The 72,089-nt window shown below is 33.6% G+C and overlaps 5 protein-coding genes across 5 annotated transcripts in view; 2 read left to right on the plus strand and 3 right to left on the minus strand.

Annotated features, from left to right (window-relative positions):
• Window positions 1-14,530: 14,530 nt before the first annotated feature.
• LOC148620780 (uncharacterized) lies at window positions 14,531-22,445 on the minus strand. The gene is made up of 3 exons (XM_088574579.1): window positions 19,735-22,445; window positions 15,401-15,593; window positions 14,531-14,956 (listed from the first exon to the last, which is right to left on the minus strand). Exon 1 carries the CDS (start codon window positions 21,924-21,926, stop codon window positions 21,285-21,287), a length of 642 nt encoding a protein of 213 aa, XP_088430705.1. The 5' UTR covers window positions 21,927-22,445; the 3' UTR covers window positions 14,531-14,956; window positions 15,401-15,593; window positions 19,735-21,284.
• Window positions 22,446-36,996: 14,551 nt separating this feature from the next.
• On the minus strand, window positions 36,997-42,532 carry LOC148620781 (uncharacterized). Its single transcript, XM_088574580.1, has 4 exons — window positions 42,502-42,532; window positions 40,698-40,828; window positions 39,023-39,097; window positions 36,997-38,609 (listed from the first exon to the last, which is right to left on the minus strand). The coding sequence occupies exons 1-4, from the start codon at window positions 42,506-42,508 to the stop codon at window positions 37,992-37,994; spliced, it is 831 nt and encodes a 276-aa protein (XP_088430706.1). The 5' UTR covers window positions 42,509-42,532; the 3' UTR covers window positions 36,997-37,991.
• A 17,873-nt stretch (window positions 42,533-60,405) lies between these two features.
• On the plus strand, window positions 60,406-61,488 carry LOC148620782 (5-hydroxytryptamine receptor 4-like). Its single transcript, XM_088573871.1, has one exon. The coding sequence runs from the start codon at window positions 60,406-60,408 to the stop codon at window positions 61,408-61,410; it is 1,005 nt and encodes a 334-aa protein (XP_088429997.1). The 3' UTR covers window positions 61,411-61,488.
• A 2,779-nt stretch (window positions 61,489-64,267) lies between these two features.
• On the minus strand, window positions 64,268-65,350 carry LOC148620783 (5-hydroxytryptamine receptor 4-like). The gene has a single exon (XM_088573872.1). It carries the CDS (start codon window positions 65,348-65,350, stop codon window positions 64,346-64,348), a length of 1,005 nt encoding a protein of 334 aa, XP_088429998.1. The 3' UTR covers window positions 64,268-64,345.
• Window positions 65,351-71,424: 6,074 nt separating this feature from the next.
• LOC148620784 (mytilin-3-like) overlaps window positions 71,425-72,089 on the plus strand; it is a 1,208-nt gene continuing 543 nt past the window's right edge. The window contains exons 1-2 of the mRNA XM_088574581.1: window positions 71,425-71,706; window positions 72,072-72,089. The exon at window positions 72,072-72,089 is cut by the window's right edge and continues 543 nt beyond it. Of these exons, the coding sequence (XP_088430707.1) occupies window positions 71,477-71,706; window positions 72,072-72,089 (248 nt within the window). The 5' untranslated portion in view covers window positions 71,425-71,476. The remainder of the gene's footprint in view (window positions 71,707-72,071) is intronic.

Here is a 72,089-nt window from a genome sequence, read left to right on the forward strand (position 1 = left end):
GATTGGCTGATCTTTATATAAATATTCCCTGTGTTCTCAATTTTTTTTCCATTTTTTGACTCATAAAGTATGAATTCACGGGGGGGGGGGGGTATTAAGGTAGGTACACATGTGAGGCCCTACAAATTTATGCCAGTGGTGCACTTTTGTGGTAACTTGGTGAACATGCTCAATATACACTTCCGCGAGGTAGGGCTTGGATAGAACAAAAGAATTTTCCTCGCGGAAGTGTATATTGAGCATGCTCTATGCATGCTCATCGACTACAGTTGCGATCACTTCTAACCTCTCTTCGATCCTGTCAGGATTCGCTGTCATAGATCAGTTTTAAACTGTCAGAAACTGTTCTGACCCGCGACACACCCTGTCAGGGTCTGTCAGGACCCTGGACAAGCTCTGTCATAATCTGTCATGGGTCCTGACACCCTCATGTCAGGAACTGTTCTAGGTAGAACAGATATGTGGATTAGAAGAGTTCCTGACAGATTCTGACAGTCATTAGCTCGAGAATACTTCTCTGACTGAATTACATACAGTACATGTACGTGATTCCGAAAAAGGCGTAACACCCGAATCCCGATTCGTACGACGGGAAAGAAGCCGTGCTATGTTTAAACTTGATTTTTCAATTTTGTTCCCTCGACTTTTATGTATGGCATGCAGTCCTAACACAAATTATTGCTTGCCGTACACGCTACGCCCTGACTTTAAAGATATTGGACTGAATTCTTTTGGTTGCAGATCTAGACACCGGTATGATACAGAGTACTTACACAAATTTAAACAGTTTAAACAGAAATTTTAGGCCTTTATGGAACTTTCCAGTGTTCACAATCATACACTTTGAAAGAATATTATATTTTTGAAGAATTTTGACCCAAATTAATATGTCGCAGCCACTATATGATAGTTATATTGAAAAGTTTAGCATTTCAGTCATTAATTTTAGACTCTTTTCGAAATTGAAAGTGCTCGCACTCATACATTTTGCAAGAATATGACATTCATAAAGAATTTTGCCTCAAATTAATGCGTCACTGCTCCTATATAATAGTTATATTGAAAAAAATAGCATTTTAGTCATTAATTTTAGACTCTCTTGGAAATTAAAAGTGCTCGCACTCATACACTTTGAAAGAATATGACATTTTTGAAGAATTCTGACTGAAATATATAAGTCGCAATCATCCACATGGTAGTTATATTATAAAAAACAGCATTTTAGTAAATAATTTTATACCTTCATGGAAATTAAAACTGCTCGCACTCATACATTTTGCAAGAATATGACATTTTTGAAGAATTTTGACTTAAATTAATATGTCACAGCCACTATATGATAGTTATGTAAGCCACCCGCCAGTATCCTGTCCGTAATACCTGCCGGCGGTTACCGTAATATACATGTAGAACATGTAGCGCCATTTTCATATAACTGTTCGATTTTAATGGTTGTATTTGTAGTTTCCATTTTTATGGGTTTACTTTTTATAGGTTTTACTTTTGTGTAGATATATATGCATAGGGTTTTCTGGTATTAGTCTTTGTCCCGTGAGATCGGATCTGGTATGCGTTCCTTTGTTTTATTGTGACCATGGATTCCCAATGTTTCTGGTAATCCAGATACTGCTCATAAGATAGGGTCTTTGTTGTTAACTTCAAAACGTTTATTATTATAATAATAATGTTTATATATAACAACTATATCAACTGTGCGAGTGGTGTCCGACGTGGTGGGAGATAGCACTGTGCTTTCATGAAAGCGGTTTTATTATTCCGTTAAACTTCCCGCATAAATAGAGAGTAATATTAGCGGCGGACACACGAAATTATTGTCTTCCTTAAGTTGAGTAAAATCCATATTTGGTATAATTTCCTCACCTAAAGTCTGGAAAGATTTCTGACAAAAATTCTGGATTTGTAAATTGCCGCCGACGATCCTTTCAGCTATCTGCCATGTTGAAATATTTTCGCGTTTATATATGTTGGGAATATATACCAGGTGACCTAAAGCGACCAATGACAGATTGACCTTTTTATAAGGGGCGGGGTGTATAGACAATGGGAAATGATTAAAACAGCAAAAATTAGTTATGTCAACTTGTCCTTTTACTGTCCTTACTAAAATATTAATAAAACAATCGGAGTGAAAGTAAGGAATGGACAAGTTGTCATAAGATCGGACACCACTTTAATAAATGCGCATCAATATTGCAGACGAAACAACAATGCGTAAGTTTCCTTTGACAAAATAGTACCCTCTACTATTCTTTATAACAAAAAGCATGTTCAAGTCTGGCAAGGTGCACCTTCCATAAAAATAAAAACTGGGACCTTTACAATGAACCTAATGTGATAAAATTATTTTACATGATGAAAGAAAAGAGATTCTTTGACGTTTCACTCCTATCCCCGAAATGGCGACTTGTTGACGCTGAACAAAACAAAGTACAAAAATGTTGAATAATAGCCGGGAATCATAACAATAAGTGATATAACATGAATGGCTACTCCAAAAATCTTGTGCAGCTGCAAGTTATTCCTCATAAATCAATGTAAGTGTATAAGTGCAACCTTGCCATAGTGAATACTTGTTTGACAAACAAACAAAAATTGAAATCACTATGAAATAACATATGTAGTGATATGTCAAATCAAATACTGCTTGCCTTGTGCCACAAGGATATCAAATATAATAAATTCTTACCCCATCCCTCCATTGAATAACTATCCTGAAAAGATTAATTTCTCAAGAATAAAGTTTCCTACTGTTTCTTACACTTATTTTGAAAAAAAAATAGCATTTTAGTCATTAATTTTAGACCTTCATGGAAATAAAAAGTGCTCACACTCACACATTTTGCAAGAATATGACTTTTATAAAGAACTTTGACTCAAATAATATGTCACAACCACTCTGTGATAGTTATATTGAAAAAAATAGCATTTCAGTCATTAATATTAGACCCTCATGGAAATTAAAAGTGCTCGCAAGAATATGACATTTATAAGAATTTTGACTCAAACTAATGTGTCGCAGCCACCACTTGATAATTATATTGCAAAATTTAGCATTATAGTCATTAATTTTAGACCATCATAGAAATAAAAAGTGTAGGCACTCATACATATGCTGGAATATGACATTTTTGAAGAATTTTGTCAGAAATATATGTGTCACAGACACCCACATGATAGTTATATTGAAAAAAATATTTTAGTCAATAGTTTTAGACAATTACGAAAATTAAAACTTCTCGTACTCATACATTTTGCAGAATTTTTTGAATTTTTACTTAAATAGAGGTGTCACAGTCACAAATATGAAACTAAGATAATATTTTCTACATTTTTCACATTTAAAACCATGTAGGTAAATTGGAAGTGTTCACACTCCTATTCATTGCTAAAAGTGGCATTTTGGAGAATTTTGACAGAAATATTTAGGTATCATTCACCCATTTAGTGCTAAAGTTGTCAATTTTAACATTTTTAGAATGATTTGTGACCCTTTTTTCGTTAAAAGTAGCTTTCGCTCAAAAACTACTCTGTCAATTTTGAACTTCTTGAGAATTACCAAACATCTTAAAGTTATCGGTTACCACTTTTACACTTAAAACATTCATTCATTCATTCATTTCTTTATTTCCTCTTATAAGAGATTAATACAATATAAAATAGTGTCAGTATGGACAATATTTCGAGATGACGGCAAGAAAATGCATAATTAAATGAGAAGGTGTTGTATTAAAAAAGGTTGGGGGTCGGTGACAAAATAAATAAATAAAATGAGAATGAATAAGTAGAGTTTGTCAAAGAAGACGACAACGCATGCGATTGTATTCAGCGGCGGATTGGGTTAAGTGCGTGTAACATAGTCCTTGTAATTTATCAAGGTCCTCTGCGTCTAGCAAACACGATACTGGTTTCCCTAGGAAAAAGTTATATAGACTGTCCGTATCATATTCACTAATTTCTACATATACTTCCAGATTAAAGTTTTCAATGACCAGATCCATAAATATTTCACGCAGGTAGTTGGTTTCCATGCAGTCACATGAGGCGTGTGCAATAATGTCTGTAAATGTTTTATTACAAATAATACTTGTGTGTTCATCAGAGCTGGGAACTGTGCTAATCAATTTGGCTATAAAAAATGTAGTTTTGAGTTCACGTGAAGATGATGGGTACTTCCAGATGTTAGAGCAGATAGAGTGTTGTTGAAGTAGTCTGAATCGAGAGAAATCACTATCTGTATTCACACGCATTGTCCAAAGTTCATCCTGTAGCGAGTTCAAAGAATTGCATACTATTTTTTTCCATTCTAATTTTGATGGAAAATGTCCGTTTGTTAAGAAATCGGTCAGAAAGTTCATAATATTATATTTTTCCAATATTTTGATAATGTCTGGGATGAAGCCAAAGCGATTCAAAACATTTTCTGTGCAGGCGAAAAGACGACAAAGAAAGATTTTTTTCGGTAAAGTTTCTATATCCATATTACACAATTTTCCAAGGAACAACAGCTTTCTTTTTTCAATCTCGCATTCGATTGGACGGAGGCCTACCATGGTTTCACACATATCAGATCTTGTCATTTTTGGAAGTTTCTGTGCATGTTTTACGATAAGGTGTTGAAAACAGTTCAAAGTATTTATGTCCTGCTTTTTTAAATTCCACCACATTTTGCTACCATATAAACACGACGGTAGCACCACTGATCTGTATAACCTTATTATAGATAAAGGATTAATGTCACCATTATGAATGTTTGAAAGAGAAAAAATAATCTTGTCTCCCTTTTTTGCACGCATTCTTGCTTCTTGGCAGTGATTTTAAGTCACTTGAAATTTCTATTCCGAGATGTTTATAAGTGTTCATAATAGGAATGTCTTGACCGGATATCGTCCATGTGTTATTCGTATTCAATGTCTTCTTCGAAAAGCACATAATACAAGATTTAGATGCATTAAATTGAAAACGCCATCGTTTTGCATAATTAGAACATATATCTAACATATCTTGTAATTTGGTAAGCGAAAGAGCGGTGCATGCGATGTCATCAGCTAGACATGGGGCACAACAAGTTAAGTAGTCTACACCTAGTTTTTTATTGCATTTTGCTAGTTCAAGTAAAAACTCATCAATAAATACAAGATACAGAAAACCAGAGAGAACGCCACCTTGTCTGACCCCATCATATACATGGAAAGAATTTGATTTACATTGGTTAATTACAACCGAGCTTTCTGTATTAGTATATAAATCATCTATTATACTCCATATTTCACCCTTTACATTGAGTTTATGTAATTTACACAAAAGAGCCTTTCGCCAGACTGTGTCGAAGGCTTTACGACTATCAAGGAAGGACACATATACATTACTATTCAGTTCAATGTTATGATATATAGTTTCATTTAATATAAAAGATGCAGTTATACAGCCGAGACCACTCTGAAAACCTTGTTGGAGAGGGCTGGGAAAAATTTAAGGGGAAAGTATATGACTCTGGAGACTTTTCAGGACGATTTTTTCGAATACTTTCAGTATGCATGGAAGAAGACAAACCGGCCTGTAACTATTTGGTGATGTTTTGATCTTGTCACCTCCTTTGTAAATAGGCACAATAAGTCCTTTTCTCCACTGATTTGGTATTTGACCTTTATCTACAATTCGGTTTAAGAGTGCGGTGAGAGCTTGTGTAGCAGCAATACCGCCATGGATTAAATGTTCATTTTGCAGTTTGTCATGTCCACATGCTTTTCTACGTTTGAGTTCTTTAATGACGTTAGAAACTTCACATTGTGTTATAGAACCTCCAGGAAGAGTGCCAGTAGATTGATTATTGTTAAGTGTTTGTAGATCGCCATACTGTTTGCACGTTTCGTTGAAGGTTTTTTCGTCAAAGTTCGGGTTATCGACATGATCATATAATTGTTCAAAATACTGCTTAAAACCATTTGCCACTGTCTCAGGAGTACAAAACTTTGAGTTGTTAATTATAATTTCCGGAATAATTTTTGATTGTTGTGGTTTTTGTCTCTTAATCATTTTCCAAAATAATCTTAAATCGCACTCTGCTGCATTGTTTATGTCTTCGTAAGTTTGTTCAATATATTTGTCATGGGCTGCGCTTTGAATGTTTCTAAATTCTCTTTTAGCACTTTTGTAATTTACGTAAGATTGGTGATGCATACCCCGGGGACGTCCTTCAGATACCCATAACATTCTCATCTCACGCTCTTTCTTGTGAGCTACTTTTATGTCAACAGTCCAGTAAGGTTTTGTATGACAGTTATATTTCGACACTGGAATGCATTTATTAGCTGCGCCGAGAAAGAAGGATACAAGTTGATCACATAAGGAGTCTGTATCGTACAGGTTATTTTCACAATCACTTGTAAAATTAGACACCAAGTCACATAGAGTATTTTGATATTTTGTTAATGAATCTTGATCCATTTTGTGCCACGCCGGAAGAGTCATATACAAGTCTAAATTTGCATAAGTATATTCTGGTAAAGATACCTTACAGAAAATGGGGAGATGGTCTGAAGTGGAACTAAATACCCCTTCATCAAGGATTTCATAGTGGTTAATCTGATTATGACATTCATTCTGGAACAGTGTATAATCAATCATTGTCTGTTTTTAGATAAAATTGTACCTTGGGCCTTTTAATGGCAACTCTTTTTCATCATAGTTACAAAACAAAAAGTGATTGCTCATAAAACTTTTAAGTTCGGTCGACTTAGATCTATTAGTGTGATTAAGATCTGAATCTCTACATGATGCATTAAGATCCCCAGCTACCATAATGTTACCATATACACTATTATAATTACATAAAACATCAAGTGATGCAAGAACTTCTCTATAATTCTCCGATGGCATGTATACACCAAATAAAAATAATGGTTTAGAATTTTTAAACTTAATCTTAATACCAACAATTCTCTCTGAATCAATTTCATTTAAGACATCTATAGTAAACTGTAATGATTTCTTATACATAATGGCTATGCCACCCTTACCATGATAACAATCATAGTTCTCTTGCAGTGAGTCTGTCTGCTTTTGCTATAGAAGTATATCTACAATCTATACTATTCAAAAATGATACTGACTGGGGTTTCAATTTATGTTCACTTATAACAGCAATATCACAGTCAAGCGATTTAAAAAGTTCGCTTAAACAAAGGGTAGATGACATTATTCCCCTTACATTCCAACATAAAATACTAATGTTCATTGACATAGAAAGAAATGACAATAACAATATAGCAAACAATAATAGAAGTTTATTACTCTTGATACCCATAATTAGTGTTAGGATGGTTCTCAGCTTCGTCATCATTGTTGCATCGGTTAAACCATTCGCGTTGACTATACCACCGTCTACATTTAACACCTTTCGGCCAGAAGTTTTTATTTACAACAAATTCTGCATCACTACTCTTGACATTAATTTTCGCCGTTATGAACTGAGTGTTCCCTTTACTTTTGAAAATTTGTAAGTAGGTAACCGTTACACCTTTGGTTTCAAGAAAATGTAATATACCGGACCTAGTTGATCTATAGTCTATTCCGGAGAGATAATATCGTGCGGTTCTATTTCTCGTTACACCAATAAACGTGTTTTCATATGGTGTATCTAATGTTTCAGTTACTCCGTGAATCCGTCTTGGGATATTACGTTCCGTAGGTTGAAGGTCATTTTCCCGTTCGCTGTTTACGGTATTCGAACTGTGTTTACTGTGTATTGGCTCTGTTAACTCGCCTTGTCTATTGTCATTACAGTTAGTCGTGTGTTCATTGATCTGAGACTGGGTATTTGTTTGGGTATTATCACGTGTTAAGTTCTCAGTTAAATGTTGATGTTTACTTTTTTCAGGGGTTCCTTTGGGGTCCGTAACATTCGCATATGACGGTTTAACTGCTAATTTAAGTTCATTTAATGATTTCATTGCATTGGTTTGTACTTTATTCATACGTTCGACCTCGCAAGCGACTTTGTGGATATTTTCATGAAAGTTATTAAGGTCATAATCATCTAGTTGCTTTACATGTTGTTTAAGTAAGCGTATGCTGGAGTCAGTTTGGATGGACTTTCTTGTAACATCACTGGAAAGATGTTCATGATTAGTAGTAAGTTGAATAATCTTGTCGTTAAGTTCATTGTTTGTGTCTTGCAGGGATTTTATCTGTTTTACATGGTTTTCTAGTGAGTTTTCGAGTTTCGTAACCCTTTCTAGTAGAGACTGGATAAGGACTTTTTGTTCAATGTTTATGTCGTCTTTGGAATGATTTGAAGAACACGTTGGCTTTTGGGGCAGTTTATCGCGACGTATAACTTCTTCGATCTGTGAATCATCACATAGGATAAACATTTGGATACTATAACAATCCTTTGCGTATTTTGCTTCAGCTGTACTTTCACTTGTGGATTTTCTATTCATAATTTTCCCTGTGGGACACCCCGCGATTCCCTTCGCTCTACTCATCAAAATAGTACGATACCATGTTATGCTACTTTTAGGGTTACTTTTAAATTTAACAATCGGGAAATGTATACATCTCTGGGTAAATCTAATAGTTCTCGGTCTAGTAACGAAATAAACTCTTGTTGTGGGATATAATCCCGGTCCAGACTACACTGTGACAACGAAATATCAAGGTCTAAATGGCGACCGCCATTGTTTACAAAAGTTTGTGTTGGATTCGGGGTTTCGGTCAGTATTCTTACAAAATCCGTGTTTTTTGGAGAATATTCATGCCGCCGTGGACTTGATACACTTACTGTGCCACATATATCGTCTTTATTGGAATTTGACTTCTCAATGTTCATAAAATCACAAATTTATCCTCCTGCGAAACAACATGACCACTACTGTGTTCCGCCATTTCTTTTTTTTTTTTTTTTTTTTTTTTTTTTGTAAATACATTATACATGTAAACAATGGTGATTTTTGAACGATGAGTGACTGGACCGTGATCGACGAAAATTTGAACATGAACGTACAACGATCGAGTGATAGTGGGATGATGATCATGACGAGCTCTATGTATGTAATTGGAAATTCAATTTAAATTTTGAAATCAAGATATTTTTCCTAATCGGATTAGGTTATTTACATTAGCCACACAGTTTCAGTTATTAATCGCGGACTTCCTGTTCTAAATCACGTCAATTTAACATGTGGTATTTAATACATTTTTTTTTATACTTGATATTCATCAGCGAAGGAAATTTATCTTTTACTTTTAAATACTGTTTTACTATTTGAAATACATTTGCTACTAAGTTTGACTGGTACATACATTTTTTTACATCTTCATTTCATTTAAATGTATAAATTTACTGTATTTGGGGGTGTTTAATACACATTTGTGTATTATACATTTTTGCAGAATATTTTTAAGACAAAATATGAGTTGTTTTTTCACTTAATTGCTCCAATAATTAATCTTGATAGATTACATGGATTTCCTACAAGTTAAATGAAATATATTCTATTTTTTTAATATAATAAAACTAAATTGACACATACCTTTTTTACATATATATTTTAATCTGGCACTCTTCTGTCATCATTTCTGTTTACTTTTTATATAGTGTTTTTTATGAAGTGAATGCAGAAAGTATGGAAAAATAATTGCTTAATGTATGTATTGGTTTATAACACACAATGATAATAACAATAAAATCATGACTTTTTATGTAAATAATTATTTAATATTTTATAAATTTGGAAATAGTGCATGATCAGTTAAAAGCTTTATAAAAGAATGCTGAAAAAAGACTGTCACTGTTAATACAGTGTGCTTTGAAAACTGTTGTGACTGCTAATGCAATGCCCTTCTAAACAATAGTTGTGACTCCTAATGCAGAACACTTCTAAAAATAGTTGTGACTGCTAATGCAATGCACTTCAAAAAATAGTTGTGACTTCTAATGCAGTGCACATCAAAAATGGTTGTGAGTGCTAAAACAATAAATACAAATTTACAAATATTTATAAATGAATGAAATAATAAGTGATTAATCAAATGAGATTTTGATAAATAAATTAATGAGATAATAAATATTTATATATGAATTATATGTATAGATAAAAATTTCATGGAAATTTGCTTTGATGAACAAAATAAATGGGTGGCAAATGGAATTTAAACAAATAGATGATTTACTAATGGTTGTGACTGCTAATGCAGTGCACTTCTAAAAGAGGTTGTGACTACTAATGCAGTACACTTTAAAACAAGTTGTGACTGTTGATTCAGTGCACTTATACAGTGGTTGTGACTGCTAATGCAGTGCACTTCTAAGAATGGTTGTGAAAGCTAATGCAATGCACTTCTTAAAATGGTTGTGATTGCTAATGGAGTGCACTTCTGAAAACGGTTGTGGTGACTGCTAATGCAATGCACTTAAAATGGTTGGATTGCTATAACATTAAATAAAAAATACAAATATATATATTAATGAAGAAAATAATGCTTGATCAAATAAAAATTTTGATAAATAAATTAATGAGATAATAATTATTTATATATGAATTATAAGAATAGATGAAACGTTCAAAGAAATTTGCTTTGATGAACAAAATAAATAAGTGACAAATGGAATTTTAATAAATAGATAATTTACTAACGGTTGTGACTGCTAATGCAGTGCACATCAAAAATGGTTGTGACTGCTAAAACAATAAATAAAAATTTACAAGTATATATTAATGAATGAATTAAAAAATGATTGATTAAATGAGATTTTGATAAATAAATTAATGAAATAATAAATAGTTATATATGAATTATATGTATAGATGAAAATTTCAAGGAAATTTGCTTTGAAGAACAAAATAAGAAGGTGACAGAGGGAATTTTAATAAATAGATGATGTACTTATGGTTGTGACTGCTAATGCAGTGCACATCAAAAATGGTTTTGACTGCTAAAATAATAAATAAAAATTTACAAATATATATTAATGAATGAATTGAAAAATGATTGATCAAATGAGATTTTGATAAATAAATTAATGAAACAATAGTTATATATGAATTATATGTATAGATGAACATTTCATGGAAATTTGCTTTAATGAACAAAACAAATCGGTGACAAATGGAATTTGAATAAATAGATGATGTACCAATGGTTATGACTGCTTATGGAATGCACATCAAAAATGGTTGTGACTGCTAGTACAGTGCACTTCAAAAATGCAGTACTGTGTGTGCAAAATTATACTACTATTAAAATTAACTGCTAATGCAGTACAAAGTATAAAATATTACTTCCAAAGAAATTTCATCATTTGATTGAATAAATCTTAGTGATTAGTAATGAAATCTTTAAAATTGACTTACATGTTACCTCGAACGCATTACAATTTAAAAAATTCATGGTGACTGCTAATGCCGTTCAGTTTTAAGGGAAAGTATAATTTGTATGAAGATTTTACAGCGAATGCAGTACAAATTAGTGGACAAATTACACGACTATTTTTACGTTTTACAAGAAAAAATAGCATTCAATCCAACAAAAATGTATCTGTAACATTAAATGAATAAATTGTAATACTGTCATATAAAGATGTTTGATAAAAATTTTATGTACAAAAACTATAAAAAATATTCGCAAATATATATATTAATGAATGAAATAATTGATCAAATGAAATTTTAATAAACAAAGTTAATGAGATAATAAATAGTGATATATGAATTGTATGTATAGATGAAAAATACACAGAAATGCGCATTGATGAAAAATAATAAATAAGTGACAAATAGAAAGTTTTATAAATAAATGATTAAAAATTTAAATGTATTTGAACAAAAAACTGAAGCATATATTAAATAAATACTGCAATAAAAATTATACAGAAATGTCAAAATGTATTAGAAGTACGTTGGGTATTCCCAGTACCTCTATTGTTGATGGTGACCTTAATGCCACCTTCACCGTCATTGATTACCCTGGAATACCTACGTCTAGCAAGGTGAGGATTAAAAATAGTCCCGTAATTATGGTCAATGGCAGAGTTAATTTTCATCGACCATTTCTCCGCTAATGAAGGGCGGGGTTGAATTCCATCACTTAGTCTGTTGAAGAAATTGTTAACTCTACCATTTGACCTCACACTAATTGTTTGGTGTAGGTGTGGAGTATACATGTTATTATTTGTATTCCACTGAATTATCTCCCTATTTAGTGCCCATAACGTCGTATTTAGACTTTCCTGCATGTACGCATAGGAATCATCATACCTTAAATACAGGGTTTTCCTCTGTTTCAACCTTTTACAATTCCAGATAGTTAAACTCATTGCTGGAATTGTGCAAACGATAACCCCCTACAATCAATTTTATACAACACAGATTTGGCATGCTCCATGAGTTGTATATAACTTAAAATCTCCTGTGGTTTATTCATATAAATAACTTCATCATAGTGTTGTTTGTGATATTTAGTAGTTATATCACACAGACCACCCACAACATATAGACATTTAGGGCCAGGCACAGCAGATAATTCCTCTTTGGCCATACCTACCAGGGTTTCTATTTTAGCTCCTGGTGTATATTTTACTGGATATTTCAGGTTTTGGCGAAATTGCCTGGCCCTCCTGCTACCATATACATACACAGCCATATTGATCTACAATATATTTACAGATTTATAACTATGCAATGTAAAATTATTATTTTCTTTTAACCCCATCTATTATTTCATTTAAACTTGATTGGCCATAATTAGTTCTCTTTATTTCAGATTTGGTCCTTTTCAGAGATAATAATTTAGTATTGTATGAATATTGCATTACTGTTGGCGCTCGATTGTCTCCACAACTCCATCTTTGTTGAGAAAACCAACATTCAACTATATCCTGATTGAAACGTTTAGGAATTATGTAGGGTTTAGTTGGATATTTTTTCTCAAAATGGTGGAAAACAAATGTACTTAACTAAATCTACAAACGAAGATACTGTTAAATGAACATCTTGAATTGTTTGCCATGAAATATCGTGTTTTTGAATTTTACTTGGCATAATGAACTGATGTTCTAAATATGTTTCCCATTGGAAAAAAAACATTGATTTATTGTGCTCAGTTCAATAATTCTAGGGTCATTTTCTTCTTTGATTGGTTCCTCACTATTCAAGATATTGACGATTTTGGAACATATCTTTATATATTTTTGTGTAGTAGCCTCATTTTCATTTTCAGCCATTTCTTTGGCTGCATTGTCATGTAATGTAATTACAGCCAAGTTAACTCTCATCTTAGAGAAATTGTTAAGATAAATTGCATCAGCATTTTATTTTGTCATAGGCAAAACTCTTCTGTTTTCCCTTTTAGATGAAGAAACAAAATACTCCCATATAATTTCTTTGCCTTCCAAATGTACTACTCTTTTAACATCCTCACGACCACTGGACAATATATTATTTCTAAGTTTTTTATGAGATGTGGAAGGTCAGATAAAAAGAAAAGAAGTCCACCACTCACAGGATTAATACATACATGCTGTGTAATTGAAAAACCAGGAAATGTATGTGTACATGATTTTATGACATTTCTGTTTTCAGATGCACCATCACATATTTAAAGCAGTACATTGAAGCCGTAACGATGCAATAAGTACACACCTTCCCAAAAGGCATCTTGGACTTGTGCCCCAATCAAAATTTTTCACAGCTAGGTAAGCGCAAGTGTGTAAAAACTCTGAAAACACACTTTTAACGAAAAACTGGATTATATTAGAGGCAATGTTTTCATCATCAGTAGTTACTATATCAGTAAAGCCAATGAGTTTGTTACTTTCAGCTGACCAAACAAGGCCTTCTTTGATTTTCATTTCATCAAAAATAAGCATACCAATTCTATTTTCTAACGGCAATTTACACTCTTCAAAATTAGCAGCCATCTTTTATATTCTCAAATGCCCAAACAGAAGTTTGCATGTCAAATCGAGACAATTTTCCCACCTACATTGATACTGTTTTTGACAAGGTGGCAATGAACTTTGATCCTGTTGTGAAACATGGCATTCATTAACATGACTAATTAATTCTATTAAACTATCTAAAGACCAAACTTCACATGATTCTCAAAAGCAGAAAGGATTGTTAACTTTTTTTCATTTATGGTGTTAATGCCACTTTTTAGGTTCACAAACATTTCTGATAGTTCTTTAACATCTTCACATATCAACTCTTGTGCTTCAGTATAATCTTTTTTAATGTGTCAAATTTTTTGTGAAGATATCAATATTTTTTCGTTCAGTGCTGTCAAAAAAACTCCTTTTTAGATTTTAATTGATGAGGTGTTTTTCTGGATGCTGAATGCATTTGTTTTTTTTCTGTATCTTTGTTGGTAAAAATAATTTGTTAATTTATAACAATAAAAGCAAATGTTCATACCAACTTCAGGTACAAGGGCTACTTGTTAATACACCTATATTGGATTTGCCAATAACCTCAGAATTTACCATAAGATATCCATGTTTTATCCCGTCTTCTATGCAATCATTGAATGATTCAATGAGTATATCTTTACAAAATTGCATATTTTGGTATTTCTTTATAACATTGACTACCGAAGCCAAGTTACTTAGTTTTTTGGCAATTCTGCCCATTCTAAATCAACTATATTGTCACTGTAAAATGCTACACAACTAAGGTTGCCTTTAATTTTAATTTTCTTTGTACTTCAGTTGGGTCATTTGTATTTACTTCCCATAAAAAAGCTAAATCTGTGGAAACAACTTTTAATTTCCGTTCTGCACAAACATCACTTAAAAAATACCATGTATATATAAGTGAAATGAGTGGATTTTCACCCATCACGTGAAAATTGTCTAAACTAGTATCACACTTTAAATCATTACACATGATCAATGCTTCATTGAAGAATTCAATATTAAATGTTTCTCCACTCAGTGCTGCAATGAGATCAATGTTATTTAAATAACAGTATGAATTAGTAATCAAACTATATTTATTCATTCTATGGAAAATTGTATCTATGTTTTCTGTCATAAATATGTTAACATCAAAATTATTTGATAACGAACATGAATCATGGTATTCATTTATGAGAGTTTGTAGTTTTAGTATGTGATGTGCATCAGCTTCACTTACAGGTACATGCAAACCTATAATTTTGATGAGTGAATATAAAATAAGTTCTTCTGCCACCATTGGTGAATTTTTATTTATTGATAATGAAGGGGCATTGTGGTTTGTGACTGCTGTTTCTTGTAGTTGTTGAACATATCTTATTATGTTTTATTCGTTGCGACCAGGTTGTGTAAAGAAATTTCTGAGGCATCTTACAGTAACATTTTAATTTTTACCGTAATCTGGTAAATGTTTTAAGAACTCACGTTTTGTCCATCCAGCTACTGATTTATATTCTGAGCCAGTTGATGATTTAAGGCTTCCCTGAGTTGTCAATCTGAATGAAACACTTATATAATGATATGATGGTAATGTGCAGAAGTATGTGGTATTAGCCATTACTGGAAACTTTTTAAGACTTTTCTTCAGGAAATTGCTCTTCATTGTTTTCTTTTAAGACTGAAATTTTTAAATAAACAAATAGATTTATTTGGTACTAAATGAAATAAAGGTATGAATAATATGTTACTGGTGTAATTGTATTTTATAATACTTTAGCCTGTCGGTTACAATATCTCATATATTTCCTACACATTTAATTAAACCCATGGTAATAAAAAATAATGTAATTTCATAATATTTATTTTAGAAATTTATTCAAAAGGAGGTAATTTTTGGGGTAAAGAGAATGAACATTACAATTTGAAATACTTGCAAAGGGAGATATTAAAGTTAATGATTTAAGATTAAATTGATTTTTTAATGATAGTATATGTTTTATACCTAAGCAAAGAAAGGGGGTGTTATAGCTTATATGAATCACCCTATATGTCTTTTTGTCCTCATTTCTTGTATTAGCAACTCCACCAAAACCATTATGTTGATTTTGATGAACCTGTATGGGAAGGTTCAACATTATATGTAGATGAGCATGAAGGAATATAGTTCCTGTTGGAAGACTTTAAAAAGGATAAAATGAACCCGGGGGGAAGGGTCATACATATAACTGCTTTTGAAGCAAATGAGTCTTGCAAATGTACCCTTTGTCACCAAATTTGCATGGTTCAAGAAAATAGGTACTGTTTGTTGGGTGCTTCTTTTTGTTGCAGCTACCTTTCAATGTGTGTATAGCTTAGATAATGTCATAAAGTGGTTGAAGAAAATAGTATTGTTTGGTATTTTATAAATTTTATTTTTATATTTTATTAGAATAGTAATTTTAGCACAGCATGGATGCATTAGTATGTAATTTGAAGATCTCCTGACTTAAAATCTGGTATTAGTTGATAATAATTAAATTTCGTTTTTGTTTCTGTAATACATTACATCATAACATGTTTCATTAAGTCTTTCATCATTATCTGAATCATCTGGTAGTACATTTGATTTTGTAATAGCTAGTAATTCACCATTGTAGTGTATGATATTTTTCCTTTCCCATTTTTGTTTTATTTTTGCACCTACTGGAAGTTATGGATTCTGTTTAATGTCTTCCACTGTAGGTGCAGATTTTGCCTTTAGGCAGTCTATTTAAGTACTTTTAATACCTTTGGCTTCTCATTGTCATTAATGTTTCTTTTCTTCAACTTAGTTTTTTTTGTATTTTGTGAACTTTCTCCATTTATTGATGGAGTATTGATATTATTGTCAACATTCTTTTTTCTGTTTGAAGCATTTAACTTTGATTTGTCCTCTAGTTGTTGTGCTCATTTTCTAGGTTGGAAATTGTATCTTTTAATTTCAGTTTTTTTTGTCTAGATTTCATGTATTTGTTCATGATTATTTCCAATTTTTCATCATTTGTTAAATTTGTTGAATTTTTTTGAATTTTTGAATGCTTGTGTTATTGTTTTTTGCTACCTTTCAATTTGTTTATAACATTGATAACAGTTTCTTGTTTGTAAGTTGACATGTGCTGCTTATCTAAAAGTCTAACAGATTAGGTATCTAAACAATGAAAGAAATGTAGAGTGTTTTCATTTATTTTTACATTTGACATGTTAGTTCCAGCATGTGTTGATCCACTTACTACATCAGATCCCATTTCATTAACAATTTTCAACATTTTGGATTTTTTCAATTCATTTTTATCTGTCATGTGAAGTAATGTGCATCGAGTTGATTTTAGAACCCATCCATAAAAGTATTGACATTTTTATTTCTCACTTTCAGAAAAATGTTCTGTTGAATCAACATCATCATTTTTTTTCTTTTGTAGGCCAATGAATTGAGCTCCAGAAATGAAGACACATAGAAATGATAACAGTCAAAATCAGATATTGGCAGGTCATTGTAGTTCACAATTGGGCATTGTACTGATTGATGGAAGTAAAGGAAGGTTAACAGTTAGATTGACTGTTCCTTGCAATGTAAGAATGTTCATTTTCCTGTAATTCAATCTCTATTTCTGATTGGTTTGTATTTCATGTATTACTTGTGGACACTGAGGTGTAAGAATGATCATGTGATGTTTGTATGGATTGATTTACATATTTGCTTGAGAGTGGTCTTATTGATTGTACATTTTTTGTGAATGCCTGCATTGGTTTGAAGTTTGAAGAATTCTTTTTGTAAAAATGTTTCTGTTTTTCTTGTTTTATTTTTCTTTTGAAACACTTTACCTTTTTCTAAGATTAGCAATTATTCATACTTCAGAAATGTCTAATATTCTTGTATATTTGATTTAAGAGGTTCTTTGTCAACATTTTTATTGATTGAGTTCATTCCAGGGACGTTGCTTTTTTTCATGTGAATGAAATAGATAAAGTTCTCTAAGGTTATGTGATCAAAAGACCCGTCACATAGAGTACATGTTTTATTCTTTTTTTCTGTTTTTTTTTTCATGTGTAATTGATAGTTTTTCATTCTTTCCCAGTATGATTTCAGCAAGTTCATAATGTTGCACACTGTGTCATCCTGAAAATGCTTTATAATAAAAAGTATATTTATATAATATTATATTTTATTCATTTGGGAATGAAATGAAGATAATAAAAACTTATCCTCATTACTTTAAATCCCAACTCTTATTTTTATTTATTTTTTTTTTTTGTTAAATTAAGGTTATGTAAAATTATGTATTGAATTTGGAATGTGTTGCCAACACAGTGTTGGTACATTTTAGCAATTAAATCTGATCCTATTATTATATCTTTTAGTATTCATTGCTAAGAAAATTTTAGTAATTTCATGTAGGCACTTTGCATTGTGTAATATCTGTTTTTCCTCTTTCAAATCACTATGACAAGGGGAGATAACTCATGTAGAATCAATATTTTATTTTAAATATTTTTCAACAATTTTTTCCTACTGTAACTCAAGAAAATTAAATCTGCTTAACACAATGCAGCAAAAAGGAACCAAAAAAAATAACAAATGTACAAGTGCAAAAAGGAAACAAAATAATAACAAATGAACAAGTGTAAAAAGGAAACAAAATAATAACAAATGTACAAGTGTAAAAAGGAAACAAAATAATAACAAATGAACAAGTGCAAAAAGGAACCAAAAAAAAAAAAAAACAAATGAACAAGTGCAAAAACGAACCAAAAAAAAATAACAAATGAACAAGTGCAACAAAGAACAAAAAAAAACAACAAAAAACAAATGAACAAGTGCAAAAAGGAACACAAAAATAATAACAAATGTACAAGTGCAAAAAGGAAACAAAATAATAACAAATGAACAAGTGTAAAAAGGAACCAAAAAAATAACAAATGTACAAGTGCAAAAAGGAAACAAAATAATAACAAATGAACAAGTGCAAAAAGGAACCAAAAAAAAAAAAAATAACAAATGAACAAGTGCAAAAACGAACCAAAAAAAATAACAAATGAACAAGTGCAAAAAGGAACCAAAAAAAAAAAAAATAACAAATGAACAAGTGCAAAAACGAACCAAAAAAAATAACAAATGAACAAGTGCAACAAGGAACCAAACAAAAAACAAAAAACAAATGAACAAGTGCAAAAAGGAACACAAAAAGAATAACAAATGTACAAGTGCAAAAAAGGAACAAAAAAAACCAAATGAACAAGTGCAAAAAGGGACCAAAAAATAACAAATGTACAAGTGCAAAAAGGAACCAAAAAAATAACAAATGAACAAGTGCAAAAAGGAACCCAAAAAATAATAAATGAACAAGTGCAAAAAGAAACCAAAAAATAACAAATGAACAAGTGCAAAAAGGAACAAATAAGTATATTTACAAATAATAAATTGCTATAACACAGTTGGATATCAAATTGAAATTTACCACAGAAAAGAAGTCTGAGATAAATCAGTTCAACACAAAAAAAACACAAAATTTATCACAAAATATGATAGGAAATAATACTCCAAAAAACTGGTGTATTATCCTAAAAATATAGAACAAAAACAATTAAAGAACAAGTAATCGAAAAGAAAGTCAAAGAATTGTACGGATACTGTCCCGACATGTGGTAAAAGGTGATTGAGGTCGAGGTTTAACACGTGGACGTTTATATACTACATGTACAGTCCTGTGCCATAATTTACCGGCAAAATCCAAGATGGTGTCGGTGAAGCGTGAAAATTTTGCATAAATAAAACATCAATAAATCTGTTTAAATGTACTTACTTTTATTCAATACTTTGTCATTTCGCCCTTCACTTTCAACACTTTCCGTAAACGATTTGGAATGATACTGTCCCTGAATATAGTCCTCACTGAGATTTTCCCAGATGTCACGGATCGCGGCCGACAGTTCGGCGGCAGTGTTAAAAACTTCAACTCTCTGCTGCAACTGAATTTTCAATTCCAGCCATACATTTTTTATGACATTTAGGTCTGGTGATTGTGCAGGGCATTCCATTGAATTTATATTGTTCTCCTGTATCTAGTTTTTGACATCCTGGGCCCGATGTATGGAGGCATTGTCGTCTTGAAACGGTTTATTCCTCGAATGCCAACATCCTTTGATCTACCAACAATTTACGAGTAAAATTTTGTTGGCGTTCAAGGAATAGGTGTCAGTGGTTATAACAACAAAGGTGCATGCTTATCAAAACATTCATACTAATTAACAGATAGGTTAAATTACAGGTGACTTATATCAGTTCATATTTCAGATAGTTATTCCAGTTGTTAAAATCTTTTAATTTTTTTTACTTTATCTGCTTAATTATTTCTTCACAAAATCATACATGTACATGTATAGCACAATAGACTTTTGAATTATTTTCGTAGTCCAATAACTTGAAGATATTTCAATCTATCATTCTACTTTATGTAGAAATACTATTACTAGAATTGTTACTAAGTATGGGGTTTTTGTTCAGTTTAATAATTTGTAATTGCTACACAATGTAGGAGATCCGTTTTTGCAGTAAGTGGTTTAAGGACTATACTCTTAATACCATAATTTTATATCACATGAGGCTTAAAAAGTAGAAAATAAATATATTCATATTAATTAGTTAAAACACTAGAATGATAAAGAATGAAATAAATCATTAATATAAAGTTCAGAGTTTGAAAGAGTAATCAAGTGAACCAAGGTTATAGTGGTAAACAAAAGAATGTAATCCAGGGACAAAAACCAGACATGGAAAACATACATATACAACACAGAACATAAAGTAACTAAAATCATACATACAAAGTAACAAAAGCAAATGATTAACTCGGACTCCACTAAAAACTGGGAGCATGGACCAGGTGCAGCGTTAGGGTAATGTTTATTGATGTTAAATTTCTGAGTTTCATTAATTTTTTTGTAATATAATTTATACATTTCTTAAAATAAAAAGTAAAACAAATGTGAAAATTTTATTATATTTTTATAAATTTTTAATAATTCGAGTTTATTATATTCTTACATATTTTTTAAAATCTGCTGTTTTCCATATAAAAAAAGGTATAAAATGTTCCATTTATCAACTTCACTAATTAATCTCAACAGTTAAATAAAACATTTTAATAGTTATAAAAACACCTACTGTTATAATATAAACATCTATTGAAGTATTTTTGTTGGCATTCAAGGAATAGGTAACATATAAAATGTTGGCATTAGAGGAAGACACCCTTGAAACACACAATCCTGCTCCTGGAAATGCCGATCAATCACTGGCCATAAGTTGTCCTCGAATATCTCGATGTATTTATGTCTATTTATAGTACCTATGTTATGTTGTAACAGTTCCAACACTATGGTAAGTTATGCAGTCCCGGATCATGACAGAAAGTTTCCTCTGGGCCGTTGGACATACACAATCTTTGGATTCTGCCTCATCCTTTCTCCGCCAAATATAAATACGGTTATTAGTGCCAACCACCCCCTGACTTTCGTCCAAAAATATAACTTTGTCCCACTGACCACGCACACGCCAATGAAGCTTTTCTCTGGCAAATTTCACGTGTTTTTTTTCTGTTCCCCTCTCGTATCCGGACTTTCTTCTTAACAACTCTCCGATGATATCCTTCTTGGTACAAAGCACGCTGAACTGTCCTTTTAGATACTTGAACACTTCTATATCATTGAATTTTAGGGTAGCATCCTTTAATGTGGTCTTACGATCACTCCAAACTTGCCGAACGAGCACCCCTTTGTCCTTTGCATCTAGCAGATTACGGCGACCTGTTTGTGGTTTGTTTTCTGTTGACCTCCTGCGCCGAAAACGAGCAATAACATCTGAGGCAGTTCCCCTGGGAATACTTAAAGTGTCAGCAATCTGTTGCAGTTTGCTTCCACTATTACGCATCTCTACAATCACTTTTTTAATGTCATCTGACAACTGTTTACGTTTTCCAGCCATTTTTGGAAACATCAACTGTTGCACTGACGTAGCAGACAAAACACTAATTTCCGGTTTAATTTATAAAAATAGAAGTAATTATACACATTGTCAGAAAATTTATTGTTGATCACGTTACGCTTGACCGGCACCATATTTGTTTTTGCCGGTAAATTATAGTACAGCACTGTACCATACAAGTAACGCCCCTTCCCATGTGTAGAACGTGTGTGTTTTTTAATAACAAAAGAATGAACTTTCACTTCAATATTTATTAATAATAGGCAAAGTTTCTGTTATGATACAATGCAAATTAGCTGACTGACACTGCTCCAATCGTAATACCGGAACTGTTCTAATATTTTTTTCTTCTAAATAGTTAGATAAAATTAGGTATGTTCCGAAGGTAGCCGCCATATTTCACTTAGATCCGAGCCGACTTCGGTTTCCCTATTTATGAACTCCCCTGGTTGTTGGTTCTGATACGGGAAATGATCGAATATGAACGACATTCACGTGTTGATAACATGTGACATGTAAAACAGTGCTTTTTACATGTATGGTGAATAGGAAACAGCTAGTGTGGATCGTGCCGTTTGCTTGACATGTTTGTAAAACGAGGATTTCTTGGGATGGATAACTTCTGAAAAATTCGTAATCTGGTGGTAACCTGTGAAGCACTGATGATATTTCTTGGTTTAAAATTGGATCATGCACATTAATTTTATTGTTAAGGTTTCTAGTTTCCTAAAAAATAAAAATTATTTTCCTCCGATGTGGCATATAGAAGTAGTCCATTTAAACATACAATTTTACTTGGAGACACAGCACACGTACATTATTCAGTATACATGTGAATGTAAACAACAAAACGTCAAAGGTGGTGAGGTAGAACGTACATGTACTGCCGTATAGCTTCATTCTTAATTTCAATCGTCGCACAGCAACCGTGTATTAAAATTAGTGTAGGATATAATAATAACTAATGAAGGGTTCTCATGAGATGACAAGTTACGAATTTGGGAAAGGTTCTTTGCATATTTTATGCCAAGACGCTATATGTTGTATCGTGAGCATATGACGCCCAAAAAGCAAGTTTTTATTTTGAACTTGCATTTTTTTCTTTAAATGTCTACAATGTTATTTTACAGGGAAAGTACAGATAAGTCTGATTAAATAGCGCGTGTGGATTGGATCAACATGTGTTATACCAAGTCAAACAGCATATAAGGAAGAAGTCAACAACTGTATAAAACGAAAATGAAATAAATTCAATATTATCATGCTGTTACTGCAATGATTTCCGCTATGATCCTGGTTAAGTTACCACCAACAAAATGAAAAAATTAGAGTACAGTTGTATCAAGTTTGAATGCTGTGTTTATACTTGCCCGAATTCATACGGTCGCATCAAAACTGCAACCTGGAAAGCCTTACACTCGTTGTTGAATTTGAATTGGTTACTATTAGGTTGCATTATACTTGCAGACCCGATAGATGTGATTTGCAGGGGTAAAAATTACAAGTTACAAATTAAAAAAAAAGTACAAGCTGGTAACCAAGGCCATATTTTTTGTTTTATACTTTCTGTATGTTAGCTAAATTTTATTCAAAATTTAGTAGCCATGGGCAACTGGGCGACTGTTAATTTTTATCCATGATTTTTGTTAGACAGAGTTGACCCGGCTTTATTTAGCAAACTTCAGCAAAAAGGATAAAACCTAATGGAATTTCGATTGTGGTTATTATAGTATTTATACATGTACATTGATAGATTCAATACTTTTTGTGATAAAGAGGTGTGAGATACATGCTGTCACTATACGGAAAGATCCAGGACTACACGAGATTGGGGCGACCTTGATAAAATTTTACAATAGCTAGGGTCAAAGAAGGTTTGTATTGGAGGTTTTTGAGGAATGTGGTGTAGCCTCTGATCAACCAAAGTTGTGTCGGCATCGGGATGTTTTCTCGGTGCTGCATCGTATACACTGTGTGCACGTGTGTATGGTTTGCCTTTCTTTTCTATTGAAAAAAAACGGCATAGTTTTAATATTCATACACCATAGAATTGGAGAAAGTGTGATTGTAACACAAACGGGACTAAAATGGTGACAAAGAAATCAAGAAAAAAAAAACGTAATATTGAAATCAAAAGACAAAACGCATGGAATAACTAAAACCAAAAAATAAACGACGTAAATATAAAACCTAATCCTGGACTCACAGACTAAGTGTTGTTTAAAGAAATTCAACAGGTTTGAAAGAATCATGATAAAACAGATTTTTTACATAATTTGCAAATTTTGACGGATCGAGAAAAAAATCTGGGAACGGAGACGATTCAAATAAAAGCCATGTTCAAACCTACCACGGACACCTCAAAAACAAGAATTAATAAAATTTGAAAATAATATATATTACTCTAATAATATTGATAAAATATCGCTAACAGATGTACATTTGTAGTAATTTTGATAAAGCACTTTCGGTCTATAATCACTTTGTTGATATAAAAGTACATATAACCTTGAACTTAATTGTTGACAAGCCTATTGACATGATTATACAGGTAAACTTAGGTAAATGTATGTCACTTGTACAGGTTACAGACCACCAATTCAACCAATGAGCATTTGGAACGTACTCAAAAATAGTCCTACGCAGAAATTACCCCTGTTCCTCATAGTGCTGTGAAAAAAGTTCTCATCTTATTTAAAAAATTTAAACATTTCCTGAAAGGAAAACATTTCTGTACATTTTATAGGTGCATTTTGCTTCTTGTGATGTGAAGCCTAATCTCCATAATGATTTCTAAATATACCCCTATCCTGTGAAAACACTGGGATTTCCCATGCTATTTATAGACACTTCACTTCCGGTGACCAGTACTGCACTGCAAGTCTGCTAACTCCACATGCCATTCTGAGGATTGTGAGCTGACATATGTAGAATCATGCTGATATATAGTCCTCTGCATGTTAAAGTTAAGGTAAAGTCCAGAGAAGCCATTGAATATTGTGAAATTTGCATACAAGCCTATGGGAAGTGGAATTAGTGGTTTCTAGCCTACATCGGCAAGTATTCGAGGTCTCAACTCACTTAATTTTTTTTCTATTTTTATTACAGCTTGAAAAAATTTTTTAAAAATTGGCATGCTAGTAGATACACCTTTGACGGACTTGTATATTTTTTCCTGATTTTTTTTGTGACCATACACTAGGCATGGTCCATTTTTCATTAAATGTACCCCCACTCAAAATCACTTTAATTGAAGGTCGTGGCCTTGTCTTACTATTATTTGATACATTTTTGTAGATAATTTAATGTTTAATAATAATATTCCTAATCTAAATTGAAAATAATAAAATTGTTGTCTTCATATAACTTTTAAAGTCATTAGCAACGGCTATAAAAAACGATTAAATTTTCCGCCTCAACTAAACGAGAGCGCGATTTCTATTGTTCTCGTAGCGGTAGGTTTCTGTCTGAAATGATAACCTGATTGTATTATGAAGAAAATAAATGTGTATTGATTAAAAATAAAAACGATATTCGAATATAGATTGGAACATACCAATTTTCATTAATTAAACTTAATTTTGAAATCTTTGTTGATATTGAAAATGGCGGCCGATGTTGACGGTATGTGCGACAGCTTCCAGATAATTCCAAATTTTGGAGATTCACACGCCTCGATAGCTACGGACACAGATTCGAATGGAAATATATGTGATCACTACGAAAAGGAGACATCCTTCAGGGAGTATTCCCCTCAGAATAGTGAATTTCTTCATGTGTTGACCAACTCACAAGCCTCGATTCGTGTTCACGAAAATGTAAACAATGAGATATGTACCGATAATACATTGACTGATTTAAATGACTTACCAGTGTCTCAAGAGTTCGTCCCAGATCAAAACTTTATTGCTAATTTAGACAATGAACTGTTAAACCTCCCAAACGACAGGTACATTTTTAAACTTATAGAACTGACATATGAATGTGAAAACACAATTACGTGGTATCGCACAATACTGGCCAATCGTGTAAAGTCATTTAATGGGTGTTCTGAAGGGCCCCTTTTAACTAGAAAAAGTACAACAAAAAGCACGTCTACACAAAAGTACGCACGGGATCGTTTCCTTCTGTACATGTTTCTAAATGGCGACAAAAGTAACATTTATGAAGTTTTTCGCAAAGACGAACACAAACGGGCAAATGAGACCCCTCGTCCCAATTGCAACTGTTTTGTCTGATGTTGAAACTAGAGTTAATCTACAAACAGTACTACAGAGACATAGTGATTTGGAAAAATCAGATAAAGACAATAAGAAAACAATAGACATCCTATAGAAAGAGAACAATAAACTAAAGGTAGAACTTAGTGAGTTAATCGGAAAGGTCGAAAACATCTTGAACCAGCAGTCAAAATCCGTTGGAGAATTCAGTTATCAAGTGTACAATGCCTTTGCCCAAAAAGTTGATGATGAACTTTCTCGTCACAATAAGCTTTTTGTTAATCTTCAGAAAAGTCTATCTGAATTAAAAAAGAATGTTACTAACTCATACGCAAACGCAGTTTCCCCTAAAAGAACCCCAGTTAAAGAAACTACTCAAGACGTGAATAGTAATACAACTCTACCGTTACACCTGATCGCGTTACACATGAGCGCACCCCTTTACAGTTGTCTAGCCCATTTATCGCTATAGTCCAAGTCACCTCAGATTGTTTGCGGTTTTTTGCGTTTATTTTTGTAATTACTCAACGGTACCTTTCAAAAACTTGCCATTTTATTCATGTCGTTCTGTACTACGATTCCCTTACAATTATTTTTCGTTCTTACCTCCGAGATAACTTAAAACCATTTTATTCACAGTATCGAGACTAAGAATTAATCTGTTGATGAAATCTATAATCGCTTTGTTACAATTGTAAATTTATCTAGTGACAAGTCTATACCTAAATATGGTTTTAGCCCGAAACTTAAACCCTACTGGACCGCTGAAGTCAAAGCTGCTCGCAAACATGAAAGGTCACATGAAGGCAGACCAAGAGGAATACTTCACGAATTCTACAGAAACTACAAAAAAGCTAAAAACAATTTCCGAAACGTTCAGCGATATGCATCCGAAAAGTTTTTGCTAAAATCATTAGATGATATTATTGAAGCTGCAGACTGTGATATTCGTATGTATTGGAAGTTAATGAAATGTACAAGGCCTACATTGAAACGAATTTACCATGAAATAGTGTTCAGTGACAAACTTGGTAATACTCCGGAAACAGTAGCTGAAGCTTTCAAGGAATATTTTACAGACTTGTATAGCGAAAGTGAAAATGAGAACTTTGAAGCTGAAAACAAACGTAGGGTAGAAGAGACTTATGAAAACATTCACAAATCTCTTGTGCGTGGTGACACTCTTCCAGGTGGTTCTATCACAGAGGACGAGGTAGCCGATATAGTTAAAAATCTTAAACGAAGAAAAGCAAGTGGTATTGATCGAATTCAACACGAACATATTTTGTATGGTGGTAAAACTATTAAATTTCTAACCTTTTTTTTTCAATACTGTTGTTGAAACCTAACCGCTGAACTACCTACAGCTTGGAAGCGTGGACTGATTGTTCCACAGTATAAAAGCAACAACAAATCAAAATACATACCGGATAGCTACAGGCCTATTAGCCTTCTTTCCTGTACTCTTAAAATATTTGGACGTGTCTTATACTCTCGAATTCAAGATGTAGTTTCAGAAAACATTACCTTTCCCAACCCTCAACAACAGGGGTTTCAAACAGGGCTCAGTTGTCTCACTGCATTATTTAATTTGCAAGAAACTGTGTAAATTTACTTAGAATTATCAAGTATAGTGTATATAGCCTTTATGGATAGTCGAAAAGCCTCCGACACAGTATGGCGAAAGGGATTATTAATCAAATTAGATAGATTAGGTATTAAAGGTAAATTATGGCAGTTGATAGATAACCTTCATAATAATACATATAGTTCAATTATTGTAAATCAATGTCGGTCTGACTTTTTTCTTGTCAATGAAGGTGTTCGACATGGTGGTGTCCTTTCAGGTTTACTATATGTAGTGTTTATTTAATGATTTGCTAACTGATCTTCATAATGTAAACTCAAAAACTGGGGTTAATGATGTTGTAAGTTGTGCCCTATCATTAGCTGACGATATCGCTTTTATTAGTAAACCCCCGTTATGTTACAACGTATGCTTGATATCTGTTATAAGTTCTCACGAATGTGGCGATTTACATTTAACGCAAGGAAGTCATACATTGTGATATTTACGCTTAACCCGCGGTCGGCTACATCCAACTTTAACTGGACTATAGGACAGGAGTGTATTCCTATTTCAGACAACGTAACCCATCTTGGTATAATCCTAAATGCTTACATGAAGACTCACGAAAGAACTATTAAAGCCTGTCAAAAAGAAAAGAACTCATTTTTTTGTATTAAATGGAATTTCTTCGGATACAACAAACCCGAGTGCTTTTGTTAAATTATATTTCACTGTCATCCTTTCATCTACATTGTATGGTTGTGAACTTTGGTCCAACCTCAAAGCCCAAGACTTGTTTACTCTTAACCGATTTCAACACCTAATAGTCAAAAACATTCTGAAACTCAAAATTGATACTCGTTCGGATATGTGCGAAAGTATTCTAGGCTACCATCCTATCACAAGTGAGATTGATAAACGCAAATTATTCTTTCTTCAAAAGCTGTGCACTTTGTATAACAAACATTCATCGAAAGCAATCTTCCTGAATCGATTATTTTCATATTTGATGGACCCCCCCTCGTAAACATCTTGGTTATGTTCCTGATGTAGTAACCTTTCTTCATAAATATAGTTTACATGAATATTTTCTTGGATTTATTCAAGATGGACACTTCCCCTCAAAACAAGAATGGAAAGAATCATTAAACAGAGCGTGTCTAACCTACAAACCAGCGAATGGTCTACTCGCATAAATAACGATAGTGACTTTGTTAGATTTCGCGAAATACATAATACTGTCACATTTGCAAAATATTGGAGAAACTCAAAAACAGTAAATGAAATAAAAAGGTCATACTGTATAACAAAACTATTGACGGACGTTCACAGTGGTTCACCAATGATGTGTTTAATATGTAATAGACAATATGTAGACTTTCTTGCCATATTTCTTGTACATGTTCTGCAACCAATGTCTTGAGACAAATCTGGTGGGACTTGATAATCGAAAACTTCGACCTAGAACTGTTTACAGAACTTGACTTATACTCCCAGGATGATCTTTTTATTATTCTACTTGGGAAAATACCGAACATTATACAAAGCAGCGATGATGAAGCAATCAACTTCACTAAATTGTGCCACGCTCATGTTGTACAATGTGCCGCAGAATACAACCGCCAATTTAGACTTGTTCGTGATAACGTTAACGTGGATTGTACTAATACAGATATCCCCGATTGAAATGTTTCATGAAATAATTGAAATATTTGATGTCTTTTTTTTCATTTTTTACATATTGTTTTGTTATATGCTATATATATAAACTGTTCATATATCTCATGTATTTAAGAAAATAAAGGTATGAATGAATGAATGAGTGGTATCACAAGGTCGTTTCATGTCACGAATATATTTCATTGCTAAGAAAAGTTCAGAACTATAATTTTTTTATTACTCTTGCGACGAAAGAAATATTGTCATCGATGGCATTACAGTTAGCGATAAATGCGATTTATTTTGTAAAAATAAGAATAATCTTAGCAAAGATAATAGAACGAAAAACATTCAGAGGACTACTTTTCGAAGTCTACTCTGTTCAGCTTGATCTGGTAACAAAGTTGTATGTGTTAAGCTATAAGCATGATATGAGAGTGTTGAAAGTTAAAAACAAAATAGAGAATTTCCATCTAAGCTAGTTGAAAAAAAATTTAGAAAGCCAGCACAATAATTATAGCAAAAGCTCTTAATACAAAGAATGTTCCACAAAGAAGCACCATAAATAAACCACGCCCACTCTTGCTTAGAATAGACTATGAAACAAGGTCTGCATTACTTACAACCACTTAAATAGTACTATGTGGGGTGACCAATTCATGGAGGGTTGAAGAAAGTATACACATAGGCTTGTGAAGATAGGTTTCACCAGAAAGCCATGCATATCATACAGGCTGAGAAGAGCGACGGAAGTTCAAGGCGGTCGTTTGTCTTACTGGACAGCGGGTAGGTGTGTAAGTATGTAAGTACAAGAGAAACGGCTTTGCTGGTAACTAAACAGTTATATTTATCATTAACTTCGCATAAACTTATTAAGATCTAAATTGTGACCGATGAAATTGACCAAAAAAATCCTTTATGATTTTCCCTTTGTTTTGATCAATGGAGGGAAAACACATCTTAATTGAAACTATGTGCGTACGAACACTCATTCTGGCATATTCTAATATCAATCAGATTAAAATACAAGATCTGACATGTGCCAAGTCATACACGTTTATGGAGTGTAGCGTAATTAAAGATTTAATTTTAACTATAGTGTTCTAATATAAGATTTTAAATTGTAATCCAAGTCTCTGTAAATGTCATACATGGGCATCGTAGTTAATTGACTGTCCATATTACTATATAAATGTAGTCTAACAGGTGTGGAAATTTTTAGCACCAGAAATATTATTAATAAGGAGACACGTTTAAATTTTTGAATTCAATCAAACACAATAATTACATATACAACACAGAACATCAAAGAAGATGAAGGCGGTGTAAAAACAATGAACAAGTGTTTCATGAAAAGGTACCAGGATTGTGTAGGAAGCAGTGGTACGACCATATCTAAATAGCTGCTGTAACATTGAAAAGAAAGAATGTTATGATACGGTCCTGGGTCGACGAAAACGAACGCCAAAAAAGCTGTTTTAGGGGTCATAACTCCTACATCGATTGTCAATATCGTTTTCAGAATTTCGGCATAGGTCTGTCTCTTGATGCTGAACAATATTTTCTCTAGCCAGAAGTTCGCTAAAGGAAACAGATTTTGAGTTATTTGCAAAAAATGCCTTTAGACCCCTATGTTCTATTTTTAGTAACGGTGGCTATGTTTTTTTTCACTGATCCAAATGGACAATACTCTAGAGAAGATTTTCGAAAATTCGTCGACGAGAACGGACGACAAGTGATGGTATAAGCTTTCTTGGCTTTTGGTCAGGTGAGCTACAAAAAATGTTTCTTTACTGGCCTGTTACCCTACATCTATTACTTGTAGCTGTCTAGAAATTATGATTGAACCAAACATGGGTAACCTATAACTATAATTTAATTTTGTCGTGGCATTTAAGAATCAATTGCATAATTAGAAAATGCGAACTACTTTTATACAATATAGTCAACACGTTTCTACTTATTATTGCCCATACATGAGATCAGAAGTAAACTTGAACACAGTCAAAGAAATGTAAAATATAGGTTGCAGATACTACTCTTCGTTTGAATGCTGATTCACTATCCTTAATGCATCAGTATATAACTTAAGTTATATGATCCTGCCTTTTATATTGATTGAGGTACATGTATGATACCAGAAGTACTAAATCATGATGAAATTTTGTAACTGTGAAAACACTTCGTACTTCTCGTAAACGTCTATAGAAGTTGTTGAAATCGGTACCCCTTGGTGCTAAAGCTTTTCTGTGAGGAATCTGTTGTGTTGAATAAAATCTGACACTTTATTACAAATACGAGCAAAACAGACCAGTTGTAAATGTTAATACCGTAGGAAGGTGCTTCGGGAATATCACAGTCTTGGAATGGAAAATAAACAATAGGAAAATCGATATTGTCTTGTCCTTTTGTATATATGAGACATTAGGGTAATACTTGTACCCTAAAATATTGAACTAAATTTGAATAGTATTCAAAAACCATCTTATGTGTGATCATTTATTTCCCATTCAAGGAAATAAATACAAGAACTGGCTAAAATTGTGCATACATCTTACATGCCGTTTATATGATAAACACACTATAAAGAATTAGGTTATTGTGACCTACATTTTCCGCTTTAGCAACTCTGTTAAGATATTTTGGTTTAGCCTTAATTCTTAGGTATCAGAAATGAATTACAGTTGATACCTGGTCAGTCAATAGATGTTAGGAATCACAACCAGGTTCATTATGAATTTGGCTATCGTCGGATTAGGAAGTTGATGAAGAACTATTGGAAAATCTAAGTGTATGTTCATGTCAGTGTTCCAACCTTGTTGAATAGGTAAAAATATATACAGGAATATGTCAAAGAAGACAAAAATCTAATTTTTTGGTAACAACATCATGATTTAGTATCATACCTCATTAAATATAAAAGGTAGAATAATATTACTGAAGGTATATACTGGTGCATCAAGGATCTCGAATTAGCTTCTAGGCAAAGGTGAACTATCTGCAACCTATATTTTACATTTCATTGACTATGTAAAAGTTAAAGTAAACCCCCGCATCCCCATGTTGGATACTCAAGTAAATTTGTTCGTAAGAGAAATACATGTTGAAGGACCGAGATATAAAAAAAAGGAATTAGAGTGTTAATCAGGCATTAGAAAATATTACAACAAAATAACATTAAAAAAAAGATTTGTGAAAATGATTTTTTAGGCATTACAAAAGATTGTTACAAAATAAAATTTAAAAAAGATTTTGAAAATGATTTTTCAGGCATTAGAAAAGATTGTGACAAAATAAAATCAAACTTCAGACTTTAATGTCTTTAAGTTTTACTAATCTAAAGTAAAAACTATCTGAATGGAACGAAACGTAAACTTGACTTGTAACTTATTATGGTGAATTTAAACCAAAAAATCATGTCAATATCTGCAAGTGTACAAAAAAGTCCGGAAAACTGAGTCATTGACTTAAGCCAAAATTTTGTATATCATTTGACCATAAGGTCAAAGGTCAGGTTCAAAAGTCACACACCTTGGTACAAGACGCACCGCCTAAGCGTGAAATAGCCACATATCTAATGCCAGATATCTAAGTAAAAAGACAAAAAGTGTATGGGCAAGACAAAACTCTGGGTGGTATTTTCCAAAATGTTTATGTTGTTTGACCTTGAAGTTACAGGTTACCTACTCTAATACGTGACACTGAGAGGATACCAACATACCAAATCTTATAAGTCTAGGTCAATAGACAAAAAAGTTATGGACTGGACACAGTTATTTGACCATGAGGTCAAAAGTCAAGTTTAAATGTCAACCACTCTACTACGTGACGCCTTGACTTCAGAAAATATAACCCCATACCAAATATCAAGTGTCTAAGTAAAAAGACAAACCAATATGGCCCAGACAAGATTTTGTATGGTATTTGGCCAAAATTTTGTAGTCATTTGACCTTGGAACAAAGGTCAAGGTAAAAAATCATCATTACACTCTCCCTTAATGTGATTTACCTTCATACTGAATATCAGATATCTGGGTAAAAAGACGAAAAAACATTATGGCCGAGACGAAGTTTTGATGATATTTTGCCAAAATTTTTATGTTATTTGACCTTAGGGTCAGAGGTCAAGATCACAGGTCATCTACATAAAACATTACTCTCTGCCTTGGTGTGATATTCTTAACTACCAAATATCAGTTACCAAATAAGAAGACCAAAAGGTAATGGCACAGACAAAATTATGTATCGTATCATGCCAAGACTTGTATGTGATTTGACCGTGAGGTTAAAGGTCAAGGTCAAAGGTCACCTACTCTAGTACGCGACACTCTGCCCTGATAGGATATACCAACATGCTAAATATTAGAAGTCTAGGTCAAATAACAAAAAAGTTATGATCTGGAAAATGTTAAGTATGAATAGCATTAAGAAGAAGAAAAATCTTTATGGGTTGGGATTTCGAGTCCAGATGAGCAAAAAACGAAAATAGGTTATATATTTTTATTTTTGATATGTAACAGTGGAAAGGTCTTGCTACACATCCATGCATACCTTTGGATAATATCTTCTTTCTAGTGGTGGCAAACCGGATCTGAACATAGCCTATTTTCGTATATTTCAAATTGTCAATTTTTTTTGATTTTGTACTTTATTGTAAATTGTTTTCCTTAAGACACACTTCATTAATATAATTATGTAGTTTGACAAATTTCCACCACTAGATATATAAAATTACTTTTGAATTGTGATGTTTTTGTGATAATTAGACCCTAAATTGGTGGTTGCTAAGGAGTGGTCGTTGCTATGGTAACGATGAAAAATCTTTCTTTTTTTTTCATTTTATTTGTTGTTTTCCAATATATCCAACTGATTTAAGTCAATTTGGATAAAATATCTGACATCAATAAATCACTTACAGCTTGATTCTTAGGAGGACTGCTACTTAAATACTTTTAAATAGATACCCAACTCAGTCGTGTGCTATTTCGTTCCAGTAAACTCGATCTTAAAATAAGCGTCTTTTTTTGGAATATTGTCACGTCAATCAGTGAGGTAATCACGTGGACACGCTGACCCTACACTGTCCTCGCGAATAGTAGATAATTGATAAAAGTGAACAATATTTTACTTGTCTTGTGCTTTTCTGGTTTTCCCTGTCTTTTCATGACAAATCGCCTTTTCTTCTCATCTTTTTTTTTATTTTCAATTCAGAGCGTCAGCTAAAAAGACAGTAGCCGAAAATTACAGAAATGGTCACCTTTATTTTTTACTCAAAAACTATCAGGCAAGTATACATGGTGAAGTACTATTTTTGTTAATTTAAAAGGATGTTGCAATTACACACAAATAAGTTCTTAGATGCTTATATATAAGCGAAATCGTTACAGGACTAGCGTGTGAGAGGTAATTAATTTCTTCGGGTGAAAATACAGAACTGTGATCAGAATTAAGGCCTTTACTAGCAAAAGCATAATCTACACTTATATGTACTTAAACCATGCTGAAAGACCCTACTATAATGAGTCGCCAACATATCCTAAGCTGCGAGGATAAAGTCCTTTTTTGTACTTGTGTTATATAAAAATTCAAAGTTTTAAATTCATTTTTTATATAATACATGCATGTACACAAGCCTAATAGACTCTAACCTTGAGCGTAATATGTATTGACTTGATTATTCCTTTTTGTTCTGAATTTTGTCGATGGAACCATTCCCTGGTAATATATTTTCGCAATCAAATCGAATATTTAGATCTGTATAGTAATCAATTCTTTCTGGATCATGATCAGTGCATGACACTATTTAAATCCGCAATGAGAATAATTGTAGAATTTTTCCTTGAATGGCAAAAATAGTTATCTCGTTCTTTAAATTTTCACACTCTTTATTAAAATGAGTAGAACTGACTGATCGAATATATTATATATACTGCACATGTGATAACACTATGGGAGTAGCTCCCATTCCAACCCTCCCCCCCCCCACCCCTTTCCCCTCCACCCGGCGTATGTCCATGTAATTTGAAGAAAACCAAAACATTTAATCACACATTTAAATTTTCGTTACGTACATTATACATTATCCGTGAACTAATTTATACAATGTAGATAGTTGAAATATTACAGACTCGAGCAGTATGATAGTTTAAGTATCGAATCTATTTTCGATACATGAATTAACCAATGAAATGTTGAGTAATTTTAGGTTTAAATTTCCGGGACATCGGTTTTTAGATTTGTTTTAAAATAGCTTTATATCATTTTGTTTGAATTTACTTTCTGTTTTAATGCAAGTTTACAAAATTGTTTTTATCTTACCGCGGATCGGCAATTCCCATCTAACTAGAGATTCAAATAGGATGCATGTACTTAACAGAGGCACCCGCATCTCGATTGTTACGACGGCAGTGACGAACACATATATTTGAACTTGTTTTATTTATTATAGATAACGGGTAGAATTAATTTTTCTTTTCACAAAAATTACTGGTCACGCCCCTGCTTAATTATGCTGTTCGAGTATGGTGTTTGGGATAGAAGTTTTCCGCACTTTATTTCAAAACGCTTGTAGATATTGAGCTGGTTTTTTTGGTATGTGAGTCTACCTTGATTAATAACAGATCATGAATAGGTTTCGTGCCGCTCCGCAGATTTTTGTCCGCGTTATGGCCCTTGAACTTTGAAAAACTTAAAATTTAAGTTTTCCTAACTTTTTTTCTATACGTTTACAGACATTGCGCAGACTTTCGGTGTGTGTGTGAATCTATACTGATGGGTTACAGATTAAGTTTAGGTTTAGTTCCGCTAAGCAAATTTTTGTCCGAGTTATAGCCCTTGAACTTTGAAAAACTTACCGAAATTTAAGTTTTCCGCACATTTTTTTCTCACCACTTGCAGATATTGAGCTGATTTATGGTTTGTGAGTCTACCTTGATGAGTTACAGATCAAGTTTACATTTGGTTCCACTTTGCCGGATTAACAACCGAACGAACTTAATTATAACTTGAAATATAATAGGAGCCGCTAGCGACGCAGGACATGCTTACCCTTCCGAAGCACCTTTTATAGCCTATATACTATCTTACATAACTGGTTACGATGCGTGCATGCGTCAAAAATCTGACAAGAATCAATTATGTCTGTTTTAATTCGCAGTACATGTATTTTTATGTCTGTCTTTTTTTCGTGAACTACGCTTGCACAAGGGTATTCTCCGAAAATGAAGTAAAAGGGATAAGTAGCCCTTTGGTTTTCTGCATTTTTAAAAATGTTGATTAAATAACCTAATGCAAAAAATTAGTATTCATACTGCCTTCTTCTAATTGCACTGTTGCTCATCTTGTGTTTTATTTAATAAAATCTGGTTCGGTCTTTCTATTTCAAATTCCATCGATATTCTCTTTTTATTGAACTCATGTTTCGGTATTCGAGTTGTTAAATACCGGAAGTCGTCGTCTAATGTGAAGATTTTTAACACCGGAAAACTTTTTTTGGTGTGTCTTGCAAATCGATCAACATCCGATATAAATAGTAAATATTTTTATTCATGTTAAAAAAAAGACTCACCAGTTTCGAGTTATTGGGATATACATTGTTAAAATAATAGAAATAATTAAAAACACATTTATTACTTAAAAATAATAATAAAATTAAAATAAATAAATGCAAATAAATTTATGTACATTCAATGAACCATAGGCGGATCCAAGGGGTTCCCGTACCCTCTTATCAATTTGCAAAAATGAAAATAGCTTATTTTTGTTTGTAAATGCGAAAAAAATGGGGGAAAATTACATAATTTATATTGTGTAGCAATTAGAACAAATTATATGCAACACTTGCTGCTGCGATTCTGTAAAAGTTGTTTAAAAATAAAAGACCGCATTTTTCTTCGACCTTTATTCAGATCCTGTTCTTGTGCTATACGAGGAGCAATGCGAAAAAGGGTATATTCGTTGATACCAGTTTCCGGCCCTGTTTTATATTGGAATATTTTAGTTGTGAAATTATAAGAGGCCAATATCTCCCGCAAAGAAAAAATAATGAAATCAAGTGCAGGCGATGTATGCAAAGGTTTACATAATAAATAATGCAATATTAATTGTACAAAATGTACATGTTGATTTGACCAAGTATTTTTTCAGGGACGAATTTAGTATAAACCAATTCGGAACATACCCCTTTATTTTGAAATAAGAAGCACAATTTACAACAAAATCAAATACACAATTATGAACACAAAAATCTTAATTCAATTCATATTATATAATCCCTGAGATAAGTGAACCTTTCGTGAAATGGTATATGCAATTAATGTAAAAGCCAATCTCCTGCACATACGGTATATGTTTACACCTCTGTCACACTTAAGTGTTAAACCCCACCTTTTTGTGCAGGTAACTACAGTACACCGGAAGCACTTTCGCAGAGTTGTAATGAGTAGTGCTCATGACATATGAATTTTTCCACATCCTATATAGCAGAGCCTTATTATAAGCTGGCGGAGTGATACTAATTACGTGGTAAATCAGGAGGCGGTTATAGGTCTGCGAAGGAAATCGTGTAGTCACAAGGAGACTGAGGAACACATTATTCTTAAAAACTATTTTGACCATCGTACGTCTGCTTCAGTGTTTTCTGTTTCTATCTTTTTTATAAACTCTTCGTTTTTGGTTACCTCTCCGTCCTTTGTTAATAATTCTTCGTCTTTTGTTTAAACGTCGTCTGCATTTTCGTCGCTGTTTTTTGTTGCGTTTGTTTTTGCACCTTCGCCGTCTGCGCCTTTTCCCGCGTCTGTTTGATTTCCGCTTAACTGTGGTGTTTGTTTTGTTTACACTTAGAATGTTTGCATCAGTATATTCTGTTGTTTGAATTTGTTTTTCGATGATTGAGGGAACAGTAGTTGCCGTTGGTTGATTTTTTTCGTCTGCTTCTTCAAGCACTGGTCGTACATTCTCGGTCATTTTTAAAACCACATTTTTAGCATCGCGTAAAGCCAAGATAGTTCTAAATATTGCTTCGCTGCGGTTGTTGCATTTTTCAGTCTGACACCCTGGAAGATCCAAGTTTAGCGCATTTTGATTTCCGTTTTCAACTATCTGCAGTAAATACAGTTTCAAATCACACAAAACTTTTGTGGACAACATTACCAGCTTCTCAAGTGTTCTGGCGTTCAATCCTTTCGTAGATTTCAGCCTTCTTAGTGCATTGTTGGTTTCGTTATAGGCACAATATATCCAACGGATCTGAAACAAGAAAAAAGCAAAATTATATGCTTACGTAATCATACAGACATTTTTACAACAACATAAACAAAAACAAAAACAAACAAACAAAAAAAGACGTTAAGGTACTCGGTAATATTTTAATCCAAGTCGCTCATGATAAGTATAATTTCAAAAGTATAATTGTTAGAAGCATATTCCTTTCCACGTTAATGCTAGGTGAAGAAGTACTCCGCCGACACTTAAACAATAAAAAAAAAAAACATTTCATTTATGAAATTACGTAACAGATTTATAAAAAAAACTTTTTCACATTTCGGCATGCATCGGCAAACTCTGTCGGTTCAAATCTATTCAATTTTGTGGTGGACAAGTTTCACACATTCATACCCATCCAAAATTAACAACCTTAGACAATATCATAAAATCCTTACTTTGTCATTTCTGTTGGCTAGATCACAAGACACGTGTCTCTCTGTGAATGGTATTGGTCCAGACAGATATTTTGTCTGTAAATAGAAAAAAATAAAAAATCGAATTAAGCGATTTGAAAATAAGAGACAGTTTTACATGTACACAAGTCATGTACTTTTCTTAATCGTCCCATGGATAAGAAAAAAGTACCAATCAGGTACACCCGTGCGTATAGCCGGAAATTTTCGCGAGGTGTAATTTACGCTATATTCTGTTTTGGGAAATCGCGAAAATAAAAGCTCGTCAAATTTTATTCAACATATTTTTTCATATGATTTCCATTCCATTAAACAATAAAGACCGTGAACATATAAAAACCCAATTCAAAATGCAAACTGCGAGGTTTGGCACCCGCGAAAACTACCCGCTATACGGTATTGCAAATTTCTATATTGTTGTACACGTGCCTCTAATCAGCATTATAATCAAATATATAGGTAGATCTAAATCCAAAACTTAATTGTATACAAGATGTACTCAAAACCAAAACTATCGAAATAGGAAGTCAAATCCATCAACAAGAAGTTCCACCATGTACGATATACAAGGAATGCAGTCTCAGTGTTTTATGGATTCTGCAATTTGTAATACAGCACATGTTGATAAATATGATCGATAAAATCTGATGCAATGTATAATAAATTGGGTCAGACAAGTCTGACTAAGGAGTTATTTGCGTTATTACATATAAGTTTACTAGCTCAGGTAGTACGCGAGAAATCATTCATAGACTCGAAAACAACTTAATGATGTTGGGTGCTCTGTCATTGAATTTTGCTTCAGATGATTTAACCAGACACTTTTCTTGTCCAACTTTTCCTACAAATTGAAAAAACGCTACGATCGACACATCTTTACCAGAATAGTCCTTTTCGCATTGAATGCATGGTAGTCCATGAGCATGTCATATATATATATGCAAATTTGCAACCTCGCATCGATTCTAAAGTTGGGGTATAGCTTAGACTTGATACATGTATCTTTGTATTAGCATCGTTCCTCGCCATGCATGCTATGTATCTACAAAGTAATCCAATACCATGTAAGATGGTAGAGTTGCCACATCCCAATAGACTTCTTGAAGTAGCTGTATTTGTATACCGTTGCAGATCCTCTTCTGTCCTCCACGATACAATCAGAGGTTGTCCTATCCAATTACATCATGTGCTAATGTTTGCGCTCAAGATTTAATTACGAAGAATTATTACTCGGTTAACGAAAGCTATATTTTTAATTTAGCCTAATTGAGGGGGTGACATAGACCATTTGACCTTGTGTAGGCGGTGTTGTCACAGAGAAGAGAAAGGATTCGATTCCCTCTGAGGGAGCGACCCAATTTGCATCGCAAATTTGCAACTTCGCATCGATTCTAGAGTTGGGGTGTAGCTTAGACTTGATTATGTATATATTTAATACTTCTGCAAGAATGTTTCTATAGTTCTACCCCTAAAATCATACTTATCGGAGGTAAATGCCACGCATGCTCATTGCCTACCCTGCAATTAACACGAAAGAAGATATAGAGAAAACCATACTGTTTTCTTGTACGTGCATGTACACGTACCAGATAAGCATATATTACAACATATATGTATTGGGAAAATAAAATTGCAACAGTTCCTTTTACAAACGTACCTCTTCATAAAATGATTCATTCAGTTCGTCGAGTAAAAAGGCCAGGTCATTAGCTACAACATCGACGCTTACACCAAAATGTAACGTAGCGGAGAATTCTATTAGCGAATAGAGAATAAAAAATGTCAACCCTACAAAAAAAACCAAATATCTAAATTAAGTCACAAAAATGTAATGTAGTGGAGGATTCTGGTAAAGAATGTCAACCCTACAAAAAACATAAGTAAATTGTACATATGTAACTGTATGGAGTCACCAAATGTAACGTAATAGAGCATTTTGGTAACGAATGTCAACTCTACAAAAGCACAAAATAGCTGGAGTAACCAAAATGTCATATACTAATAGAGCACGTTGGTAACGAATAGAGAACAAGAAAAGTCAACCCTACAAGGAAAGGAAAAGTTAGATCTACCAAAACGTAATGCATGCCACTTTAGGGCAATATGTATGAATTTTCAGATTCTAAACTTACTATAATATGTCAATTTTCCCGGTGACGATAGACCCTTTTGTGCTAACTGTGGGATTATCGATGATCATGCGTAGAGCATGCTCAATATACTGATTCGCGAGGAAAATTCTTTTGTTCTACCCAAGCCCTGCCTCGCGAACTGTATACTGAGCATGCTCATCAACTTACATGGACCGCAAAAGGGTCTATTGCTCACAAGGTAATGCTTTTATTAGGACATTTACAGCTGGGAAACACCAGGATAATATATAAGGCGCGGAATTACTCAAAACTTTCATTATTCAAGGAGATCCCATATTATTTCTGGACCTCAAAAATTTAAGACGCTCATGAAATCGAATTTTGGAGATCCTGAAATATTTGAGGACCTTCTGAAATAATACACTTATTTGTGGAGGTCCTGAAATACATGTAATTCAGGAGGTCTAAAATCGAATTATGGAGTCCAGGAATATTTGAAGAGGTCCTGAAATCGAATTGTGGTTGTCCAGAAATAATTGAGATGGTCCATAGACAATTACATCCTTCGTGGATGATTAAAGACCTCTTTAAATAGTAATAAGTTTGACTAATTCCTCGCCTCATAATAATTTGCATCATAACATAAAATTTTAAATAATATGAACTTTTAACAACGTAAGAGTAGTCGATTATTGAGAGAGATGTCTTCATATTAATAACATTGTTACCAAAATGCACAAAATATTAGAATAAAATGCCAGGGTCCAGTTCGAACTTTTTAAAAAATCACATTATCTGTCACAGTGGCTGAATGCAGTGTACGACTGTCTGTGACAATTACATAGCAATATTGTATTAAACTGCATAGGGTTTCTTTTTATTGTTTCTGTGTTTAAATTTTTTAACTAAAAAATTACATTTTCACCTAAAAGCACCTTAATAATCATATTGATTCTTACGGTGTATTTTTCTGGTATCACAGAACACAAAAAAAAAAACAATAAATTGTAATAATTGCATACAACAGTGCTTGTTCGGGAATACCCGACTCCAAGATTAGACAGTATTCAATATATAGCTAAAATTTAAAAAAAAAAATTTTAACGACTTTTTGTTGCTTCTTTTATTTTTACTTTTCCTTGCCTGGTTTTTTCACCACCACCCCCCACCCCCACCCCCCCCCCCCCAAAAAAAAAAAGAAAAAAGAAATGCAGATTTTGGGAACAATGGTTTTCTAAATAAATGAAAATTTCGAACGTTTAATCAATCCTTTTAAACTGGCCCAACATGTGGTCAGAATTCTTGGGAAAATAGTCCAAGCGCTTTCGTGTTTGATTGTGAAATAATTTCTAAAATTTAATTCCATACCTCTCATTTTTCTTGATTAGTCTTAATGTTCTAGGACTCATTTTAAAAGTGAACAGATTCATTATATATGTTAAATCACGGAAATCTCAAGAGTTTCAAAATCTTCAACAACGTTAGCGCGAAACTTTTTGATGCACGATGGCAAACTATTGGACCGAAATGTTTGCTTTTGAAAAATTACCTGGCCCTCTAACTCTATTTATATGATTGGAAATTTGGAAATTTAAATAGGTTGGCGAGATTTTATTTTATACGCGAAGTACTAGGATATTTAAACTGAATTACACTTGTATGAAACTGAACATAAAATAAGAATTGCAAATCGAAACATAAATATATTTAAATTCACAAAATCGATAGATATGGAAGTGAATTAAACACTGAAACGCTTGAAAATAGCACTTATTTATCAATTTGAAATATGACACAGAAAAAGGAAAAGGCGACTTGAATAGCCTTTGAATATTTGTTTGTTTTTTTTTGTAAACAGGAAGTAACATTTTTTAAAATGTTATGTTGTTTCGTATGCAACAATTTCGTTATACATGTATATGGGAATGAGAAGCTAGGAAGACGACGTATTGAATAAGGCACACCAAAACAACATAATTTAAAAAACGGAAATGCACCTTTGCACGATTACTTTATCGCAAGTCTTCTATGGCGTTTGATCGAATCCCAGCACAGTGAGACCTGTCTAAACCGAAACCCTTTTGGACTTTAAGTGTAAGTGTTTGTAAGAATCATGCAAAATAAGAAAATCAAAAACATGCTTTTCAGAACCCCACCGATCTGACAATATAATTTCACTCAAGGATGCTTTCTCTATTTGGAAAGACCATTATTTGATCTCTGCATCACTGGCTTTGCTCAGAACATTTTCAACAGAATCTTAGAAAAATGAGGTTTTTGACAGAGTTATCATTGCATTTCAATGAAATTTTAACTCAATGGTGCAGGCGATATGGAAAACCTTTTCTGTTTTCCTTGATTCTGATGGTGCAAATAGTCAAATCACACTATCAAAATGGTGGGTTTTTCACACCATGTTTCGCCTACTTCCTGATTCTTAGAAGGACTGACACTTAAAATTGGTTCGATTTAGATAGGTGCACGAATTAAATTACTTAGATTCAAATTAAATTTAAGTAGCAGTTTTTTTTTAATCAGACAGATATTGATTCATGCATGTCAAAAACCCACCGAATTCAGTTTTATTTCTTGTTCAGAAACAGTTACTGGTCACATAACCAGTCTTAAGTTTTTCATTTGGTCGTTGTGCTTTTGAAAAAAAAAATTATATATAGATTGTATATACAATTGGTACTCTGCAAGAGTTATTGTTCTTGCTTTTGTTTGATTTGGTTGATTTTAGTGGAAGGTAAATGTATGATTACCTCAAAAGTACAGAACTGAATTCGGAAAGTATAATTGTCACGTAAAATATAACATGTAGATTGACAAATCGTTTGTTCGGTGGGATTTCTTAACCATGAATCACTTTGGTGTGGACAGTGTCTAAATTTTACATGGACCTGAACCTAAATTGACGTAAAGGAACTTCAAAAAGGTCCTGTTTAAACAGATTTTCGGATTATTTAGTTTTAGACAGATATCATTGTAGTGCCAACCACCGTATATTTCCGTCCGCATTATTCATTGAACAGAAAAAATAATCTCGTTATGTAGACTCCTTTTTGAAAGATTTACACTTCTTTAACCTTTCGGTATTCTATAATTTAAGTATAAGTTCGTATAAAATTCAGACATTGCCCACATAGTAGAGGTGATTCATGATGTCGAAGCCCCCCCCCCCCCCAACAAGAACAAGAAATAAAAGTAACTTTGGGTTTTGACAACAGTGGTGGATCCAGAGGTGGGTGCATGGGGTTAGCAGGCGGATCCGGACGTGGTGCAGGGGTTGGCAATTATGTTTACACTCCCTTTTTATTGGAAAATTTGTCATTTTCATATGTAAAATTGACAAAAAAAGGCAAATTTTGTCCTAGCACCCGCTTTTCTGAGGACACCTAGCTAGCCCCCTCCTTTTCAAAGTGTCTGGATCCACTCCTGACAATTTTGTTTTGTTTTACCGATTTCTTAAGTGTATTACACTGTAGCAGTTACCCGGACGATTCTATCTCTATGGGCAAGCAAGCCTCGTTTCCGGTTTATTTTTTATCCGATTTTTTTCCGACGCAATCGTTACAGTTTCGCATTTTACCCTTTGACCTTAAGACGCCCTTCCAAGGAAACGCAAGTCACCTGATCGCAATTCTGTTTCCCGATAGGCAAAAAAACTGCATAGTAAATTAAAATTGCGTGTCGTATGTTATTTCCTGAATGAAATGTAAAAAAAAAATATATGTAACAAGAACAAATTTTACTGCGTCGTCTTTCTTTTTTTAAAGATAGTACTTGTTTACTTTTGTAAGCATCATAAATGGTATTAAGGGACCCGTTTTGGTAAATTCACAGGTTCACCTGGCGATACTTACTAGCCATTTTCAATCTGCATGGATACTCTACTGGAAACGTAAACTAGATGCTCCATGTGCCTGAATCGATCAGCTTGCTTGATTAGCAATATTCTATTTTTTGTAAATGCGGCCATGTTTTTTTCTTGGATGAAAATTCCTAACGTTAATTTTTATTTTAAAGTAATCACATTACAAATAGCAAAAAGACGTCGAAAAGGGACAATAACTCCAACATGGCATAGCAGGTTAACACGAAAAATCACAGATAGATCTCATGATGCTGAACACTTTTACCCAAGTCAGAATTTCGCTAGACCTATACTCAAGAATCTTCTGGATGATCTCTCTGTTCTATTTAAGTACCAGCGGTCATGTTTTTCGACGGATCAAAAATCCCACATCAGTTCTAGACTTAATACCCTAGTACCCCCTTCGCATACACGAATCTTTCTTACGAATCCTTTCGAATCACTATAATTTACAAGATTCGTAAAACTTACACAAATCCTTGCGAAAGAAGCCACTTTTACGGGTGATTTGCGAGTTCTTTACGATTGGTTACGAGTATGAACGAACATTATACGATTGACTAATTATGATTGCTTGCGAATGGCTAAGAATTGATGATTCGTAAGTGTATGTAAGGGTTGTTAACAGGGCCGGATCTAGACACTTTGAAAAGGGGGTGTGCCAGCCGAGTTTCCTGAGAAAAAAGGGACTTTTTTCCCCATTTTTTGTCAATTTCAAACATGAAAATGACAAATTTTCGCCAATTCGCCACTGGTATAATTGCCCGGTCTAGTAGTATCAGAGGAGTGGATTTTTGAAAGTAATAACATTAAAATAGCAAAAAAAAAGCATTGTACAAGGGCAATACCTCCAACATCATGAACATGACTTAGGTAGTACAATATAGTTAAGTCATTTCTGAAAATTTGGTCTCATTTTGTTGAAATAAAGCTGTTTTGAGGCAGTCCGCACAAAAATTTCCAGTGTGTTGTCATAAAAAAGTGCATATTTTTGAAATCATTGGTGTGTGGAGGTTCAAGTCATTTATAAGTAATTTAGTGATTATTGTTATAAAATCCAGTAGCCATGGTAACATACTGAAAAAAATATTACTGATTTTAAGTACAAATCAGGGGTGCCTTTCCAAAACTAACAGCCAATTACTATGTTTTATAAAATATCAGGCACTTAGACACTACCACAGGATGAAAGAATGCATGGAGTAGGTGGGAAAAGGGTAAAAATAATAAGACCCTTTTCGATTCATTCTCTCACAATTTTAGTTCCAAACGTTCGTGCGAAATAAGGTATTTTGAAAATTAGCCATCTGATTCTGACGAGAGAACCTAATACGGCAGGGGACTGAAACGTTCCGGATACCATTCTTCCTTTAAATTACACCTTTTTACCTTTACATATATTACATCTGTCTATGTATAAATGCTTAACTACATTTAGTCAATATATCCACCAAATTTCAACTTTTAATTTTAAGTTTTACAAAATTTGACGTGGGTAACTTGGTGTGCGAAACAGTGCGCCTTAATGTAACTGTATAGTGCACCCTTAGCAGATTTATACGAAAAAATTGACCGTAAATGGATGTCATGATGCTGAAAACTGTTAGCCAAGTGAGAATTTTGCTTAACCTTACGGTTTTATAGATACATATGTTTGTGCAAAAAACCTTCTGTCTAACCCCTATGTTCAACTTTTAGTAACAGCGGTAATGTTCGTCGACGGATCAAAACCTCAGTAACATTCATAGGTTTAATTTGGTTCTGATTGGTTTAGTAATGTCAGAGGAGAAGAGTTTTGAAGAGAATAATATTAAAAATAGCAAAAAAAGTTGATAAAGGGCAATCAACATGGCTTAGCAGATTTACAGTAACATTTGATCATATGCAGACACCTTCAGGCCGGTTGAGCTAAAAACGCTGGATTTTAGGTTTATTGTCTATAGATCTGGATATTACAGGCAGAAACGAGAACAAGAGAAATCGAGCTCTCGCTTAGTTGAGGCGGAAAATTTAATCCCGTTGTTTATTGCCGTTGCTAATGACTTTAAAAGTTACTTAAAGACAAAAACTGTATTATTTTCAATTTAGATTAGGAATATCATTATTAAACATTAAATTATCAACAACAAATGTATCAAATAATAGTAAGACAAAGCCGTGACCTTTAATTAAAATGATTTTGAGTGGGGGTACGTTTAATCAAAAATGGATCATGCCTAGTGTTCGGTCACAAAAAAAAAAAAAAAAAAAAAAAAAAAAAAAAAACAGGAAAAAATATACAAGTCCGTCAAATGTGCATCTACCAGCATGCCAAATTTAGAATTTTTTCAAGCTGTGATAAAAATAGAAAAAAAAAGTTTTAAGTGAGACGGGACCTCGAATGCTTGCCGATGTATACATGACATACATTTACCTAAGTTTAACTGTATAATCACGTCAATAAGCTTGTCAACAATTAAGGTCAAGGTTACATGTACTTGTATATCAGCAAAGTGATTATAGACCGAAAGTGCTTTACTAGAATTAGTACAAATGTACATCTGTTAGCGATATTTTCTTAAATATTATTCGAGTAATTTATATTATTTTCAAATTTTATTAATTCTTGTTTTTGAGGTGTCCGTGGTAGGTTTTATTTGGTTGATCAGAGGGCACCACTTTTATTTGCTTTTGTTACTTTGTCTGTATGATTTTAGTTACTTCATGTTCTTTGTTGTGTATATCTGTTTTCCATGTCTGGTCTTTGTCCCTGGATTACATTCTTTTGAATACTGCTATAACCTTGGTTCCCTTGATTATTCTTTTTCTCCGTAAAAATTTGTAAATTAGATAAAAAAAATCTGTTTTATCATGATTGTTTTTAATTCTGTTGAATTGTTGAAAAAACAACACTTAGTCTGTGAGTTCTGGATTAGGTTTTGTATTTACGTTGTTTGTTTTTTTTTGTTTTTGTTTTAGTTATTCCATGCGTTTTGTCTTTTGATTTCAGTTTTACGTTTTTATTCTTGAATCCTTTCTCAACACTTTAGTCCCGAATTTCTCATTTTTGTGTAATTCACACTTTCTCTAATTCTATGGTTTACGAATTTTATAACTATGCCGTTTTTTTTTTTTTTGTTTTTTTGTTTTTTTTAAGGCAAATACACTACACACGTGCACACAGTGTATAAGATGCAGCATCGAGAAAACACCCCGATGCCGACATATCATTGGTTGATCAGAGGACACCACATTCTTACAAAACCCCCAATACAAAACCCTCTTTTACCCTAGCTATTATAAAATTTTATCAAGGTCAACCCAAGCTCGTGTAGGCCTGGATCTTTCCGTATAGCTGGCAGCATGTATCTCACACCTCTTTATCACCAAAAGTATTGAATCTATCTATGTATATGTACAAACTATAATAACCACAACTGAAATTCCATTAGGTTTCATCCTTTTTGTTGAAGTTTATAGTTTGTTTCAAAACTAGCTTTGTGGGTGTCATATGCTCGCATTAGAACATATAGTGTCTTGGCATAAAATTTGCATAGAATCTTTCCCAAATTCGTAACTTGTTATCTTATGAGAACCCTTCATTAGTTATTATTATATCCTACACTAATTTTAATACACGGTTGCTGTGCGACGATTGAAATCAAGAATGAAGCTAAAGGACAGTACATGTACGTTCTACATCACCACCTTTGACCCTTTTTGTTTACATTCACATGCACTGGTCATTAAAAATGCCTAATTTCCTCACGTTTTACCGAATTTAAAAGTGATATACCTATAGGGTTTACATATTAAATTCGATGTTCGGAGTTAAATTCGGACTTGTGCCGTTAAAATTAGAGCAAAATAATTAAATTAGGGTATCCATTTAAAATTCGCATATTCCCGATAAAATTCGGTGTGTACGATAAAATTAGGATACACAGCGTATTTAAATTCGAGGTTGTTACCGTTTAAATTCGAACTTGTTCCTAATTAAATTCGGCGTTGTTCTCGGTTCAATTCGGTGATGTTCCAGTTAAATTTTCACCAATTTTGTTTAAAATGTGTCATAAATTTCTTCTAAAACCTAAATTTTTCACGAGTGTAGGTGGCGCCCTTTGTAAAGAGAAAATGCTAGTGCCCGGAGTAAATGCTTTAAAGACACGGTAATCTGTAAAATTAAAACGTGAACATGCTAATTGGTGTTGGATTCAGTGTACAACAGCAAGAATTTTTGTGGTGTAACAATGAAATATAAAATTATGAACTATAGATACCACCACTACAAAAAAGTACAGACTTTATGCCGTTGTAAATTAAAACAATTCTATAGGAGCCGGGTAGTTAAAGGGTATTTCTGTAGGAATAACTGTTGTAACTTGGAACTATACGCATGAGAGCAGAGTATAGACGAATGTGGAATTCCGTCCTCTTATATAATGATAATATCACTTGTTAGATATTAAAATTCTGGTGTCATTGCTTAATTGTCTCGGGCCAGTAGATGGAAAGGTTGATGCTGTATTTTGGGGATGTGTATTGGTTTTTTGTTTTGTTTTTGTTTGTTTTTGTTTTGTTTTGTTTTTGTTTTTTGTTTTTTTGGTTTTGTTTTTTTACAGTAATATTGTTTTAATGGGATTTATAATTACTTTTTTAGGTTTTTCGAAAGTGACTGAAATCAGTGATATTTGAGATATTCTTTTTCTTTTGTTTTGAACTTTTTCTATTCATACTTCTGTTTAGTTTTCTGAAATATTTATGCTAAAGCCACACCACCAATAAGAAAAGGTCAACTTTATTTTATAAATTGTAGTTTCAAATTTGAAATTTATTAAAAGTACACGAAAATTATTGCGCAGGTAAAGATAAATATCAAAGCTCAATTTTCGAATATGTATTTAATTAGGACAATGCAGTTACAGATACAATTGTGTAATAGATTGTTAGTTTGACTTTGTTTATCATTGATGAACAACTTAAATTCAAAACAGTATTTTATTTAACCATATAAAAACTATATATGTTGTTAAATGAACGAACTTTTCATTGAAAAAAACTCAATATAATTGAAATGGTAATTATTAACTTAAAAAAACTCTAAGATAAGAACACAATCAAGCGTGAAACGCTCATGAAGTTCCAAATATCCACAATAAGTTATCATAAGGAATTTACATTATCTAAATACCTTCCTTACATGTAGACATGCATTTGTAATCTTACATGTAGACATGCATTTGTAATCTTACATGTAGACATGCGTTTGTTATCTTAAAAAAAAATGGACCATCAAATAAATTAATATTTAAGTTACCGATTTTTATATGGATATATAAGTTACTTGTGTGCTTCAAAACAAGTTCTCGCTGTGGTCTGATCTAGTTTGATTCTTCACGAACATTGTGTAAAAAAAACTCGGAAAATTACGAAATAACGTAAATTTCTTTGCGATTTCTTAACTACCATTTGCATACTCTCACACGGACAATACATTTTTGTATAAAGCACCAATACAGTTTACTTGTAGAGTGTATACATCTATGAATATCAATATGAATTCCTAATTTGGCAAATTTATTATACTATCGGAAAGCATGGAAGGATTGATTAAAAGAAAAATACAAAAAAATATTTCTAAAAAATTTTGTCACATACTTGGATATTTAATTATAAACGGAACTATGCTAATACACTTAATTTGTATTACGGCGAGTTACCAAAACAAGGCACCTTATTTTGGAAGGCGGCCATTTCAAAACCGATTGAAGTTGTTTTTTGGTATTCCAAAATAAGCGTTCAATCATACTAAGAAAAGTCTAGTTATTTGCCATTTTTAGAGTCAACTAAGGGATGCCTGCGAAATCGCGGTCGATCGAGAAAAGTGTGGACACAGTACAAATTTGTTCCATACAAAATGAGTAATCGCTGTAAAGGATTTACGACCATCTACCATAAATCAATGGTGTACAGTTTTGTTCGAATTGCTTTGGTGGTTTAAGGGGAGTTGATCATTAATCTTTCTGGGGAATTGGTTTTCTTTTTGACTCAGAATTGTTTTTTTTTTTTGCGTGTGCAATTAACGCGCAAAAATATGTACTTTTCTAACGCATGTAAGCCAATTATTTTTTTTTCTTCTTTTTTATTCACATTACTTATTTTTTAACCCTTCCTTAAATAATTATATTTTCTTTTGGTGCTATTTGCTGGTTATCCTGAGGCTTCGCCCAAGTTTTCACACCATGGCCAGTGGGCAGCAAGAGAGTAACCTTGATTTTTATATTGTAGAATTTCGCTTATGTGCACGCTATAGGAAGTCTTCTTGGTCTGATTTGAGTGTCCAGACTTTGGCCTTGTCTTTGGGTGCAAGTGTTTTAAAACATAAAAAGGGGAAAGGTTTAACCGCGGATTTCTGGTGCAGATTTGTTTTACACATAAAAAGGGGAAAGGTTTACTTCGACACATTCTAAATGTGTGAAAATGTTTGTTTGTGATTGATGATCCAGTCGTTTTATTTTTGCTTTTTGTTTTGTTTTTTTTTTTGTGTACATTTTTGGGGAGAGATGGGGTGGGAGGGAAGGAAGAGCTGGGTTGAAAACCCTTTAATTTTCTGAAAGTTCTGCTCCATGTACCCAGTTAAAAGGAGCATAATAAATTCTTAAATTATACTCAAAACAATGGGTAGGGGTTTACCAGTCATGCCAGTGTACACATAAAAAGGGGTACGGGTCCGGACTTCGGGTGCAGATGTTTATACGTAGAAGGGGATGTTTATTTCGGCACGTTCTACGCTTTTCCGGGTCTCAACAGTTTTGCACCCCAGAAAAATGGTGGATGTCGTTTAGTTAAGCAAAATAACAAACTAAGAATACTCGTTTTACATATGTACCCATGATCCGAACAGTACGTCCATTAAGCATGCGCGAAAGCGTATTAGATAGTACAATGAAGTCATTTCTGAAAATTTGGTCTCATTTTGTTGAAATAAAGCTGTTTTCAGGCAGTCCGCACAGAAATTTCTAGTGTTTTGTCATAAAAAGTGCATATTTTTTAAATCCTTGGTGTGTGGATGTTCAAGTCATTTATAAGTAATTTAGTGATTATTGTTATAAAATCCAGTAGCCATGGTAACATCCTGGAAAAAATATTATTGAGTTTTAGTACAAATTAGGGGTGCCTTTCCAAAACTAACAGGCAAATACTATGTTTTATAAAATATCAGGCACGTAGACACTACCACAGGATGAAAGCATGCATGGAGTAGGTGGGAAAAGGGTAAAAATAATAAGACCCTTTTCGATTTATTGTCTCACAAGTTTAGTTCCAAAAGTTCGTGCGAAATAAGGTATTTTGAAAATCAGCCATCTGATGCTGAGGAGAGAACCTAATACGGTAGGGGACTGAAACGTTCCGGATACCATTTTTCATTTAAATTACACCTGTTTACCATTACATATATTACATCTGTCTGTGTATAAATGCTTAACAACATTTAAACAATATATCCACCAAATTTCAACTTTTAATTTTAAGTTTTACCAAATTCGGGGGTAACTTGGTGTGCGAAACAGTGCGCCTTAATGTAACTGTAAAATGCACCCTTATACATGTAACGCACGGACCAATGACGGTCTTCAAATTTTGATATATTCCCGAAAAATCGCGTTTTCCGTAGAGAAAAGATTGTTTCAAAAGATAAATTTAGGAAGTACACAACACTACATTTATACCGCATATCACAAATAAATTCGACCTTCAGTGGAGTTGCGGTTCAAAGAAATCGGTCTCTTAGTAGTATACATAATTAAAGGTTTTCCGATATTTGGGGGAAATCGGCTAATATTTTCGGGATTTTTATTTTGCTACTATGACAACCATAAAATTAACGATTCATTTCCTTTTTACAAATAATTAAACGCTCATCAAACTTTATCAATAAACATGTATTGACTTTCAGGTTCCTGGCTACCTAATTTCCCGAAATGCCGTTATGTCCTATATTATGACGTACCTCCTTTTCGGCCAAAGCGCCCCACCTTTGATTTTTTTTTTGACAGGACCACATCTATGTGATGATGCTTAACTTCTGAGAAAGTTTCGTTTTAACCCCCACCCCCAAAAACATTTTCAAAAATAGGTGCGGACAAGTTCAGTGGGAAACAAAAAAATAAATAGTAATTAAAATTTACATTTCCACGAAACATTTCCGGATCTATTTTTTGAGATACATAATGTTAATGGAACTGCATATTATTAATTGGGACGGCATTACATATCAAATTTGATTGAAATCGGACAACTTTCAGTTTTTGGCCGCAGTGAAAATTCGAAAATGGCAGTGGAAAGGAAATTCAAATTATTATTTTGAAACACAGATTCCTAATCGGGGCGCTTTAAAACACCTACATATCAAATGCCATAAAAATCGGACAACTTTGAATTTCCGACCGCGTTGGCAGAGACGCATGCGATTTGTTTTCCAGAATTGTGTTTGGACCATTGAGCTTAATATTTGTACTTGCATCTGTATCTGTTTCGTCAAATTATGATCAGCAGTTTTCTAGATATTTGGGTTCAAAAATTTTGAGGTAAAAATTGGGTTTTCTCAATTTGGCGGCTATTTCGAAAATATGCTGGCCACTAGAAATTTTTTTCGGAGTTCTGCATCCTTTAAAGAGTAGGGTTCCACTATATAGATATGTCACTGCAGATAATTTAAAGACATTTTGTGAAAATAAACCTTTATGGATACACACAAATAAGCAAATAAAAAAATGTCCTGAAAAAAAGATATTTATCAAATCTTTGCATTATGGAGATTCATGAAAATGATTTATACACTTTTATATTTTGTCACAAAAATCTGTATCTATGTAACATAATGGAAAAAATATCAAATCTCGGGTGCCTTCCCAAAATTAATTGTCAAAAGACAGGTTTTCTAAAATATTAGGCACTTTAAAACTGCTAGGAAAAGTAAGCAGGCATTGTATTGTTGTATAAAAACCACACAAAAAATAAATAAATAAAAATATGTGTATCCCTTTCTGCTTATTTGTTTATGATTTAAATTCTTTAAGTTCGTGCGAAAATTTGCATTATTGAAAAACAGCCATCTGGTACAAAGGAATGAAACTACTGCGGCAAAGACCTGAATAATTCCGGATAGCTTAAAACATGCATTTTACTCCTTTTTATCTTCACAAGTATTGTATCTATTAATGTGCGATTGCTCTACTGCACATAATCAATATTTCAACCAAGCTTCACCTGTTATTTTTAAGTTTTCCTAGATTAGACCAGGTCAACTTAATTTGAGTACGAAACAGTGCAACGCAATCGCATGTGTGTAAAGTGTAACATAGCTTCCTGCGGAGAGTCATCTCAATTAGATGAGGTCATTCCGATAAAACGAGGGAACACTTCGAAGAATCTTTTATCAGGAGAAGTAAAGTAATAACAGTTTAGGTACCAGTATCGTATTGCATATCCCTGAGCAGGTGTACGTCAAAACATGGATGCTATAAAAATATAGTGCATTTTCTTTTTACCTCTCTACAAACTAATATTTTGTCAAAAGATATGAACAATGACTTATAAAATAGAGCAAACATCACACTGTAAGATGAAGAACTTTTTTAAAAGAAAATCTAACATAATATCATAAAAATGTTCCACTGAAAAGGTTGGTTTGGTGAGTGCAAAACGAAAGTGAAAGTAGGGAAAATGGCTATTTATAGTTCGAGACTACTTTTCTGTCCGATCTTCGTGGACTCACCCTATTTTCTTTGCGGGAAATTATTTTTTCACATGTCCTTAGAAATGCTACATAAGTGAAAGTTTTATCGAATCAATTTACATATTTTTTTTTTAAATCCTAAAAATATGCACTTCACTATAGAAGTCTATGGGAAAATTAATACGATACTGAGACCTTTAATAGTTCTAAGTTGTGCATGCAAGCCAGTCACAAAAGTCCCATCACGTTCCCCCATATTTTCAGTGAATCAAAAACCTTGAATTCAGCACACCATTTTCAATCAGGAAACCTAAAATTGATGACAGCCATTTTGAAATGGATATTCCAGAACAAGTGTTTTATCAAAAGGTTATATATAAGTAAGGATATTTCAATTCCATTTTCTTAAACTAAGGAATATCTTTACAAAAAACGCTAAAATATTTCAAAATTTCATGTTTTTCGTTACCATGGTAACACATAAAATATCGCTTCACTTTTTCTGCATAATAAGTTTTATGGCAGGAGAATAAAAACAATATTAAGTTTTAAGTTGTACTTGCAAGCAAGTCACATAAGTCCTCCAACGTTTCCCCAAACGGGCGCAGAATCCATAATTTTCAGTTTGCTATTTTAAGCTTAAATGCAAAATTTCATAAAATTCTGATGTTTTTATTTAAGCTTCCTAAATTTGGATGGCGGCCATATTTGATACTCCAAAACAGGTGTTTAATCATATTTGGAGGGTTCTATAAATCTGCTAAATTAAGTCAAGATATCCCAAGCCCTTTTCCTTAACCTTTGGAAAAACTATAGAAAATATGCATAAATCGGTCTAAAGTTCTTGTTTTTCGTTACTATGGTAACACATAAAATATCGATTAACTTTTTTTGCATGATATTAAAGAGCTTATTAAACTCTACCACCACACCAATTTGCAAGTTCCTAGCTACCTAGGTTTTCGAGATAACGAAATGTCCTTTATTATGACCTATCCCCCTTTTCGGTCGAATCGCCCCTCCTTTGAATTTTTTACGGGAACACATTTACATGTATGTAATGAGATCTAAATTCCGTGAATGTTTCGTCTAAAGCTCCCAAGCACTTGCAAACGTGTGAACAAGCTCGCCGATAAAAATAATGATAATTGAAATTTACGTTTCCAAGAAACGTGTAAAAGTCGCCTCCCGTTTCTGGATCTAATTTTTAGAAATATATCGTACATTGAACTGCATGTCATTAGTCGGGACAGCGTAAAGAACTTGAATATCAATTTTAATAGAAATCGAAAACAACTTTGAATTTTTGACCGCGGTGGCGGCTATTGAAAAACAAGGGGGCCGATACTTAGTTAAAAATATCGATTGGGCTGCAGATTCTAAATCGGGGCGGCTTAAATAACATAAGTTTCAATTATCATGAAGATCGGACAACATTGAAATTTCGACCGCGGTGGCGACCATTTTGAAAATTGACAATTGAGCTGCAGATTATTAATCAGGACGGCTTAAAGAACCTAATTTTCCATTTTTATCTAAATCCGGAAATTTTGAATTTTTGACCGCGTTGGCGGCCGAGACGCATGGAATTTTTTTTCGGGATTTTGTTTCGACAATTAAGCTTAATAATTATACCAAGTTTGGTCGAACTCTGACCAGCCTTTCTCAATATAAGAATTCAAAATTTCCGGTGTAAAAAATGGTAACTTTCAGTCCGGTGGCCATTTTGAAAACATGGCGGCAACTGGATATTTTGTTTTAAAGTTTTGTATCCTTCGAAGAATGTTCTAACTACCTGAAAAGTTCCATCTCAATTGGATGAGGCACTTTCGAGAAAAAGGGCGGACATTTTTAGGAAGTTTTATGACAGGAGAATTAAAATGATATTTAAAATCTAGGTTTTCACGAAACGTGTAGAAGGCGCTTCCCGTTTCCGTATCAATTTTTGAGACGCAGATTGTTAAATGATTAGTTTTGCACAAAAGGGCCTAAAGAACCTAGTTATCAATTTTCTTCGAAATCAGACAAATTTGAATTTTTTTGCCGGAATGTCGGACATTTTGAAAATAGAGGCCCAGGCGTAGCTTAAATTGTCAATCGGACCGCTGATTTATAATCGGGACGACTAAAAGAACCTTAAATTCCCTATTTATTCTCTATAACGCTATACCCCATGACCCCCTGGCACTATTTCAAATGAGGTCCAAGTGGGGTCCAAGTTTTATAGTTGAAAAAACTTCGATTGACTCCTACTTTTGCCGATGTAAAATGGTGCATACCGGTCTCCTCTACAACGCTATACCCCATGACCCCCTGGGACTATTTCAAATAAGGCCCTTAAAATTGGGTCCAAGTGAGGTTCCCTCTGCTTTACATTTGGAAAATTTTCCATTAATTTTCATTAATTTTTTCGTGAAATAGTTGATTTTTTTTTATAGATAACCTTTCCATATTGAATTGAAATATTTTTATTATAAGTTTTAATGGTGTATCCATCAGCACCATGAAAACTGATTTATTCAACGGATCATAGTTTTCCTTTCCTCGTCTGTCTACCCCGGACTTGACTTTTTATGAGCAACTCGGCGGGTGTTTCTAGAAAAGCAGAGGACGCTTACCCTACCGGTGCACCTGGTCCATGCTCCCAGTTTTTAGTGGAGTCCGAGTTGCTCATTTACTTTTGTTACTTTGTATGTATGATTTTAGTTACTTTATGTTCTTTGTTGTGTATGTCTGTTTTCCATGTCTGGTCTTTGTCCCTGGATTACATTCTTTTGATTACCGCTATAACCTTGGTTCCCTTGATTACTCTTTAAAAAAATTACAATTTGATGGTACGTTATGGTTTACTTTGATTTTTTGGTTATCAGATATGACCATATAATTGTTCGCTAGCTTCAGTGTAGCTATGAAATTGTTGTTTTAATAATTATAGTCTGGTCTCTATTGATCACATTAATTTCACCTGGATTTTATCTGTAGAATTATAGTTAAAATTGTAAAACACTGTTATAAACTAAGCATATATTAAAAAACCCAATACTTGTTATCAAATATAGCAGCTTAATGGTGTCTTAAATCAAATATTTCAGTATTTTATTACATGTTGTTGAATGTTGTTGGGATTATAGTACAAAAACAGGATTAATATTTACATGTATATATATGAACTTAATAAAATTGCAAAAAAGTAGGGTTAGTTTTACCCTTAATTAATACGTGTTAACGCACATGATGACCATCTAGTTAAACGTGGATACCAACACAACCACCCTAGCAACCAATCTAAAATTGGTGTAATGAGGGTGATACGTGCAATGAAAGAGAGATTTAGATCCGATGTCAAACCAGTACCAACAGTCTACGAGGAAAAAGCAGTAAAACTACACACACCAGAGTGGAACGATGATACCAGGCAGATAGTAGAGCAACTACCCACATATTACTCAATTAAAACTTCACTCTACCACCAGAGATCACTGTCCAGGCCCGCTTTACCAAAAACTTCTACAGATATCAACCTCCAAGACAATTGGTGCACAACTACTTCTGGAGAACAGTTTCTACTTCCTGATGACAACATTCATCCCCGCATGCTTATATTTGCAACCACCAGCAACCTGAGTCATCTTGCTGCTGCTGCTACTATATTCTGTGATGGCATCTTTTACGTATGTCCTTCATTATTTCATCAGCTGCACACTATTCATGCCATGATCGACGGTTATATGTTCCCACTAGTATTCAGCTTACTACCAGGCAATGACCAGACCACCTACGTCATTTTTTTCAGTCATTAAAGAGATTTCTCGACAACTCAACATTATTCTTCAAGCAGACTCTATTTAACGACTATAAAATGGCCACCAATAACGCAGCCACTACTGTATTCCCAGGTGTGACCATTAAAGGATGTTTTTTTTGCACTATACTGAATGCATCTGGCGCAAGACCCAAAAGTGTGGACTTCAGACCTACTATAAAGACAACGCCGACATCACTCAACTAGTGAGACGAGCAGCAGTACTACCACTGGTCCCTTAGAATGAAGTAGAAGACGTATGGTTCCACTCACTACAAGACATCGAAAACGCAGATAATGTACCCGACTCTACTACATTTACCTACTACATTACCAAACACTGGATTGAGAACAACAGATTTTTATGGAACCACTACCAGACAGAAGGACCTCGCACTACAAACCCATTTAGAGAGCTTGCACAACAAGATAAAAGTCCAATCTAATTAAAATTAGACCTTTTATTACGCTACATTCCATAATTGGCACATGTCAGATCGTGTATTTTAATCAGATTGATTTCAGTGTCATTTACAGAGTTATCTTCATCGGATTTTGCATGATTCTTATCTGTAGTGCTACTTAATATAAATATATGTCTTTCAAAAGTTGCCTGTTGGTGTTTACCAAGCCTGGACCAAATGAACAGTCCAAGGCAACCCATGGTTCTTCAATGAATTGCAAACACAAAAATGTCCAAGCAAGTCAGATGGGGAACTTATTTTTGTAATTAAACTTTTTTGGACAGACAAAGCATGCGTTATACGATTGATATTACAGAAATATAACACCATGTGCCTGTGTTAAAAAGAAAGGTACGTAAACGCCCCCCTCTTAAAGTTAAATTGGATTTTTGTTTATACTGCATGAAATCTTTCTATTCATTAAATAATACCCCCTTTAACAGGGATTTCATTATCTTTTCAGTGAACAGGCTTAATAGAGAAAATGGACCGTCTACACCTTCAAAATGTATCAAAGGGGGGATGGGGCCCATTGTGATTTTGAACCGTCCATTTCCACTTTTTGAACTGTCTACATTTTGACAGTAGCTGGTTCTTAATGAAACCACTGCTTTAATACTGCACATGGTTTGGATGGGCGATAAGGTATGTTCACTTCCAATCTTTAAATCCTGAAATCCTGTATTCACCCTTAATACCTTGTACAATATGTTGTCTATTACGCTTACGAGAAGTCATCCTTATGAAACTTGTAAGCTATAGGAAGAGCAGTCTTTGATAGAAATATTACTTTTTTCAATGTCACGCCGTTTAATTAGAACCGATTATAAAAATCCGTTTGCCATTTACTTCTTCGTCGAGATCTCCATTAATTATAATTGTTTAATGTCATGGAAGGATAACTGTCAGTGACTAATACCAATACTATACGGGAAGCTCTTGGGATTACTGACAAATAAACAGAGCTAGTGGAAACTGGAGTTGGCTGACTTGTAGTAATATAATAGTTCCACCTTGTCTTATTTTGTAGAGGTTAAATTATGTGTATATATCGTGGATAGAAATGTAGTATAAGTTCGTTGAAAGTTTTATAGAATTTTCTAAGATTTTACACTGCAGGCAAAGTGGTGAAATGTTTTTTTCCAGAGAATTTAATAGAAAGCATGCGCCCCACGTGTCTCAGTCGATAATCATCTAATCACCAGTGCTGTGCCATTAGATTATTGTTCTATGCAGAACCGAGATAAATGTGATACCAACCAAAGATATTTGTTTAGAAATTAACAGTTTTTGCAAGTTTATACCACCATTGTGAAATTAGATAAAGAGCGTCATTATAACAAAAATCAGACGTTCAAACGACTGACTTTACTATGAAACTTGATTAACTAACTGCTGCGAAATATTTCTAATGGATGGAAATATTTATTCAAACGATTCATGTTCCGAGGACCATGTGACGGCAACAACGGGAGACTTTGTACTTCTGATATTGTTGTCAATTTTCCCACCAATCACTATAGCTGGGAATATACTTGTTATATGTGTTGTACTAAGGCATCATAAATTTCAACAGAAGGCCAATGTCTTTGTTGTATCACTGACTGTTTCGGACATTTCAGTTGCGTTGTTTGTAATGACTCCCGCCATTATGACGGCGTTTGGGAATATTCAGTGGCTGACACTACAACCGGTTTGCTTGTTATCATTTAGTTTAGACGTAATGTTCACGAGTAGTTCTATTCTGCATCTGATGTGTATGACAGTGGACAGATATATCGCAATATGTAAGCCTTTTAAATACCACAATCTAATGTCGAAACGATCTGTTACCGCTTTGTTATTCATGTGTTGGGTACTACCGGTATTGATATCATTCGGATTAATCTTTTCAGAAGTTCATTCCATAGGCGTCGAGGTTGAAGACTTAGCTGAAAAGTTTCATCAGAATTGTATATTTGTCGTTAATATATACTATGCAGTGTTCTGCAGCTTACTGACATTTTACATTCCTTCGGCATTCATGTTGTTATGTAATATTCTAATATTCAAGTCCGTAAAACGCCAAGGGAGGCAACTCTGTGAAATGAGTACAAGTATAAAGCAGGAACAACACGCTAAAATAGCGAAGCGAGAAGTCAAAGTGGCTAGAAATATTGCAATAATGTTAAGTTGTTTCTTTTTGTGTTGGTTACCGTTTTTCGTTTACAATTTATTAGATCCGGTGATTGGTTACTCGGTTGGCAAAACAACGGCCCTCACTGTCACGTGGCTTGGATATATAAATTCGATGCTCAATCCTTATCTGTATTACTTCTTAAACAAATCATTTACGTCCAAATGTGACTACTTCTGTTTGAGATGCAAGAGAGGGCACGGATCGAGAAGTAATGTCTTTGTTATTAAAAAAAATTGATTTCAGTTCAAAACTGATACAAAGACTTTATAAAAGTTATTCATGATTTTAATTTTAATATATAAATGAACAACAGCAATAAAAGGGAAAAAAGTTAATTCACTTTTAGTTTCTTAGTTTAATTTAAACTTTTGTCAGGTAGATTAAAGGCAATGCATCTAGTTTTGCCCATATCAAGGTCAGATGCATACGTGTATGTGTTAGTGGTTTCATTACGTACAATTTAGTTGTGAATATTTGAAACAAGTACTATCTTAAAAAAAAGGTAACGACGCAGTAAAATTTGTTTTATTTACTTATAATTTTCTACATTTCATTCAGGAAATAACACATGGCTCGCAATGTCAATTTTCGACAGTTTTTTTTTTTAACGCCACGAAGTTATCAGTATTTGGCCAACCGGGAAACAGAATCGTGATCAGGTGACTTGCGTTTCCATGGAAGAGCGTCTTTAAGGTAAATTCTTGGCCTTTTCACTCGATCCGCTACGCTTATTTCTCAAATTTCTGAAAGATAATCCGATATTTAATCTCCACACATGTAAGAACCTTCTAAGTCTTTTCCCTTTTGAAGCGTAGCCGATCTTTAATCTTCACTAATTATAAATGTAAAAAAAAAATCCTTAATATGATGATGCTTCTCTGAAAGACGTATCGCTGGGATGTGTGGGAAAATCGTAACTTGTTTCAGACCATAATGTGTTTTAAGAGTAAATTGAAAGAGCACAGAAATTGGATTGATTGCTTTACGTTTTATCTCATGATAAAGATACAGGGATGAATAATATATTGCAAGCCAAACTCGAGATTCGATGCGAGACTGCGAATTTGCAATGCATATTTTGTCGCTCCTTCAGCATGATTCGAACCACTTACATGTTCAAAATATTTCTTGTCTGTCATGTAAAATAATCTGTCTGCCAAGTCCAACGAAATGTAAATGTGGTCGCTCCTTCACGATTTGTACACGGTTAATGGAAGCTTTCTTTTACAATGCACAGTTGGCCGAGTGAAACCATTTTATTCTCTACTACACGTAACACTGCTCCTACGTAATACAGAAAAGATAACGTATGAATATAAGAGTCATATACATATACTTATATACATGTACAGTTTATCATGATCATATATTTAGATTAAAATATAATTTTTTGTGTATGCCTTACAAGTGTTTGTTTCAACCCTATATCGTCTACCTTATATCACATACCCTATATCACAACTCTAGACGTATATCACATACCCTATATCACAACTCTAGACGTATATCACATACCCTATATCACAACTCTAGACGTATATCACATACCCTATATCACAACTGTAGACGTATATCACATACCCTATATCACACCTCTAGACGTATATCACATACCCTATATCACAACTCAAGACGTATATCACATACCCTATATCACACCTCTAGACCTATATCACATACCCCATATCACAACTCTAGACGTATATCACATACCCCATATCACAACTCTAGACGTATATCACATACCCTATATCACAACTCTAGACGTATATCATATACCCCATATCACACCCTAGACCTATAACGCACCCCTCCACAGACCTTTCTTAAAGAATGCTTAAAATATATGATATTAAGCACATGACATGTCAAAATCTTTGGCCCGGCTTGGGGTGATATAGCAGTCTATGCTTGATCATCATGCGATACAGATTACGACGTGTAATATTCAGTATTTACATGTATATAATAAATAAAATATAATTATTATTTTCTTCTTAGTACCCCAAATACTAGCACCAAGTTTTGTTTTAAATTATTTAGTTATGTTCCTCCAGTTCCCTAACACTAGCTAAAATAATCTTTATTATGTACAGAGAACCAGTGAATCTTGATAAAGAACGCAAATCACACAATTTTATCGAGTTACCTGACAGAGGTAAATATAATCTCTGTGCATTGTAAAAGAAAGCTTCCATTAACCGTGTACAAATCGTGAAGGAGCGACCACATTTACATTTCGTTGGACTTGGCAGACAGATTATTTTACATGACAGACAAGAAATATTTTGAACATGTAAGTGGTTCGAATCATGCTGAAGGAGCGACAAAATATGCATTGCAAATTCGCAGTCTCGCATCGAATCTCGAGTTTGGCTTGCAATATATTATTCATCCCTGTATCTTTATCATGAGATAAAACGTAAAGCAATCAATCCAATTTCTGTGCTCTTTCAATTTACTCTTAAAACACATTATGGTCTGAAACAAGTTACGATTTTCCCACACATCCCAGCGATACGTCTTTCAGAGAAGCATCATCATATTAAGGATTTTTTTTTTACATTTATAATTAGTGAAGATTAAAGATCGGCTACGCTTCAAAAGGGAAAAGACTTAGAAGGTTCTTACATGTGTGGAGATTAAATATCGGATTATCTTTCAGAAATTTGAGAAATAAGCGTAGCGGATCGAGTGAAAAGGCCAAGAATTTACCTTAAAGACGCTCTTCCATGGAAACGCAAGTCACCTGATCACGATTCTGTTTCCCGGTTGGCCAAATACTGATAACTTCGTGGCGTTAAAAAAAAAAAACTGTCGAAAATTGACATTGCGAGCCATGTGTTATTTCCTGAATGAAATGTAGAAAATTATAAGTAAATAAAACAAATTTTACTGCGTCGTTACCTTTTTTTTAAGATAGTACTTGTTTCAAATATTCACAACTAAATTGTACGTAATGAAACCACTAACACATACACGTATGCATCTGACCTTGATATGGGCAAAACTAGATGCATTGCCTTTAATCTACCTGACAAAAGTTTAAATTAAACTAAGAAACTAAAAGTGAATTAACTTTTTTCCCTTTTATTGCTGTTGTTCATTTATATATTAAAATTAAAATCATGAATAACTTTTATAAAGTCTTTGTATCAGTTTTGAACTGAAATCAATTTTTTTTAATAACAAAGACATTACTTCTCGATCCGTGCCCTCTCTTGCATCTCAAACAGAAGTAGTCACATTTGGACGTAAATGATTTGTTTAAGAAGTAATACAGATAAGGATTGAGCATCGAATTTATATATCCAAGCCACGTGACAGTGAGGGCCGTTGTTTTGCCAACCGAGTAACCAATCACCGGATCTAATAAATTGTAAACGAAAAACGGTAACCAACACAAAAAGAAACAACTTAACATTATTGCAATATTTCTAGCCACTTTGACTTCTCGCTTCGCTATTTTAGCGTGTTGTTCCTGCTTTATACTTGTACTCATTTCACAGAGTTGCCTCCCTTGGCGTTTTACGGACTTGAATATTAGAATATTACATAACAACATGAATGCCGAAGGAATGTAAAATGTCAGTAAGCTGCAGAACACTGCATAGTATATATTAACGACAAATATACAATTCTGATGAAACTTTTCAGCTAAGTCTTCAACCTCGACGCCTATGGAATGAACTTCTGAAAAGATTAATCCGAATGATATCAATACCGGTAGTACCCAACACATGAATAACAAAGCGGTAACAGATCGTTTCGACATTAGATTGTGGTATTTAAAAGGCTTACATATTGCGATATATCTGTCCACTGTCATACACATCAGATGCAGAATAGAACTACTCGTGAACATTACGTCTAAACTAAATGATAACAAGCAAACCGGTTGTAGTGTCAGCCACTGAATATTCCCAAACGCCGTCATAATGGCGGGAGTCATTACAAACAACGCAACTGAAATGTCCGAAACAGTCAGTGATACAACAAAGACATTGGCCTTCTGTTGAAATTTATGATGCCTTAGTACAACACATATAACAAGTATATTCCCAGCTATAGTGATTGGTGGGAAAATTGACAACAATATCAGAAGTACAAAGTCTCCCGTTGTTGCCGTCACATGGTCCTCGGAACATGAATCGTTTGAATAAATATTTCCATCCATTAGAAATATTTCGCAGCAGTTAGTTAATCAAGTTTCATAGTAAAGTCAGTCGTTTGAACGTCTGATTTTTGTTATAATGACGCTCTTTATCTAATTTCACAATGGTGGTATAAACTTGCAAAAACTGTTAATTTCTAAACAAATATCTTTGGTTGGTATCACATTTATCTCGGTTCTGCATAGAACAATAATCTAATGGCACAGCACTGGTGATTAGATGATTATCGACTGAGACACGTGGGGCGCATGCTTTCTATTAAATTCTCTGGAAAAAAACATTTCACCACTTTGCCTGCAGTGTAAAATCTTAGAAAATTCTATAAAACTTTCAACGAACTTATACTACATTTCTATCCACGATATATACACATAATTTAACCTCTACAAAATAAGACAAGGTGGAACTATTATATTACTACAAGTCAGCCAACTCCAGTTTCCACTAGCTCTGTTTATTTGTCAGTAATCCCAAGAGCTTCCCGTATAGTATTGGTATTAGTCACTGACAGTTATCCTTCCATGACATTAAACAATTATAATTAATGGAGATCTCGACGAAGAAGTAAATGGCAAACGGATTTTTATAATCGGTTCTAATTAAACGGCGTGACATTGAAAAAAGTAATATTTCTATCAAAGACTGCTCTTCCTATAGCTTACAAGTTTCATAAGGATGACTTCTCGTAAGCGTAATAGACAACATATTGTACAAGGTATTAAGGGTGAATACAGGATTTCAGGATTTAAAGATTGGAAGTGAACATACCTTATCGCCCATCCAAACCATGTGCAGTATTAAAGCAGTGGTTTCATTAAGAACCAGCTACTGTCAAAATGTAGACAGTTCAAAAAGTGGAAATGGACGGTTCAAAATCACAATGGGCCCCATCCCCCCTTTGATACATTTTGAAGGTGTAGACGGTCCATTTTCTCTATTAAGCCTGTTCACTGAAAAGATAATGAAATCCCTGTTAAAGGGGGTATTATTTAATGAATAGAAAGATTTCATGCAGTATAAACAAAAATCCAATTTAACTTTAAGAGGGGGGCGTTTACGTACCTTTCTTTTTAACACAGGCACATGGTGTTATATTTCTGTAATATCAATCGTATAACGCATGCTTTGTCTGTCCAAAAAAGTTTAATTACAAAAATAAGTTCCCCATCTGACTTGCTTGGACATTTTTGTGTTTGCAATTCATTGAAGAACCATGGGTTGCCTTGGACTGTTCATTTGGTCCAGGCTTGGTAAACACCAACAGGCAACTTTTGAAAGACATATATTTATATTAAGTAGCACTACAGATAAGAATCATGCAAAATCCGATGAAGATAACTCTGTAAATGACACTGAAATCAATCTGATTAAAATACACGATCTGACATGTGCCAATTATGGAATGTAGCGTAATAAAAGGTCTAATTTTAATTAGATTGGACTTTTATCTTGTTGTGCAAGCTCTCTAAATGGGTTTGTAGTGCGAGGTCCTTCTGTCTGGTAGTGGTTCCATAAAAATCTGTTGTTCTCAATCCAGTGTTTGGTAATGTAGTAGGTAAATGTAGTAGAGTCGGGTACATTATCTGCGTTTTCGATGTCTTGTAGTGAGTGGAACCATACGTCTTCTACTTCATTCTAAGGGACCAGTGGTAGTACTGCTGCTCGTCTCACTAGTTGAGTGATGTCGGCGTTGTCTTTATAGTAGGTCTGAAGTCCACACTTTTGGGTCTTGCGCCAGATGCATTCAGTATAGTGCAAAAAAAACATCCTTTAATGGTCACACCTGGGAATACAGTAGTGGCTGCGTTATTGGTGGCCATTTTATAGTCGTTAAATAGAGTCTGCTTGAAGAATAATGTTGAGTTGTCGAGAAATCTCTTTAATGACTGAAAAAAATGACGTAGGTGGTCTGGTCATTGCCTGGTAGTAAGCTGAATACTAGTGGGAACATATAACCGTCGATCATGGCATGAATAGTGTGCAGCTGATGAAATAATGAAGGACATACGTAAAAGATGCCATCACAGAATATAGTAGCAGCAGCAGCAAGATGACTCAGGTTGCTGGTGGTTGCAAATATAAGCATGCGGGGATGAATGTTGTCATCAGGAAGTAGAAACTGTTCTCCAGAAGTAGTTGTGCACCAATTGTCTTGGAGGTTGATATCTGTAGAAGTTTTTGGTAAAGCGGGCCTGGACAGTGATCTCTGGTGGTAGAGTGAAGTTTTAATTGAGTAATATGTGGGTAGTTGCTCTACTATCTGCCTGGTATCATCGTTCCACTCTGGTGTGTGTAGTTTTACTGCTTTTTCCTCGTAGACTGTTGGTACTGGTTTGACATCGGATCTAAATCTCTCTTTCATTGCACGTATCACCCTCATTACACCAATTTTAGATTGGTTGCTAGGGTGGTTGTGTTGGTATCCACGTTTAACTAGATGGTCATCATGTGCGTTAACACGTATTAATTAAGGGTAAAACTAACCCTACTTTTTTGCAATTTTATTAAGTTCATATATATACATGTAAATATTAATCCTGTTTTTGTACTATAATCCCAACAACATTCAACAACATGTAATAAAATACTGAAATATTTGATTTAAGACACCATTAAGCTGCTATATTTGATAACAAGTATTGGGTTTTTTAATATATGCTTAGTTTATAACAGTGTTTTACAATTTTAACTATAATTCTACAGATAAAATCCAGGTGAAATTAATGTGATCAATAGAGACCAGACTATAATTATTAAAACAACAATTTCATAGCTACACTGAAGCTAGCGAACAATTATATGGTCATATCTGATAACCAAAAAATCAAAGTAAACCATAACGTACCATCAAATTGTAATTTTTTTAAAGAGTAATCAAGGGAACCAAGGTTATAGCGGTAATCAAAAGAATGTAATCCAGGGACAAAGACCAGACATGGAAAACAGACATACACAACAAAGAACATAAAGTAACTAAAATCATACATACAAAGTAACAAAAGTAAATGAGCAACTCGGACTCCACTAAAAACTGGGAGCATGGACCAGGTGCACCGGTAGGGTAAGCGTCCTCTGCTTTTCTAGAAACACCCGCCGAGTTGCTCATAAAAAGTCAAGTCCGGGGTAGACAGACGAGGAAAGGAAAACTATGATCCGTTGAATAAATCAGTTTTCATGGTGCTGATGGATACACCATTAAAACTTATAATAAAAATATTTCAATTCAATATGGAAAGGTTATCTATAAAAAAAAATCAACTATTTCACGAAAAAATTAATGAAAATTAATGGAAAATTTTCCAAATGTAAAGCAGAGGGAACCTCACTTGGACCCAATTTTAAGGGCCTTATTTGAAATAGTCCCAGGGGGTCATGGGGTATAGCGTTGTAGAGGAGACCGGTATGCACCATTTTACATCGGCAAAAGTAGGAGTCAATCGAAGTTTTTTCAACTATAAAACTTGGACCCCACTTGGACCTCATTTGAAATAGTGCCAGGGGGTCATGGGGTATAGCGTTATAGAGAATAAATAGGGAATTTAAGGTTCTTTTAGTCGTCCCGATTATAAATCAGCGGTCCGATTGACAATTTAAGCTACGCCTGGGCCTCTATTTTCAAAATGTCCGACATTCCGGCAAAAAAATTCAAATTTGTCTGATTTCGAAGAAAATTGATAACTAGGTTCTTTAGGCCCTTTTGTGCAAAACTAATCATTTAACAATCTGCGTCTCAAAAATTGATACGGAAACGGGAAGCGCCTTCTACACGTTTCGTGAAAACCTAGATTTTAAATATCATTTTAATTCTCCTGTCATAAAACTTCCTAAAAATGTCCGCCCTTTTTCTCGAAAGTGCCTCATCCAATTGAGATGGAACTTTTCAGGTAGTTAGAACATTCTTCGAAGGATACAAAACTTTAAAACAAAATATCCAGTTGCCGCCATGTTTTCAAAATGGCCACCGGACTGAAAGTTACCATTTTTTACACCGGAAATTTTGAATTCTTATATTGAGAAAGGCTGGTCAGAGTTCGACCAAACTTGGTATAATTATTAAGCTTAATTGTCGAAACAAAATCCCGAAAAAAAATTCCATGCGTCTCGGCCGCCAACGCGGTCAAAAATTCAAAATTTCCGGATTTAGATAAAAATGGAAAATTAGGTTCTTTAAGCCGTCCTGATTAATAATCTGCAGCTCAATTGTCAATTTTCAAAATGGTCGCCACCGCGGTCGAAATTTCAATGTTGTCCGATCTTCATGATAATTGAAACTTATGTTATTTAAGCCGCCCCGATTTAGAATCTGCAGCCCAATCGATATTTTTAACTAAGTATCGGCCCCCTTGTTTTTCAATAGCCGCCACCGCGGTCAAAAATTCAAAGTTGTTTTCGATTTCTATTAAAATTGATATTCAAGTTCTTTACGCTGTCCCGACTAATGACATGCAGTTCAATGTACGATATATTTCTAAAAATTAGATCCAGAAACGGGAGGCGACTTTTACACGTTTCTTGGAAACGTAAATTTCAATTATCATTATTTTTATCGGCGAGCTTGTTCACACGTTTGCAAGTGCTTGGGAGCTTTAGACGAAACATTCACGGAATTTAGATCTCATTACATACATGTAAATGTGTTCCCGTAAAAAATTCAAAGGAGGGGCGATTCGACCGAAAAGGGGGATAGGTCATAATAAAGGACATTTCGTTATCTCGAAAACCTAGGTAGCTAGGAACTTGCAAATTGGTGTGGTGGTAGAGTTTAATAAGCTCTTTAATATCATGCAAAAAAAGTTAATCGATATTTTATGTGTTACCATAGTAACGAAAAACAAGAACTTTAGACCGATTTATGCATATTTTCTATAGTTTTTCCAAAGGTTAAGTCATAAGTAAAAAAATGTCATTTAGATATCAACAGGGGGTGGGGTGTTCTTGGAAGAATTTTTGGTTAACTAAGTTGGCACCGGCCATTTTGAAAATGAATATTTTGATATTGAAAATGAAGAAAACGATATTTTATTTACTTCCTTTCAAATCACTCTGATCTGAATATATTATGCTTTTACAGATAATGAAATAAATAATTCGATTCAATATATATATATATATATGAAAATAGGTATTTTAACCGTTAACATGGCGAAAACATATATTTTGAACCGAAAAATCTTCAATGTCCCCACTCGATATCAAATGGTCGTTACCTCAAAGACTTACCGCATATAGGGTTTTTAAGGAGAGGCAAATGCGCGTGATGAGTCAGTTTATTTAAATACATTTTTTGTACCACTGCAGCTAAGAATCATGCAAAATGCTAAAAAGCCTACACATTTTAATTTTGATATTTTGTTTGAATTGCCATAGTAAACACAAACTAACATTCGACTTTGCATATAACCCGTGTTCTGAGGAGATAAATATGACATAGGTTACACTGTTGATTCAAAATTAAGGGAGATAGCTCTGTAAATAACACTCTAATAAAATAGAATCTATTGGATTTTCAAAGTTAATTATCTCCTAAGAACAGACAGATTGGAATGAGTAAATTACATATGACAGTGCATCCTCTGTTGCTACTTTTGGCATTAATTTTAAATGTATATATCTTTAATATTATAATTTTTGGACTGACAGTCATCAAAATAGATGTGTTTATGATATCAATGGCAAATGAATATCCACCGAGTTAGAGATTTTGTATAATATCCACCTAGTTGTAATACATTCTGCAATATAAATAATCCATCTAGTTTTTTTATGGGTTTTGCGATGTCCACCAAGTTGTAATAAATTTTGTATTTTCCACATAGTTGTAATACATTTTGCAATATCCACCTAGTTGTGATAAATTTGGTAATATACATCTGTAAAATTGTAATACATTTTGCAATATCTACCTAGTTATTATTTGGCAATATACTTGTTTTTATAAGTTTTTTTTGCAATATCAACCTAGTTGCAATACATATTTGATAATCTATCTAGTTGTTATTAATTTTGCGATATCCATCTACATTGTAGAGTAATAATAATCTGAATATATTTACAACAGCTATTATTCTTATGATTTTTCAAATGTTATTTTAGGTCCATATGGTTCTTCTTACTATAACCCTTTCCAAATGGACAAATTCATGTATGACTTCTTTACAACATTCAACAATATTATGAGCATGAAAGCCCCAGCTCCAAGGCCTAAACCACAGACTTTCCCTGGTGCTCAACTCTTCCCACCAACATTTCCAGACTTTTCAGGAAAGAATTCTGGCTTTAAAACCGTATTAATAAACGACATGAAACCAGGAACAAGAAAAACATTTAAAGTGAACAACGGACAGGGTATTGCTTTCAGGTAAACTAACAGTTTAAGAGTAATCCCCTTTATAACGGACTATTTCACAGTAAAAAAACACAAATGCGTTGTTATTATGCCTTATGAATTCAGTGGAGCAGAGTTTATAAGCAAGCGGAGTAACACGCAGGAAATCTGATAGAAGATATTCGGTCTACAGCGGAGATTTGAAATATTTTTTTCAGTGAGTATATTTTACGAAGGGTCAGTCGACAGGAAAATGATTTTTTTTTAAAGTTGCAAGTACAAAACACATATGTCCTAGTGATCAATGACGAACTGGTCTGCTTCATTAGTTAATCTAAAACACCTTTGACAAAACATTTCATTTACTACATGATGCTCATGTTCGTTTCAATTTTCAGAAGCAGGGACGGAAATGC

The sequence above is a fragment of the Perna viridis genome, chromosome 3, assembly GCF_037379345.1.
Source record: "Perna viridis isolate PV_CMFRI_1.1 ecotype Kerala chromosome 3, ASM3737934v1, whole genome shotgun sequence".
Taxonomy (NCBI): Eukaryota; Metazoa; Mollusca; class Bivalvia; order Mytilida; family Mytilidae; genus Perna; species Perna viridis.

Bases quoted from the DNA above. Each gene is read 5' to 3' on its own strand.
- LOC148620783 (XM_088573872.1), bottom strand. From the start codon at position 65,350: ATGGATGGAAATATTTATTCAAACGATTCATGTTCCGAGGACCATGTG.
- LOC148620781 (XM_088574580.1), bottom strand. The intron at 39,098-40,697 runs GTACGTTTGTAA...TTCTATTTACAG, and splicing joins ATGAATCATTTTATGAAGAG to ACAAAATATCTGTCTGGACC. The intron at 38,610-39,022 runs GTAAGGATTTTA...TTCTTGTTTCAG, and splicing joins TAGCCAACAGAAATGACAAA to ATCCGTTGGATATATTGTGC.
- LOC148620780 (XM_088574579.1), bottom strand. From the start codon at position 21,926: ATGTTTCCAAAAATGGCTGGAAAACGTAAACAGTTGTCAGATGACATT.
- LOC148620782 (XM_088573871.1), top strand. From the start codon at position 60,406: ATGGATGGAAATATTTATTCAAACGATTCATGTTCCGAGGACCATGTG.